Source organism: Bidens hawaiensis, unplaced genomic scaffold, assembly GCF_021521415.1.
Source record: "Bidens hawaiensis isolate Kalapana, Puna unplaced genomic scaffold, B.hawaiensis_p1.1 tig00040308_1, whole genome shotgun sequence".
Taxonomy (NCBI): Eukaryota; Viridiplantae; Streptophyta; class Magnoliopsida; order Asterales; family Asteraceae; genus Bidens; species Bidens hawaiensis.
The window spans coordinates 89,020-161,108 of NW_027505660.1; the positions used below are offsets into that span (position 1 = coordinate 89,020).

The 72,089-nt window shown below is 34.9% G+C and overlaps 2 protein-coding genes and 2 pseudogenes across 2 annotated transcripts; 2 read left to right on the top strand and 2 right to left on the bottom strand.

The window, feature by feature from the left end:
- Window positions 1–23,329: 23,329 nt before the first annotated feature.
- LOC143614556 (protein ETHYLENE INSENSITIVE 3 pseudogene) lies at window positions 23,330–25,278 on the bottom strand (annotated as a pseudogene).
- A 14,275-nt stretch (window positions 25,279–39,553) lies between these two features.
- On the top strand, window positions 39,554–41,824 carry LOC143614552 (uncharacterized). Its single transcript, XM_077087960.1, has 11 exons — window positions 39,554–39,618; window positions 39,726–39,828; window positions 39,916–40,038; window positions 40,165–40,325; window positions 40,384–40,486; window positions 40,564–40,669; window positions 40,829–40,974; window positions 41,046–41,161; window positions 41,276–41,387; window positions 41,487–41,621; window positions 41,765–41,824. Exons 1-11 carry the CDS (start codon window positions 39,554–39,556, stop codon window positions 41,822–41,824), a joined length of 1,230 nt encoding a protein of 409 aa, XP_076944075.1.
- Window positions 41,825–57,854: 16,030 nt separating this feature from the next.
- LOC143614553 (uncharacterized) lies at window positions 57,855–58,955 on the bottom strand. Its single transcript, XM_077087961.1, has one exon. It carries the CDS (start codon window positions 58,953–58,955, stop codon window positions 57,855–57,857), a length of 1,101 nt encoding a protein of 366 aa, XP_076944076.1.
- Window positions 58,956–60,190: 1,235 nt separating this feature from the next.
- On the top strand, window positions 60,191–61,138 carry LOC143614554 (NDR1/HIN1-like protein 13 pseudogene; annotated as a pseudogene).
- Window positions 61,139–72,089: the final 10,951 nt, after the last annotated feature.

Consider the following 72,089-nt stretch of genomic DNA (forward strand, 5'->3'; position numbering starts at 1 on the left):
ATTCTTAAATTCGGGCGGGTTTGAATGATAAATTGTTGGGTTTACACAAAAACCATGAAATGGTTAAAACATATGTTGACTTCCAACACTACAAGCAGTAGTTACATGTCAGCCATTAACCTCTTGGTCGAATTGCATGGAGTAATGATTAAACTTTGAGATTTTATGGTTTCAAGTTCAAAGCCTTACACATTTGGATCCCTAGCTTCCGAGGCGGTTCGCTTCTTGGAGCGAGTATAGAAGGTGGTCCACAGTGACTCGCAGAGCCCGAGGAACCAATGATTTATATTTAGTAGAATAGACTTTGCGATTCAAAGGGGATAGCGACGCAGCTTGTTGCTCGTTTACCCATTGTCCAGATGTAGCTCGGTTTGTGTTATATAAAATAGCTTTATCTTCATTCAGAAAAAAAGCCTGACTCAAGGGGGTTTTATCATAGTGATAGGTTTCTTCCTTGATGATGTCCTGGGAGAGTCATGCCTAGAGCGTCAAAATCAGTATGAACGGTTGATATCTCGTCTCAGAAAGGCTCACTCGGTATTGGCATTAGTTCCAAACGCAACTAAAGAAAAAGTAGTTAATTTCGAAAATGTATTTCTATAAATTAAATTAGTAGCGTATTAATATAATTTTAAAAAGTGTAAGACCCTAGTACAAAGGTCCCAAAAGACAAGTATCACTAATGTGAGGTTTTGCTATATATACGACTAGTTGAGTTTCATTTACAACTAGAGGCTCCATTTGCTAATCTGTTTTGACATATCAACAAGCAAACTTGTTTATAAACCTTTTTTTTCCCAATCTTTCGGTTGGTAACATATCTACATTGTTATTACTACAATGTTACTAAAACTGCATTGTGATCTCCACCTTAGCTTATGGTCAATTGACGACGTGAACCGAGTTCAAAATCGGTGACAAGATAAATAACTTATGAAAAAATAGACAAATAATATATACAAATACATACTAAAGAAAATTAAATGTAAAGGTATACAAGTATTAATCATCATAGATCCAATTAAATTGTTAAAGCTACGTATATATAAAATTATGGACAAATGTAAGTTACAAACTTACAATAATATCATAGTGGATGAATCAGTACTTTTACGTGTGGGAAATATCATCCTTTTCTCTCGATTTTCATCAGACCGCTAATCAAGGCATGGTTTTTAAAAGGGCTAGGTGGCCGACGGATTTCAACCCGATACCCCAATTTTTTTTAAAATAAATTCATACATATTTTTATGAAAAACAATATTTATACTTAATTACACCAACACTAGTTTGGTTTAGTCTAGTGGCAAAGAGGCTCTACCCTAACATAAGAAATGTTTAAACTTATTTTTAAACAAAAACTTTTTTACATAACCAAAATCATAACCAAGTAAACCCATTTAAAAAAATCAGTTTAAACTCAACAAAAAATCTCTTTTGCTGAGTTAAATTTTTTTACGCCTTCGGCCCAAAATTTTTTAACGATTCTTAAAGACGTTGTGCCACTAATTACTTCGCTGGAGTATGGCCGGCTCATAAGCCGTTAGCCGCTGCAACTTGGAAATCTAACAAGCCTAAAACAACTCTAGCTTACATTTGGAATTCGTTAACTTAGGTGTTGTTTGTTTTGAAGAGGTAAAATGTCTGTAATCTGCGGACCACATTTGCAGACATCTGTTGAAGAAGATGTGGACCAATTAAACATCTGTAGTTTGCAAGAAGAAAATGTTTGTTTTTAACGTCTGTAGACTGTTAAAATAATTGGTGGTGGTGTACGAACTATGGAAGTGGGGGGCGGTGGACGATTGGTGGTAAACGATGGTGGTAGGCGGTGGTGGAGGACGGTGGGTGGTGGTGATGGACGATGGTGATGGACGATGGTGATGGGTGGTGGACGGTGGCGGTGGCGGACGGTCGGTGGGTGGTGGTTGGGGGTAACGGACGGTGGGTGGTGGTGGTGTTGAGTAGTGAGTGTTGGTAGGATGTGAAGAAGTGTGAAGAATTTGGATATTATCTTATTTTTTAGGACCATAAAAACCGTTTTCAGGTTCTTAAGCTTATGTCTGAGCGTCCATAGACATAAGATCATTGCATATCTTTTAAGTAAAAACAAACATAACCTTAAGTTTCATTTTTATATAATAACAATTTAAAAATGGCCAATTTCTGTTAGTTTTTCTTATAATTAGCAACTTGGCATCTTATTAGACCCTTTTAACCTTTTTATATTCTTATAATCTACGTATACTATTAAAGCATAACGTCATTTGCATATGACTTTTAAATAAGTTATCCACATAGGATGCCATATATACAATTTTTATAAATAAATTTATCCATCTTATAAACAATTTAATTTTAAACATTAACTCCTACGTTAGAGAATGTTTCAAAATAAACTAGTTTGAGTCCCGTGCATTATACGGATAATTGATGAAAATTTGATTAATTAATAAAGATAAAATATAAATTATAAAACATGTTAATCAAGGATAAGACATTCATGTGGTCTATGATGAAACCGACTGAGTTCACTTATCAACAAACCATTTGCTTTCACCTATAATAATAAACATGAATAGGAATTTGTTAGCTACTTAGAGTATTCTCATTCACCCCTTATTTTATGTAACGGTTGTTTTTATAATTTAGAAGGTGATTTAGAGTGTTGTGAGTGAAGAATTTTTATATTTTAGAAAACGTAGTGATTTTTCTGTATATTTGAAAAAACTATTGTTCACCCCTATAACTTTTTAATATATTTTGAAAGTGGTTGTAAGTGAATGAACGATAAATGGTAATGATAAAGGTAAAAAAATTATTATTTAATTAAAAAGTAAAGAAAATATGTAATGTGTTTTAGTGTAATTTTCAATTTAGGGATATGAAATAGGGTGGGAATGCTCTTAGCTCTACTAATATTAATATGTTATATGAATGCAGGCCGCAAGGACGGCTTAAATTAAAATACAAGTGAGCCGGGAACTTTGAACCTGTGATCTTCTTGCACCAAACATAATAGTTTAGATATCAGGAACATAAAAAGATCATCATTTACCAACAACGGAGAGCTTTTTTAAACCTAGTATTAGTATAAATTTACCAACAATAGAACAACAAGGAGCTTTTTTATAAATTTGCTAGCATTAGAGCTAAATTTCAACGGAATCAACGACAGACAATAACAATTTCAATAGGTAATTAAACAATTAATAAATTGATGAAAATTTTCATAACCTTAGGGTTTTGCTTCTTCTCTTCATTGATGTAGTCCTTCTTCTTATCAGTAGCGGATTTCTTATTGACGGAGGAGCCGGATTGACGAGACCGGTGAGATTTCTGAGATCGCTTCATGCTTTCGTTGATGACAACACGATGGTTGAAAGTCGCCGTGAGATTTAGCAGTGTAGCTTGTTAGAGGGCTTATAAATTTGGAGCGATAAAGTAGAACGGTCTCACACGTGTAACCAGAGAAAGATTAAGGTAAATAGCAATCAGATTCTACAACAATACAATAGAGACGATCTAGGTTTTGTAATCGTGCAGAGGTCATGAAGGATTGTGTTGAATGAAAACAAACGGGTTAAAATCTGGGCGGTTAATTACCCACTCGGGATCATAGAAAGAACCCATATATGGTAAATGGGTTAAAAATGGCGAGGATGACTGAGAGAGTGACGAGTGACATATAGTGGTATTCTTTTATTAAAAAAGATAGATGGTTATAATCACCATTTATTGAGGAGTTAACTGCCATTTTAGTATTTGTGGCTTGTTCAATTACGCAACTTTAATGTCATTTTATATTTTTTTGCAAATGACTACCTTAGTTTTCTAAAACTTGCAATTTTAGTACTTTTTTCTAACCTCATCTATTTTTATCTGTTAAGTCAGGGTAATTTGGTAACTTTACCATTTTTTTAGACAGAATTACAGAAATTGTTCTTTATGTTTATACCAAATTTCAATTGTTATCATTTATCTTTAAAAGTAACATAATTTGTACTATATGTTTCCAAATGGTACACCGTTTGTACTTTGACCATAACTCAGTTAGTATTTTTCGTTAACTCAGGTCACATGCCTTGCACATAAGGACAAATTAGTCAATCAACTTATTTACTTAACAAAATTTATATACATACAGTATTGGGAGAGTAGCATTCAGATGTTGTACATTAGTTTGTTAATGTTGTAATTCATGTTGTACAGTTTCAACAACTTGGTTGTAGCACACGTGTTTGGCCTGATTACACGTGTTTCTTCTATCTTTACAGAAGGTTTTTTTTTATTATCTCATCCCACCTCTTCTCTTATTTCTATCCACCAACGCCCCTCTTTCTTCTTTGTTTCTCTCTCTCTCTTCCTTAATACTTGACATCATCATCCATTCCAGGTGATGTTAGGTGTTTGTGGATGTGAATGTTGATCATCGTTGTGTTCAGATCCGATCGATTGAACTACTTTTGATGGTTGATTTAGGGTTTCTTGGTGGTGTGACGATGGTCACTGTCGCATGTGACTGTTTTCCTTGGTTTGACAACCGTTGGTTGTTCATCGTTGCTCGAGGGTTTATAAAACCCACCACAGGTGACATGTGGCTGTTTATGATGTTATCATGCTGTTGCCGGTCGTCTATAGCGGCGGAAAGGCTACAACAATTATGGTTACGACCTCCATTTATACTGTCTCAGGGAAGGCGACCTCGATTTCTTTTGTTGTAAGGGGACCCTAGGTGATGGTGTGTTTTGAGAGTGGTCTGGAGTTTAGAAATTCAGAATATACTATGTTGTGGTATTATCTTGATTTCTGTTATGATCGGGTTCCGTGTCGGAATCCAAGGTGACGGTGGTGTAGTCTTGGCTATGGTCTGGCTCTTTGAAAGTCAGAATAGACTATGACAAAACATGCCACTTTGGCAAATAAAATTGCAACAAATGATTGATGAGTTACTCTTACACGTGATATTATAATACAATATGAAACAGATAAAATAAGGTCCGACCATACTTCTAATTCCAACACTACACCGATGCATATAAGGTATGCGTCATGATTTGGCATGAACGTTTTACAAACTTTTATGGGTGTTGAAGGCGAATTCTTAGCGTAAATATGTGTCTCAAATATTGAAACAATCTAAAACTGGTTAAAAAGTCAAGGAGATGGAGGTGATGTTTAGGCATGGCAATTTAATTGAGCCGCAATTACTAGAACTTTCTTTGATTCAATTACTGTTTCACGCCCCTGCAACGCGGGCGAGTTCTCAATACTAGTTAATAATAAATAAACTAAAAGATATGTAAATATATAATATATAAAACAAATAAAGATCTCTCTCAAGCCTCCCCCCCTCCCTTCTTTTGTATCTTCTGCCACAAACTTAACACCACCATCACCATCGTACCACCATCAACATCAACACACCACCAATGTTAACATCAACCTTCACCACCAGTGTCACCATCAACACTTGTAACCTCACTCCGGTGGGAATCTTAGACCACCGTCGGCGCCGCTAGATCTTCCACACTCCACCATAGTCTAAATCTGAGTCGTAATCGTTTTGGCTTCCACCACCATCGCTGACTCGCCGTCCTAATCACCACACGAAGACACCGCCGTCGACCAGATCTGTGGAGGTGGTGGTGGTTGGTGACCCGATGGGTGGTGATCTATGGAAGTCGGCCAGATTTGTGGAGGTGATCTCTGGAGCTCGGCTAGATCTGTGGAGGTGATATGTGATTGGTGTGGTGATGGAAAGGTTTGTTAATGGTGAAAGTTTTGGAGAGAGAGAGAGAAATTGATTTAATGAAAGTAGGTCATGGCGGAGGTGGGTACGACGACGGTGCGGTGGTGGATTCCGGTGGTGGTGGTTTCCAGCCAATGTTTAAAAGGGAAGAAGAGAGGTTGGTGGGGTAGGGGTGAATTTGGTTAAAAATATATGCAACTTTCCATGCCTGGTGGTGGGTTTCGGTGGCTGTGGAGGCTCGCCGGAGAAACGGTGGTGGCGATGGTGTATGAACGGAAGAGAGAGAGAGAGAGAGAGAGATTTTTGCATTTATATTATGTATTCTTTTATTTTTTTTAAATGTTTTTTTAATAAATGGGTAAAATGACCAATTTACCCTCATATGCAAGGCACATGACCAGACTTAACGATAAAAACTAACTGGGTTAGGGTTAAAGGACAAACGATGTAACATTTGTAAACATAAAGTATAAAATATGTTACTTTTAAAGATAAAGGACAACTACTGAAATTGAGTGCAAACATAAAGAACAATATCTGTAATTCTGTCTTTTATTATAATTTTCTTTTCTTTTAATCAAATTCTCCATATAAATCTTCATAATCTTAAATCCCTAAATCTTAGAGTTTGTTGGCATGTTGGAAGGGTGCTAATTATTAGGCATTTGGATTGTTTAAAATTGTTGGTTGTTGAAGAACATCACAAAGCTTTTGAATTCACTAACAAATGATATCCCTGATCTACAAAAGCAATACCCTTCATGTCTTTCGTCCACCCCCTCCCCTCCTCAGACCCACACAACACATCAATAGTTTTCCTCGGAGGCGTGAACGACAGAAAAAACTCCAACGATGTTCAGTGGCATCAATCGGCGGCTGGTGACAACTACAACAGTTCCAGCAAAGTCAGTGAATGAAGGAGATTACCGCACCGGGGCACATGCTGGTGAAATCGATTTCTAGGTGAAAGATACCAATGGCAGCGCTAGGGTTTCGCATAAAGCCGACAGTTCAAGGTTGTGGTGACATTACCAGGTCCGGCCATATCAAAAGGTGAACCCGATGACTGTTTAGGCAACATAAAGGAGTGGATTAAAAGTTTGATCTATATTCCGACCACCAAGGATTATATTTTGATGAGTGTCATATTTTTCGGGCAATCCTCGATTTGACGGCGAACAAGAATACAACTATGATAGCAAACACCGATCATCCTTTGACGATTCCTATACCCGATATCAACTGATCAAGCTTTGATCGCATGATGTTATTCGACGAGCTAGGAACATTATGGCGCTAAGCGGCTTTTGGCGACAGTTTCCTTTAGTTTAGATGAAAGTTAAATTTTAAAGAGGGGAATTGATTAAAAGAAAAGAAAAAAATAAAGAAAATAGTGGAGTTACCAAATTACCCCTTACTCAACGAATAAAAATATACGAGATTAGAAAAAGTACTAAAATTGCAAATTTTAGAAAACTGGGGTACACATTTGCAAAAAATTCTAAAATGGCACTAAAGTTGCGTAATTAAACAAACACGGGTACTAAAATGACAGTTAACTCTTTATTGAGTAATAACGACAATTAATTATCTTCATTGTTATGTTTTAAATTTTTGAGACTTTGTTGTTTTATTTTATTTTATTTTTGGATTTTGAGAAATTATTTATGAATGTTTGGACTGGATGTATGGATGTTTGGATTGAAATAGTGGTTTAAGTCACGAGGTTTGGATTTTATTGTTGCTGTGTTAAACTTTTTAATAAAAATTATAATTTTTATATCTTATTGTTATATCCATATTTGTAGTAATATTTGTGTTGTGTATTTATATGTTTTATAATTTCAATAAAAATAGTTTTTATAACACACAACTTATGTTACAACATCTACATGTTTACGCTTCATATTTAAAATATATGACTTCCGTAGATGATGATGAAATTATAATTAATATGTATCTTTTTGTTTCATGGTATATCTATACGAGATTATAATACATATAGACAACCTTTCACATTCCTATACTCTCTCTTAAACGCCTGAACATTTATGAGGGCTATCCACCGCGACTTCTATACTTGGGTTTCCGGCGACTTCAATTCACTCTGACAACTTCATTCATTGTCATTAACAATCTTCATTTGTTACAACCCCACCTTCATTTAAAGAATTGAACCTGATGAATCTGTCTCCATACCCCTAAAATAGTGTTCGAATTCACCCCATAACCCTAACTAAGGGGAGACCTCGTTAAAATAAATGCGGGAGTTCTCCGGCGACCTTTCAAGTCATTATCATCGACGACGTCATCAGCCAAATGAACGGTTATGTAGTTAGATTTGTGAGCCACATTTAATTAGGGTTATTACTCTCCAATTGAATAGTTATCGAAACCGTTGTAATTACTCTCCATTCAAACCCTACAATAAAGAGTTACAATCAACCATCTAAACCCCTGTAATAACTTTGCAATCAAACATTGAAATCAATGGCCGTCGGTTATCCTTAGGGGTATAACTATGGCCGTTTGCTGTTTCCAATTGGTTCAGTCACCACAACTGCAAAAAAATGGTAAGCATACTATGTTATATATATCTTTTGGTTGATCGATTTGACCTAATTTTCAAATTGAACGTTAGTTCGGATGTAAATAATAGTTGGCATGTATGATATTTGAGGTTGAATATTATTGTTAATATACTATCATGAACCAATCCAGTTATTCAATTCATATTATAAGCTGAATATTATTGCTTGTTTTAAGTCTTGTGTGGATTGCTAACTGATTGCTCAGTAACAGACATCATCCGTCTTCTGATCTTATTCGGTGAACCTAGGGCTAACTTTGTATTTTTTATCTGCATTAGCATGTATACAAGAAATACAATGCAAATTTCACATATATAGGTCACTTGGAATTGCTAACTGATTGCTCAATAGCATTTATCATCCATCTTCTAAAATAAAAGTTTCCATTTGCTAGATATTATAATTACTTTATATATTGATCAACACGAATGAAGTTTTATCTTTCCTCTTACAATCCATCTGGTAGCAAATTGTACCGGTGATTAGCACTTTCTCTGATCAAGATAACATCGTTCGCTATTATGCTTGTGAAGCTTTGTACAACATTGCAAAGGTAAGAATGAATTCTTATAGTGTATAAATAATACTTTTTGGATTTACAGGTTGTGAGAGGAGACTTCATCATCTTCTTCATTTAGATAATTGATGCTTTATGTTAGCTTTCGGCTGACTCGAATCGCAATGCACAACATGCAGCTCGTATTTTAGGAATCGTTTTTCTAATATGCGTGCAAATAAACTGAGCCCAAACCAAACACTAAGGCAGAGTGCGATAGCCAAGGAAAACCTCCAAGCTTGGTGGTTTAAATTTGGTATGCCTCTATTTCAAATTTAGTTACAATTAATAATTCTTACAGATGCTTGTAGGGCAATTGAGTTGGCCTGAATTTTGGTTCTTATGGGATTTTGTAATTGGTCAACACCGAAAGTTTTTTATATGATATTGTTTTTTTGGTATGTGTTTAATGGACAAGAGTAGTATTAGCACTCTTTATGTGCAAAGGTTAGGGTTTTTTTGTTTGTTTCTTATTCTTTTCTTTCTAATTCAATGTCAACATGTTAAAAAAGAAACGGGAACATGTAAAAGGGGATCTAACAGGTTGGAAGTTGTCCAAAGTGTATTAAAAAAATATGATTTCTTTTATCATATTTGTATTATAAATGAAACAGTGCAACTTCTGTAATATGCATCCTTATTATTATTGTATTTTTGTGGCAGGATTGTGCAGTGGGTTTATTATGTGCACTACTTCCAATCTTAGATGTCGCTTCTGCATATTTTGAAGCCTTGTTGTTTATGGAAAAGACACAAGTAAATGTATTAATTTTATCTGTGTTTTGTTTTCAACATTTATGTTGGTTAAACGTTTTAACTAAAGATTGTTGATTTGTGAAGCTTGTTGATTATATAGATTGATAATCAACTATTTGTATTTTTTTATTTGGATTGTTAATGAACCGAACATCTAGGGAACTTTTTTTACGTTAGTTCATTAACTTTCATTCGTTTAATATGTTTAAAGCGACCGAACATGAATACCAAATTCCATTGTTACGATTATTAAAATTATTCATTTTACTGGGATGAAGTACATCTATCTAAGATTAAATCACTATGCTATTAACAGCCACCAGGCTGTTAACATGTTGTCCACCACTCAAAAGCTATTATTTTCATATTATTTCCATGATGTGTGCTTTATTGAATCTTATTAAACGAAGGAATCAAATATATATTTAAAATATAGTTTAACTTGAGCGACAAAAGCTCGTAGTGATTTGCTCCTACAATAACATTTTATTTGTGCATGAAGTGAGAAGGCGTGGGATTAAAGCTATAGGCTATAGCGGTTGGGATTCTTAAGACAAACGATAATTACATTCCAGTACATTCCGGTACTCGAAAACGAATTGAAAGTTCAAAAAAACAGTTCATGAATCGTTTCATAGGAGGTTCCTTTATTTAATAGATAAATGAACAAACATAATTATTATAAATTTAGCAACACAAATCAATTACTAAGAAGCATAAATAAAAGTCAGTGAAGACATAATTTTGACCTCTTTTTGGATTAAACTTAACTAAATATGGTTCTTATAATTTATTGCATCTTTGTTTCTTAATGTATCTTTAGATGCATGTTTATCTTTGTTCAAGTAGTTGACATCTGCTATGTGTACTACTAATCTCACTGTAACCAAATCCGCCAGCATGCTTCTATTTTCTCACCAAATGTCGATGCTTGTCTTTTATGCTTATTAACAAAATAACTTCATTTATGTGAGTCTCTTATATATGGTTTTTAGTTGATCCACATGATAAATTTTATTTCTTTCGAATCTCTACTTATTTTTTTTATTAATAATGATTCAAGTTGTTTTGTGGGTATTATTGAATTATCGAATATCGCTTTCAACTAAAGCAACATATTTTGTGAATCATCCCCGCCACAATGCGCGGGCACACCTACTAGTAAGTTAGAAATATGTTTTAATTTGTCATTTTTCTTTGTTTGTTTTTGTATGTTGGATTATTTTGATTAAACAACCATGTGATACCTTATATTAATAATGTTAGATTATATGACGTTTACAATTCATTAAAATGTATAATACACAAATACACAATAAAGTTTTATATATTTCCACCTGTGTGTAACACATGATCTAACCTGGTTGTCACTAAAGCAGTATCACCGTCTATGCTGGTATTCGAAAATCACTTGAAATGAAGAGATTACATGTTCAACGAGGCCGTGCGTAGGGCTAGCAATTCGTGTCTTAATAGGTTTAACAAGTAAGAAGTGACGCGCGTAACACAAATATCAAACTTGAATACGACCCGTTTAACTACTTTATATGTCATGACTATAAGGCAGTTTTAAGTTTTGTATACCAATAACGGATAATGAGGGAGTCGAGCCTACTAATTTCAATTATTTAAGAAAATGAAAAAAATCACATGCCGCACTTTTTTGATAAACAGGTCTTGTCATGTCTTTAACAGATACCCAATTTCCAGCCCTAGCCGTGTGCATGATTTTATTGGACAAACTTCTCTCTCTTTTTTTAACGGCAAACAAAGCACGCATTGAAAATGAAAATAAAAAAAACAACTGGTGTAGCTAGAAGCTAACCCGGCTACCGAACATAAAAAGATAACACACACACACACTCCAAAGAACCACTACAGTACAAATATATCCCAATTCGCCCACGAGATCGACATACCACCCGACTTGTTTTCAACCCAAAGATAGCTAAGAGTTTTGACATTCTCCACAACACTTCCGGTAGAGACCATCGACCCATTATGCACCATATCATTTCTAGCCTTCCATAAGCACCATAATGTGACAAGACTAACCGCATGGAACGACTTCACCATGACATACGGTAAATATTAACCCAACCTTACGTCTAATATAATTATACTTATGTAATAAAATAAATTATAATAAATAAAGTAAAGTCATTTTTGACTAAAAATCTTAGTTTCATATGACTTTTATTATTAAAGGTTCGAAAAAGTAAAATTTTGTCGCGTAGCGAGTACTACGCAAAATTACATCGGGTGACGACTTAAAAACAAATAAAATTCTAATCATGTCAGAAATGCCTTGAAAAATTAAAATTTATATGGAAATATTAGAGAAAACATATAAATTTAATTTTAGAAAATTTGAATCGTGAAAGTTAGAAATTTAATTATCGTAAGTCAGTAGCGGACACTGTAAGAACCCGACACCAAGTATTTCAGAAAAATATCATCATAACAGGTATGGTCAGGAAATTAATTTCGTTTAAAGTCTGACAAAAAATACCAAGATCGGAGTCCGATTGACTATTTATTTTTAGCAATACGTTAAATCGTTAACACTTAAAATCACCTAAAATATCTAATATTATACCCAACCCCCACCATTTCCTCTCCCATCTCCCTCTCTCACGGCTCTCTTTCTCTCTCACACTCTCTCTACCTCCCAAACCCTCCAATCACAAATAAGAAGGATCATGAGTTAGATTATAAACACACACCACACTAACACATCAACACTCTATATTAACACATAACCTACTCTAAAATCAACAACTCACCACTCTACCACTGCCCCTCCTCCCTCTAAATCTCACGGCCACCACCACCCTCATCCTTACACCCATTTTCAAATCACACACACATTATCCATGGAGGCTACATAAAGGTTAGAAGCTTGTAAGAGTAACCAAGAGAAGATAGGAGAATAACTTGCACTTACAAGATTCAACCCCATCTCTTTGCTAAGATCACCTAAAACCCAAGGTAAGATATAGTTGAAATTTTAGTTACTTATATTGGATTTAGTAAAATAATGCATAATAAAGCTAAAATACATTTTAAAACTAAATATTTAAAAAATGCATGTGTGTATGCATGCCATGAGTATGCATGTGTGTGTATGGAAATGATTAAGTTAATAAAAATGCTTGTTTGTGTCCATGTTATAGCTTACTTTAATTTATCAAAGTTGATACTTTATGAGTTTGTTGATTAATTAATTTTGAATATTGATTTAAAGATTGAAATAGGAATAAATATGACTGAAATATTGAAAATGAGTAACTTAAATCTTGCTTATAAGAACCGTAGTATGTGTGGGAATTGAGATTAATGTTAACTAAACCTCATAAGTAGGATTAAATGATGGATTGTTAAGATTGAAACTTTTTTATGCTGTGTCAATTGTTTAAAAGATTGAGTTGAATATTTGATACATGGAGACATAAATGTTTGATAATTAGTATATTATGGATAAACATCATTGTGAAGATTGTTAAGTTGTTAAGAAAATTGAACAATATAGTCATATACTAATAATACTTGAAAACTTGATATATATGAAAAATATGAATATGACAAAGTTACTATTTATGGAAACTTTATTGTTTAAGTGTTTAGAATGTGATTGTCTTTGATGATGATATTATGATATATTAGGACCATGTCATGAATAATTATGATCTTGAAAAGTGAATACATGAACATAATATTAACATATTTGAAACAATATATTCACTTCTTAATAAAATAAGTAGTTAAGGCATAAGCATGTTTCATTGGAAATTTGATTGATGTATGTTTTGCTATATAATTTAAATCTGAATATATTAGTAAATTATATGCTATTTGGTGCATAATTTATGGATAAAAAGAATTCATTTTAAAGAATAAGACTTAGAGGGTGTGTCGGTAACTTTAACGGTCTAAAAGTTTGACTTTTAACGTGAACCGACACAAAATTTAGAATATTTATTAGATCAGCCCCTAACGTCATAAAGTTCTTGTACAAAACCTAAGTTAATGTACAAGAGAAGGACTGAATATCAAAACTTGATCCTAAACAGTTCGTGTCGTGAAAACCGACACGAAAACGTTAAAGACGGTCGTTTTTAAGAAAATAACAACCAAAATAAAAACTAAATTATTTTATCAAAATAACTAATGAAACTTGATTAAACTTATATAAAAAGTGTTTTTAAAATTTAAAACATTAAACTTTTACTATAAAGTTAACCGATTCGCCACTAAACGCGAAACCGGTAAAACCGACCGTAACCGACTAAAACGACTTTATATTCATAACAGCATTTAAAATTATATATTTTTTTATTTATTTATTCCAGAAAATAAAAATATTTTTATTTTATTATAAATAATAATTAAATAATATAATATTTAATCATGTGTTAAATACTACTTGTTTGTTTGCTAAATTGTTAGATAAATAGGAATATAAGTTAGAAATTTTTGTGTGCATATATGCTTGTGTGATAACTTAGAATTAGGAAATAAAAAAAAATAAAAGTCGTCAACGAGTCATTCAAACCCGAACTTATAAAATATAAATTTGCTATTATAGGATACAAGTCTATTTGGAATCGATCGTCAAACCGTGAGTTTCTCTTAAAGCCGTTTGTTTTTAAATATTTTAAATATTGTGTTGGGGGAAAGGCATATTGTATTTAAATGCATGTTGTTTTTCAAACTGTATTATAGTGGAATGAGTTAAATTGGTTAAATAACTGTTAATGGAAATAAATAAAAGTGAGAGTATTTTGAGTTTGGTATGTTTCGAGTTATCGATTTGATAGTCATACACGCATTGTAAGCTTAGCTAGTTTACAATTAATACGATTTGTTTAAGAAATAATATATAAATTTTAAAGGTTTTTTTTTTTAATTACCATTGTCAAAGAACATGGTGAGAAATAAATACTACCGTTGCTTTGGATAACAAATTGGTGTATAATGGTCGCTAAACCATTACCGTGAAATTTATATAAACAAACGTTTATTTGAGAACTCACCAACATTCGTGTTGACAAACGTTTTTAATACGTCTTTTAGGTAAATGACGGTTGGAAGCTTCGTGAAGATTGTGAAGGATGAGGTGTCGAGTTTGAAGTTTGAATAAATAACGTGATGGACTTTTGTTATTTAAATAAGACTTGGTGTGTCAGCCAGTATTTTAAAAACCGGTTCAAACCGGCTGGTTGAACCGGTTAAACCGGATTTCGCACACTAGGCCGGTATTTTAAGTCCGGTATTTATAACCGGTTTGCTAGAACATCGTACCGGCGGTTTTGTCTAAAATACCGGTTTTTACCGGCAAACCGGTTTTAAGCCCGAGAAATTTTTGATATTTGTGGCCCATATTTTTTCAACAATATTTTTAACCCAACAATTAACATTCAAACGTGTAAACTTTAGGACTATTTTTTTAAAATTGATTACTTTTGCATTATTTTTCTAATATGAATTAACTTTTAGATTATTTTTTGTTATAAGAATCCTTTTGTTTTGGGTTATTTTTGTATTGAAGTTACAATTATAGGAAATTATAAGTTAAACTATTTAACCGGTTGAACCTCCCGGTATAACCCGGTTCAACCGGTTGTACCAATTTTTAGCACAATCCGGTACAACTAAAATACCGTTGTTTAAAACATTGGTGTCAGCACACATGTAAACTCTGATTTTAATAAAGTCCATTTTTAACAAATATATATATATATATATATATATATATATATCACTATGATTGGCTAGCAACAACTGTCACAACCCGAACGCGTTAAGCTAAGTCTTCCGCTATTTAAGTTAAGGGTTTTCGGGGTGTGACATTCACATTTTTCTTTGGGAACTTAGTATATTTATACAACTCGATAATATCGCGGACACAAAACACGAATAGTTGCGGGACTTTACACCAAGTAGATATGGCTTGCCAAACCGATTGAGCTAACCCACACGAAACGAAAATATGTTCGGTCGTCTCTTCCATTAAGCCACATGCTGGGCAGTCCACCAACGCCAACTCGATGTTCCGCCTCGCCAAAGAAGTTAAAATCGGAAGTCTATCCAACTCCGCTCTCCATGAAAAAATACCAACTTTGCCGGGAACCCAATTATTCCACTCGAATTTATAACCGACTTGAGAACAACTAACCTCTTGAATTTTCTCCTTTACGATTCTCTTTTCAACTTAGGGGGTATTTGTTTTGGTCTGAATGACCCCATTCAAATCTGAAGTCTGAATCGGTCAGACTATGAAGTGTTTGGCTTGTTTAAAACTCTCATCTGAATGGCTGAATAAACATCTGATTCAGTCCGCTTGTATTTGAAGCTGAATGAAAAAGAGGACCATAATGCCCTGACCTAATACAACGTTTCCTTCCTCTCCTTCTCTTCCAGCGACCCAGGCACAACACCACCATCCACTCCTCGCCCGATTCCCAGCACAAACAGGTTTGATTTTTATTCCCTCTTCGATTTCTGCTATTATGTTTTCCCACCCTCCGCGATTTCTATTTCACAACCTATAGTGTTCGAACGACTAGGCCTAGAAGCTAGGTTTTATGGTTCTAACGACTAATTATTGTTCAATTTATGTTAATTGATGTTCAATTTGGTTGAATCTTGCTTTTATATTGAAAATTTGGTTAATTGATATTTTAACCATTTGTTGATATGGCAAGGTATTTGGGTTTATTGGGATGAATCTGAAATGAAAGCGTAAAGTTTTGTTGTCGGTCTATGCTTAAATATGATTTTTACACATTTGGTTTATTCATAAACTACACAAGCATTGTGGTTCCTTGAAAATTTTACAACTGAATGTGGTTTCGAGATAGGTAGAATCCTTGGTATGTGTAATATATGTATGCTTGAAACATAATAAAATGTGCATGAATAACTTATTTTCGTTTTAAATTGGTTATATAAAGTTTGTGAAGAAAAATTGAGTTGAAAGAGCCCACAGACAATTGGTTTTGTAAACAAAATTATGATGTACATAAGGTATTTGATAAAATGTCTTGAATGAATGACTAATTTAACTTTTAAACATTTGAGTATATATAGTGAATGGGTGAATTACTTGTATACAGGTTATACATAAATATGTAAAGCAAACAAAATCAAAAAGTCTTATATATGGTAAAATGTATGTCACACCCCGACCAAAGGCGGCGCAACATGCCGGGGTGCAACGGATTGCCCAAAACACAAGACACTATTAAATGGACAATATTTAATCAACTCATTTAATTTCATAAAATCATAAGAATCACATAACTTGTTCATACAATAATCGAATTCAACCAACAAATAATATATTGTTCGTTTTGCTAATATCCTAATAGTCTTGATAAAGTTTTTCGTCAAGTTCTCGAGTCAACCAAAGTCAAACCTGTAACATTGCATAAAATAAAGTTTATCAACACAAAGGTTGGTGAGCAATTTCATAGTTTTGAACAATAAGTATATAATAGGAAAATTCCACAACTTGTATACGAAACAATAAATAATAGAAATAATTTGGATAAATGAGATCGCTAATAAGAATACATTAGCGAAACCGTCTATAAGAGAATACCAAATAGATTCGGATTTCATATGAGATCGTTAATAAGAATACATTAACGACACCGTTTATAAGAGAATACCAAATAGATTCGGATTTCATGTGAGATCGTTAATAAAAATACATTAACGACACCGTGCTATAAGAGAATACCAGATAGTTCACGGATTTATGAATCAACCAACCAAAAGCGGTAAACACATAAGCATATACGCATGTAAGCATAGAACACCAAATCGAGCATTTATTTAAGTAAAGTATACAATAAAGTTTGTGGTTTAAGACTCAAATATAAAGCATTTAGTTTGAATAAGTATGCAATATCACCCCCAAAACGAAAGATGGAAAACGGGGTATGAAAAGTACTCACATTCAAGTAATAAACTTGATTTGGTAAAATGACGAGTAACCGGAAGGATGAGGTTTAACGGGCAAGTCTAGATGAAAGGAAGTCTTGTATTAGAAAGGTTGTCTAGGAAGTATTTAAACAAAATAAATGCTAGGAAATGTAAACAATTTAAAGTATATGGTTTAAAATGTAAATATTTAAGAAAAACATGATAATAGTCTTTTAAAAAATAAGTTTGCTCAAAACCGGGTTAAAGTATCTAGCCCTTAATATTTACTCAACTTATGTTAAGTAATAAGGTGGGTAAAAATGCAAGAATGCAATCCCCTTTATAAAATAGATACTAAAACGGGTTTTAACGAGTGTTTCGGGTTGTTAGTTCGGGTCTTGATAATTGGTCAAACCCAAAGTCAACTTTTCAAAATAGTGAATGTTATGAGATAACTCAATAAAAATTAATAAGACTTAACCAAGTATGTAGTTCTATTGTTTTAGAACTAACAACATTCGTTAAGCGAGTGTTCGGTTTTGTCGGTCCAAACTTTGTTATGAGATCAAGTTGGATCCAAGATCTCCAAGTACTTAAGAAATTAATTAAAATCATTTTATAAAGTATTTTTAAAAGTTTATACAAATCTTGATAGCTAAAAACACACTTGTGTGTCTTAAGCGAGTGAAAATCGGCTTAGTTCGGATCTTGTTTCGGGTTAAGACCGAGGTAAGATTCTACAAACCCATAACCATGGAACTTATAAAAAAATGATTTTAGGAACTTAAATCTAACAATAAGCATGTTTAAACAATTATTTACCAAAACTAGTAAACAAAGTTCGGTTTACGGTTTGAAGCTATTTACGGTTAAACCGAGGTTAGTCTCTTCAAACCCATAACCATGCAACTTCATAAATATGATTTACAAACTAAAATGAGCAGAAGTTAAGCATGGTTAGTAAGCAATAATAAAGTTAGATGGTTAGATGCGGAAAAATATATAACAAAGACCACGAAAGTCCTCCATGTAGCCTTGCCTTACGAGGCCCGAAACCTCACCGACCGAGACCGGGGAAGTAACCACCAAAGGTAACAAGGGGTGCATATTATATATATGTTGTACCACAAGCTTAAGTAACAAAACAAAAATTAAAGAATGGTTCTTGTTATTAAGAAACCTTGAAAATATGGAGATATAATCTTTGTTTGGGAGAGAAAAGAAGTGAATGAGCAAGCTTAAAATAAGTGAAATGCACTTGTATTTATAGGCCAAGAGTGTAGAGAAAGGCTTGAGAGGGTGACAAGGCTCCACCAATAGAATCTCATGCAAAAATGTCCATTGGTTGCTTTTGAATTAAAGTAAAACCATTAATTAACGTAAAATAATTAAAATAATTAAAATACTTAAAAGAAATCTGGAAATTATAGTTGGTAAAAATATTTATGGGATTCATTTTTGGCAACTTTGGTCCTTGAAGTTCGTTTTAGGTGGTTTTGAGCATGGAATAAACGTTTTCGAATCCGTAAAAGGGGTTTTTCAAATTGAACAAGTGGGAATGATTTAGTAACATAAAAACAAATATTTTATATATTTGAAATGTTCGGAATATAAATCGAGTTGGTTTACAACATAAAAACAAATACAAAAACGAATACACGATTAACCTGAAATTGACGAATGTCACAATGCACATGCTTTCTTATTGAATAATTAGGAGTATATGCAGTGAGTTACTCATATACGGGCTATTACATAAATAACACTATGTTCACAATGACATGAACTTCGAGAATTAACCTAGTGCATTGTTGAAAAGATTTGGAAACTTTAAGTAAGTTGATTTTATTTTAACCTATTAGCAAACGTCTCTATTAGGGATGAGCTCGGGATATAGCAAACGTCTCAATTAGGGATGAGCTCGGGACGATACCGGTACCGATCCCGAAATTCAGAAATATTTGGTACCGGTACTAGTATTGAAATGTTCGGTTCAGTACCGGTACCAATCGGTACCTGTACCGGAAACGCTCATCTCTACGTATCATAACAATATGAACTTGGATAATAAAGAGTGTAAAGAAAGGATATGACAAATTTGTTGTTAGTTAAGACGTGGGATGATGATTTCATATTAGCCATTAATGGTGATTTAGTATGTTCAATTTGTGTCTGTAGTTTGTTGTCCTACAATGTAAGTTTATTATGTTGTTTGCAACTAAAAATATCATAAATATCATGAACGAGTGTGTTAAACTTATTGTTGCGTTTGTTGTCCAAAATGTAAGTTTATTATGTTGTTTTACAACTAAAAATGTAGAACCAATGTGTTAAACTTGTTGCAGCTGTTTGTTGTTCAAACTATAAGGTTATTCGCTTGTTTTGTAATTGAAAATGTTAAATTATTTTCAAACTTGTTGCTACAGTTTGTTGTCCAAATGTAGGTTTATCATGATGTCTTACGACTAAAAATGTCAAATTAATGTGTTAAATTTGTTGTTACAGTATGTTGTCGAAGATCAATTGCGTTGTAATGCCTTAGGTAAAACTCGGGAGCAGAAATAGGGAACTTGAAGATCAAACACTCGGATCATTTAAATACACATAATTGAGTTGGAGAAAAGTTTTGTTGAAATGTACATAAAGTTTTCACGAGTTATATGTTGATAATGTGAGAGTTGTCTTGTCTTACAATTGTTTACGAACTTAACTTATTATATATGTATATTTATGTTGATTTCCAACATGTTTACAAACTTCAATTATTATATAGGTATATATTTATGTTTACTTGGTGAACTATTTTTAAGATGTACTTTGGTTGGTTAGAATGAAAGTTTGGTCATTCAGCTTAGTTATTAAATGCTCTGACTAAGCAAATATATTTCATTAAACACGAAATAGTTCAGAGGGTAAATAGTCATTCTGCACAGTCATTCAGAGGTCCAACCAAACAACACTTACTGGTTCAACACTTACTGGTTCAGAGTCTATTAATCATTCAGACGTCTTACTGGTTCAGCACTTAATGACTCAGCATCTACCAAACAGCCCCTTACACTGCTACACCTAAACTTCAAAAAAGTTATCACATACCCGTGAACTTAAAAAAGAAAAAGAAAAACGATTTGTGTTGTTATTCTTTTTTTATTTAATCAATTTTTGTTTTTATAACTAAACTATAATAGAATTATCATGCCTCTTACATTTAATTTTTTTCTTTTTTCTTTTTTGTGTAAGCGATTTGGTTTCATTTTTTCTTTTTGTGTAAGCGATTTGGTTTCTACAATTGAGCTTTAATAGAGTTAACGGTTAGTAACGTTTGGAAAGTTTTTCCTTTTCATTCTATTTTTTTTCTTTCCTTTCCCTTTCCCTTTCATTTTCCTTTCAATTTGGAAAGAAACACTTTCCTTCCATTTTACTCTTCAAACATCCTTCTTTCCTTAAATGAATATCTGAAACACTCTTTTCATTGACTCCTTCCATAAAAAAAACTCTGGAACACACCTCTTTTGTTCTTCCATCACTTTCCTTTCCTTTCTTTCTTTAAGTTATACTCAGGAACACAGCGCCTTTCATTTCCATTCTTTCTGTGAATGAACTCGGGAACACAACGTTAATGAAGGTGAGGGGAGCGAGAGGTTAATTCCATCTCAATCAACCAATCACACATTTCGTTTTCTATAATAATTTTTGTTTAGATTAGTTGTTACTTGTTAGTAGAGATGGTCAAAAAAACCGGTTGGGGAACCGGTTTGCCGGTTTAAACCGGAAACCGGTTTTTACGAAAACCGGTTTTTTAAAAACCGGTTTGACCGGTTTACAAACCGCCGGTTCGTATTTCGGTTACAAGTTTTAGATCCAAAACCGGTTAACGAACCGGTTAATGGAAAAACCGGTTTTTTTTTAAAAAAAACCGGTTAACCGGTTATTAACCGATTCTAACCGGTTTCTAAACCGGTCCTAACCGGTTAGACCGGTTAGGGTTTTGACATACAAAAACCGGTTATTAACCGGTCCGGTTATTAACCGAACCGGTTTTTTTCTGGGCCAAAAAAAACCGGTCCGGTTAATAACCGAACCGGTTTTTTTAAAAAAACCGATTTGTGCACCTCTACTTGTTAGTGAAAACCAGGGATTAGATCGGGATCATACCGGTACCGACCGGTCCCGGTCCTGAAAATCGCGAATTTTTGATACCGATACCGGTACCGAAATATTAAGTTTGCGAAAATCCCGGTCTCGAAAATCGCGATTTTGGTACCGGTACCAGTACCGATTTTGCTCGTCCCTAGTGAAAACAACTACGCCAAATTAAAATCGTTAGTTCAAGCCTTACTGTTTACGTGCCGATAAGATAACACTTTAACATACACCACTGTTGAAATAAGTAAATCACGCTTTAAATTTTAGTTAAAACGACTACATTAAATTAAAATGATTAATTAAAGCCTTACTATCTACGTATCAATAAGATAAAACTTTAACATACACAACTATTGAAATAAGAAAATCACTAAGGCTATGTGTAGTGGAGGGGCTACAATTGGGGGCGAATTGTGACACGTGGCGCCCAGTCAGCAAATGGGGCGAATTTGTTTTTAGGGTGTAATGGTGTATGGGCTACAAGTTGGGCCCACAGTATCTTTTTTTATTATTTTCTTTTTATAATTAAACTGAGTACGATGATGATGATAATTAAACTAATCAAATAAAAACCAATTTCTTCAAATAATTAAATAAAAATGCATTAAAAGTAAAAAGAAATACAAAAAAATACATAACTAAAAATATAAAAAAACATATAGCTCGGTTGGCGTACATGTTTAGGTTCGGGTCAGGAAATTGAAACGGATAGCTCGGTTGGTTTAGTTTCATCGGGTTCCATTGTAAATTCACGTTCGGATATGTATATGCAAAATGAATCATAGAAACAACCCGAACCAACCGAACCACCCATTCCCTCATTTCGGTCAACACCATGGTTCGCAACATATATACATATACATATACATATATATATATATATATATATATATATCACACACACAACTATACATATACATATACATATACATATATATATACAATAGTAATATAATAATAATATATAATATAATAATAATAATCTTCATCTCTTCTAGGCGACAAAAGAACCCCGCCCCCGCTCCAATTCACCCATATATCGTTCCGAGGGGCGGTGTTCTCGCCCCTTCGCGCCTACATTTCGCCCGAGCCCACGCTCATTACACGTAGCCTAAAGATAGGCTTTAAATGGGTGGTTCTAGAATTTCTTTAAAAGGTCCTATTTTGTTTTTAACTTTTAACCAAAAGTGTATTGAGAGAGATGCAAATCACGTGACAGAAATGTAAGATTTCTGGAAATGCAAATAACCAAATGGAATTTTGACAAAAACAAAATTATCTAAAAAGAGAAAAAAGTTCACAAAGTTTCATAATATCAACTCTCTTCAAAAACCAATCATAAGTTTTATGGTCTTTTGAGAAAACGTTACATGCCTAGTGGTAGAGTTGCAAGATTTCTAGACATGCCAATAAGCAAATGAAGTTCATAAAATGTCAGTTGCCTTTCTGATAAGTTTTATGTTTTATGCTCTTTTTGAGAACATGTGAAGCCAAGTGGTAGAATTGTAAGATTTCAAGAAATGTCAACTGACATTTTAATAAAAAAAAGTATCTACCAAAAAAACAAACTAGTTCACAAAAATTTCAAACACCATATTTCTTCAAAACAAAAGATATGTTTTATGCCTTTCTGAGAGATTGTGACCTATCAAATACACAACCCCTCCAAACAAACTTCAGACTATTACTACACCCAAAAGACATTTATATATAACAATATGCATTTTATCTAAATACAATTACACATAAGATAACACAAGTTCATCGACATGACCAGTTCTACAAACAGATCTTGTTCCCAACTAGAACCAAACAGACCCGTCTTGCTTCGGCTCTGCATAATCCGTACCAAACGAAGACCCAAACATCATTTTGAAACAATTTTGCTGGATCATATTATTGAAATTGTGACCTTGTTGCAAATGGGCTATGTTAGATTCAAATCCATGATGATTAAAGTTGTTTTCTTGAAACTGGATGCTCGGTTGACCCAGAAACGAGCCGTTTGACTTTGCCATGTTCTTCGAGCTGGGCCTGGTTTCTTGAAACTGGATACCTGATTGATTAGCAAACGGGCTGTTAATGGGCTTCACATTGTTTTCTTGAATATTATTATCGTAAAACGACATCAGATCGTTAATCATCTTTTCCCCATCTTCGGGTACTCCAAGACCTGTCGGATCAAAAGAAGACAAAGCGGGCTCCACTCCTAACGGGCTGGGACCACCCGCTTGCTTAGGCTGAACAAAGTTAAAGTTATTAACCCCAACAAACTGACCCGACAAAGCGTTAGTTCTAAATGGGCAGCCCATCTCATGGTTATCTCTCGCAAGTCGGTCCAAAAACCCGTGAAACGGTTGATTATAAGGACAATTCATGAACCCGCAAGTGTAAATCTTGTGGTCAACCTGTTCGTTTGTCGGATGGGTTTTCCTCTTTCTATCGGTCAACAATCCGAGATTCGGTTTGACATCTCCGAGGTCAAAGATCTCGGGTTCCCTTTCCTGTTGACCAACAATTTCAACATCATACTCGCTAGCATCATCATTAACTGCAAACGAACCACTCCAGCCCGATGACACAACCGGTGGGCACAAGTCTGGATAGAGCTCCCGAGCCAACGCCTCCTCTCGGTTTATCACGGCTAGCCATGTAGCACTCTCTTTCGCTGTCATCTTATCTTGCAAGCACTTTGACTGTCTCACGAGCTTTCGAATCTTCCCCATATCAGGAAACATATGTTTAATAACAGCGGTCAACACGCCTACTTTCCACGCCTTCTTCAAATCATGCGGCTTCTTATACGGAGGCGGGCCCGCTTGATCCTCTCTCAGCCCCAACTCGGGCCACCAATCTTCATTCCCGGTGGGCCACCACGGTGGCGGGACTCCTTTTTCCAACGGGAACCGCCGCTGTGGCGGGTCACAATGTTGCATTAAAGCCGATAACAACGAGCCAAGAGTCGTGTCTTGAAGCTCTTGCAACGTGTGCGGTGTCGGCCCGATTGAAACCGCCGCCTCGTTTTCTCCTTTGACCGAGTTGACTGCTTGGAACTTGGCTATGGCTGCAGGTCCATTTCGGTCAAACCGCACTTTTTCCTTCCACCATTCGCGGAGGTTATCGGAAGCACCACCAACGGGCTTTCCTTTTTCGGGTATGATACCATATACAAACCCTTGAGCTTTGCATACTTCCATCATCTTCAACATGTATTTCAATATCCCGTCTTGTGCACGTGACATCTTCTTTCGTCTCACTTGTTCTTGTTGTGACTGTTGTTGCTTTGATGTGTTAGCATTGTCTTTATTAACACGAGCTGATGGAGAAGATAACGTTGACGATTCTTTGAGCTTTTTAAGCTTCATCTTGTCCCGCCACATTCGTCTCTCGAGTTCTTCAACATCAATCTCTTCTTCGTCGCTAAAATCATCATCCACGCCCGTTGTCGGGGTATCGATCGGGATACTATTCATCTCTCCTTGTGCATTTTGAGCACAGAAGAAACTAAACTGATCACCAAATCCCATTTCATCAAATGTAAGCATCCCAATCACAGAAATCGAATCTCAAATCACCCTGAAAATATGATCTGCACCCAGAGTTTAATCGGATTACATCAACAAGATAAAATCAAAGCCCTAATTATATAAAAATCAGTAAAAAAATCATTTTTAAGAGAATAATATATTATCTTTCATTGCTAAACACAAAATACTAGTTACAATATAGAGCGGAGGTAAAACTGCGCCGCAACCCTTTTTGAATAGCAAAGCTAATCCTACTAAAAACAAAGCTTTGGGTCTTAGGGGCCGAAAGAATACTATTCACGATCATCAATAAATTCACAGGCTCCGGGGCCAGGAAATCATCAATAAGATTCATAACTTTTTTTTTTCATAATAACATCTAAATAACTAAATTAAAACCCTAATTATACAAACATTAGAATAGATCTGATCATATGTTTAAATAGATCTAAATCTTCATAACATAATATCACGGATTGTATGAAACTTCAACCTAAAATTGAAATCTAAAGTCAATAAAAAGGCGATGAAAAGGATTACCAGAAAGAAAGGTGAGTTGGGTTTTGATTATTGAGAGTTGAAAGAAACAAGTTTTAGAGAGGATGAATTGTAGAGATAGATGTATGTATGTATGTATGTGTGAAAGCAAGTAATATATTAATATTAATATTATAGGGAAGTGAAAAGTGTCGGCGAAAGCTAAAGTAAAGGCAGATGAAACAGGAATAATATTATTTATTAATTGAAGCTGGCGTTTCAAAGACATGAAAATGGTGCTGGGGCCGTGTATTTACCCGGGGAAAACGGGGGATTAACATGGATGGATTTACCCGACCTAACCTTACCCCAAATTATTGTGTTCCTTAATCTATACTATATATAAAGCATGAGTGAAGGACCTCTTAAATTTTAAAATGTACAATCACTATTGCTTAAGATATAATTACTAATGCAACCAATTTTGAAAATCTAAGGATAGTATAGTCTTTGCTTACTATGATCATGTACGGTTAAAAAGCTTTAACAATTTAGTTTTAAACATACTTACAATTATGGTTCTTAAACTTAAGGGTAAGTTTTGTTAACTTATTAGATAGTTACATATTAAACCCCTTATTTTAAACCAACAACCCCACGAAGTTCTAACGACCATAATTTTTTTACATGTTAATATTTTTTTTAAAAAAAATTACACCATAAAAACGAGCATTTTATTCTCTTTAATTGAGTATGATTTTGTTATACTTTTTAAAACTTAAAAAATAACATGTTACGTGACATGCAATTATGGTCGCAGCGGGTCTGGTGGGCTTGGGTCATGTTTCAGATCGAGTTACTCGTTCATCAACGAATGGTTACACGTCCGACGTCGCATTACATGCATACTATAGTCAGGCTACGTGCGTACTATAGTGAGGTAACCGCTTATGCGGGCGCCAAGCTTGAAGGACCTTTTAAATTTTAAGAGGTACAAACATCATTGCATAAATTACTATCCTTAATGCATACAAATTTGAAAATGTAGGGGTACTATAGTATTTTAGACATCTTGAACGGTTAAGAATATTTAGTTTAGAAAATAATTACAATTATGATCCTTTAACTTCAACAAAACTTTGATAATTTATAAAGTAGTTACAAATAAACCCCTTAACTTAACCCATTTATTTGGCATATTCATTTAAAATTTTTATTTCTTCTATAACTTTTAATATATTATGTTTTAAAAACACCCGACTTTACCATTGCAACGTGCTTAATTTTGTCGACGTTTCAATGTAAATTTTATTTTATTTTGAGATGTTTATGATAATGTACAAGTCAATTAAGCATAAGAGTACAACTCATATATGCACTTATAAACTTAAAATATAATTACAAATTTAACCCTTCAATTATATTCAACTTTTGCAAGTTTAATTTATAATTACCGTTCCACTCCCTTAAGTTTACCTATGTATTCATCTATATTTCCATTTTTCTTTGTTTTTATCTTATATATTAGAATATATAAATTTTAATAAATTCAACCTTACAATCACGACGTGTTTATTTTTGTGGACGTTCCGATGTAAGATTTACTAAATATAGACGTGCATTTCGTGTCGCTTTAAAAGAAGTATAAATTTTGGTGAGTTTTGATTATTTTTTTAAAATATTTTTTGTTGTTTTGGGTCAACAATCAAGGACTTTGATAGGTCAAAACGCGTTCGCGTTATCACGGGTTGTAAGCCAAATGGGTTTAGGTCATTATAAAAAAAAGTTTAACATTTTGTTCATGTCAAAACAGGTGCTAAGTAAAATGAGTTCAGCCATTTAAAAAACTAACAATTTTGGTTATAGTTAAACCGTGTTATGAGCCTATCGAATTCAAGTCATTTTTTAAAAAAAAATTGGTTTTGGTTTGCGTCAAAATAGTTATATGCAAAATGAATTTGGGACATTTAAAAAATATCAATTTTGGCTCTGGGTGGACATTAAGTTTACCCGTATATTCATATATTTTTTTTTCTTTGTTTTTCTTTTATATATTTGAATATATAAATTTAAATTAATTTCAACCTTACAATCACGAGTTGTAAGCTAAGTGGGTTTAGATTATTATAAAAAAACGTTTAAAACTTTGTTCAGGTCAAAATGGGTGCTAAGTAAAATGAGTTCGGCCATTTAAAAAACTAACAATTTTGGTTATGGTTAAGCCATGTTATGAGCCTGTCGAATTCAAGTCATTTAAAAAAAATTGGTTTTGGTTTACGTCAAAATAGTTATATGCAAAATGAATTTGGGTCATTTAAAAAAAATATCAATTTTAGCCCTGGGTGGACATTAAGTTTACCCGTATATTAATCTATATTTTCTTTTTTCTTTGTTTTTCTTTTGTATATTTGAATATATAAATTTAAATTAATTTCAACCTTACAATCACGAATTGTAAGCCAAGTGGGTTTAGATTATTATAAAAAAAAAGTTTAAAACTTTGTTCATGTCAATACGTGTGCTAAGTAAAATGAGTCTGATCCATTTAAAAAAACTAACAATTTTAGTTATAGTTAAACCATGTTATGAGCATGTCGAATTCAAGTCATTTAAAAAAAATTTGTTTTGGTTTACGTCAAAATAGTTATATGCAAAATGAATTTGGGTCATTTAAAAAAATATCAATTTTGGCTCTGGGTAGAGATTAAGTTATCCGTATATTAATCTATATTTTCTTTTTTCTTTTGTATATTTCAATATATAAATATTAACAAATTTCAACCTTACAATCACGAGTTGTAAGCCCAATGGGTTTAGGTTATTATAAAAAAAGTTTAAAACTTTGTTCATGTCAAAAAGGGTGCTAAGTAAAATGAGTTCAGGCCATTTAAAAAAACTAACGCATGGTTAAACCATGTTATGAGTATATCGAGCTCAAGTCATCTATAATAAATTTTTGTTTTTGGTTCGCATCAAAACAGTTATATGCAAAATGAATTAAGTCACTTAAAAACATATCAATTTTGGCTCTGGGTGGACATTAATCTTTGGTCGTTTACGACGATTGTAAACACGAGTCTTAAGAAAGTTGATTTCAGAGGCTGATCTGGATCTACGGTGTAAGTAGTGAGGTCGCGCACGAATAGTGAATCCTATGGAAGAAAATTATTGATCCGTCACTGGTTGATGTTTTATTTACACACACAATGAAGGTTATGAAACCATTTTCCTGAGTTTTATTGTCTACTATGTTCTTAAGAGAGGTATCCATATAGTATTATTGTACTATATGCTATCTCATTTCAAATGTTTTTAAGAGTTCAACTTATTCTTATATTTATTTATAGATGTCAACACAATGGCTAAAGCCTCACTCAATTGGTATACAAAAAAATGGTACATTTGATTATATGTTAAAAAAAGAACATGTTTTTTTAATCATGTGTAAATATTGGTTTTGCTATTTGTTATCTTTATGATCAGATCATTACATGTCTTGTAACTACTAAAAATCGTTTAAACATATTATCATCGCCAGCATCGCGCGGGTTTACTGCTAGTTATACTTTATACTTGTCTTAAAAAAAACTAACATGTATGTCCAAAAAACCCAATTAGTCAACTTGTGTTTCTTATTTTTTTTAGTGGAGATTTAAGTTTGATCCTCATTTACATAATTTTTGATGGATATTGACAATAGATAATTTGAGCTAGCCTTTTGTGGGTGTCAGTGCGGATCCCGAGCACAACCAAGTTTTCATCCTACCGTGTGCTACGCTAGAGAGTTGTGGTCTTGTGACGGCACAACGGCTGTCAAGTGGCAGCCGGCGGTATAGTTTCTTGGGAGAATACTCAAGCCAAACTATGAAGACAGTGTGGCCCTGGTTAAGACAACATAGCCTGGCCAGAGTGGGGCAACGAAACTCTCCAAATTAGAGAGTGTGGTGGCCTAAACACAATAAAAGAAAGTTGTCGTTCTAAAAAAAGCTAAAAGGGCTAGTTTGGTTGAACTCAACGAGTTCACACGTTGACCAATTTAACCCAATTATGGTATTTAACCATCGGCTTTAAATAATGTTATCAAAAAACTAAAGCGTATAGTCAGAGTCATACCATCTCATCACATACTGTGGAAATCCGACAACGGTAGATATCGAAATCCAAATAGCAACAAGATCAACCGTCCACGACCACATCACTCCCAACGATACTTGCAACTCATAAATTCAAGAAAATGAGAAGCAGGATTTGTTTTAGTTAGATGGGTTACTAGACTGCATGCTTAATAGGTTGGTTTATAATCCAACCCACACCTTTGTTTCCATAATCGAAGCACACAAATAGCTTTGATTTGTTATGTTTATTCTTAGCTTAACCCAACCAACCCATGAGAGCTGCTTTTACGCATTTTAGTTTCTAAGCAAAGTTTCAAAAATGGAACATGGCGGCATCAGTCGAAATTGGAGTTGCACACCACGCACAACATTACTGGCAGAGCCGGCCCTATAGTATATCATGGTAAAACTAGGGCTTAGGGCCACCGAAATAAATAAGGCCTCCGTTTTAAAGTTTTTATATTTATATACATTAAAAACAAATATGTAGTGTATATAAATCATTAATATAACGTAATAATGGTCTGGCGCGCTGGCCAAACTTAGTATTTTTTACATTCCTTGATTCCGATGCAAGTTTGAATCTCTTCCATGAGTTTTTACTATGTTCTCTATTTCTATATGTTTCTTCTTAATTTCCATTTTTCATTTATGTCATTATTTGCTTGCTTATATATGCCCACAAACCTTAAATCACTTTGTTTTTGAAATAACAATTTTGTAATTTAAAAACAGAACACAACAACAAATACAACTAGAAATATAACACGAAGTTGGTAGCTATTAATATATAAAACAAGTAGAGATAAAAGAGCTTTGACATTTCTTTAATCTGAAATGGCTGGGGAGAGCAAATGTTCCTTTCTTTGACGGTACTTCCGGGAACATATCCAGCTGAGAGGCAGTGGGGCATGTATTCAAATCCCTCGTCGCCCACAAGCGGCTCAAAAGGGAAGGGTATTTCCCTCTGGGTGTAGGAAAAAACTTATTATTGTAGGTCTCAAACCCGAATAGAAGAGTAGGTTTTACACCTATAAATTAGAAAATGGCCCCATATTTATTTTCGCTTTGGGCCTTCAAAATTGTTGATCCGGCCCTCATTACTGGCGTACCTCCATCGTATCCATTGACAACCGGAAATCCAACGTTGCCTAGGTTTCCTAAATGGAACCCAGAAACAGTCGAAATTGGAGCCATACATGTCACACATTATGTTTCAGGAAAGATGTTGCGATAAACGACTTGAGATGGCCCAAAAAGCCACCGTCAACGGCGACCCGAGGTTTCAATCGCCGCTCGACTAAGCACCACCACCGTCAACAACAATATCAAATTAAGCAACGTAGATTTCAAGTAAAGTAAATCGAAGACGAAATTAAAAGTCATCTACAACTGAAATAAAAAAGAACATCAATTACAATTTACAACAACAACAACAAAGATAAGAAATCCAACCAGACATACACAAAACAAAATGGGAATAAAAGAGTATAAAACATAATGTATAAGGTACACGTATAATGCATAGTACAAAAAACATAATGCATAATCGTCTATGTTGACCGGAGAAGAAGGGACCACCACCGCTACCTAGGGTTTCGAAAGCTAAACATATAACAGTAGGGCGATGACATCGATCATCGATGTAAGAAACAAAGAGGCAGAAATCGGGGTTCATGAGGACGAAGATTTTGTCAACTTCACAGTCAAAGAAATTAACCATCGTCGAACGTCAATTACAACGATCAATGGTGAAAATAAATAAACCCAAATAAAAGAGTAAAAATGATAATGAAAAATGTACATGTATAATGCATAGCACAAACATATGATGCTAAGGTACAAGAACTGATACAGAATGTAACTTGTAACCGGAATGTAATTTTTGCGTTTTGAAAATCTCCAATGTAGTCTCTATAGTGTTTGTTTTAGAAAGAAAGAATTCCATAAATGATCCATAATGTTTAAAACTTGCACACAACGTCCCTAACCACCAACTTTGGTTTCATTATTGGTCCAAAATGATAACCCAGTTAACTTTTGGTGTTAAATGTTGCACGTTAGGGGGTAGTTTGGTCAATTTAATTATTTCATCTTTCTCTATTTTACTTGTGTTTCCAAACTTTTGCGGACATATGCATATTTATAATATTTACTTATTATTAGTATTCCCACTAGCAACTATTAACCTTGTATGTTATCAATTATGTGCCTAACTTGTTACTTGTAAATTTGCTTATTTGAACACATTCATAGAGGTCCAACATATTCACTTTTAGTATGATCATATGATTGTCGTAGTGGCCGGTGTCCAATCGCATGACAATTATTTCACCACAATTCACTCATGGTAACCAACGCCCGATGCACATGGCAACGGTTTAGCCCATATTTTATTATATGTTTGAATTGTTTACTAATATGGCTTTATTGTATACCGCATGAAGGAGAGTTTGCTCATTTTCTCATATTATATTATATTATATTATATTATATTATATTATATTATATTATATTATATTATATTATATTATATTATATTATATTATATTATATTAACTGGTATTTTACTCACTCAACCTTGTGTTGACAAAATCTATATTTATTTTTTACGCATATACAGGTTATCGTTTGAACTAGTTGCAAGATTTGGTGAAAGAATTAGAGATATTCTTATTAGAATAAATAAATCAAGACTTAGCTTAGATTTTGTAATTGAATTATATTGTTGCTTCCATTTCCAATTATGTAATTTGTTTGTTTGAATTTATTTGAATATTTAATTTAATCTAATATCTCACATTTTAAAATATTGCATGATAGTACCTTGAGAACTGTGAACAATCAGCTCACGCACGACATTTCCGTCGTAGTTTGAGGTGTGATAAAGCTGGTGTTATACAAAGCCATGTTAATGCGTATGAGATTGAAGAGGACGAGTTTGTTAGTCACTGTATATCGAAAGAACAAATCGCCATGTTGTTTGAAATGAACAAGGAGGAGGTAGAAAAGCTTGTTAGATAAGAGGATGCGAAGGTTGAGGAATTTTTTTATGAAGATGCCAGTTAGATATCCTTGCTGATATTTTTATTATGATGAAGATGACTAGATGAGATTGAAGATATCACGGCTGAGGAATACCAGTTTTCACAAATGAAGAGTTTAACAAGGCCGAGGAGAATTTAGAAAAAGAAAGTGTGGAGAAAAAGAAAGATGATGTCTCACATGTGACAACGCCTCAAGGATTACCTGCTTTGTTTGATTATAATGCTAAGAAGTTCAACAAATGAGTAATTCCGGTGAGACTAGCTCAAGAGAATTAGTTTATTCAAGCCAAATCCAAGTTATCAGACAAGCAGAAAAAAAAATATTTGAATGTAATGACTACAAATGGTGATATTATTTCTTGGATGTATGAGCCCGTCTTGAAGGTGTGTATTGTGAAATGGGATAACGACATTCAAAATTTTGAGAAGTTTACAGATTTTATCATGATGCCGCGATGGGATGTTCGTACATTGGCTTACCGACCCTTCATAAACTAGGATAACGTTGAGTTGTTGATGTTTGTCTTGCGTGGTGCTAAAATAAAAAAAGAGGGGTTTTAACTTTCGCACAAGGTTGTGTTTTAAATTTATAAAAGTGGTTTCTACTAAGACTAAACACACACAAAATAGGCAAGTGTACCTATCGTATATGTAGAATAGTATTGGTAAGAACCAAGTATCGATCCGTGGACACAAATGTTTCTAATAATGAATCTTCGTTTTACTTTAATCGGGGAGTTTAATCATTTTGGGGTTGATTTTCAAACTTTTTATAAAATAGAAATACTTATATATATATATAGGTGACAAGAAGAGAAATTCTAAATGAGTAATTCAATTATATGAAGGTTACCATCTAAGATCAAGAATCCACTCCATTCTTCCTTGATGATTATTAAGTAAACATGTGATAAACTTGCCTTAATAATGTATGATAGAATAGTCCTCATTTCTAAGTGAACACATTCTAAGACATAAAAGAAAGTAGCATGCGTATTTTCAAGTCCATCATTGCTTAATCTCATACTACCACGAGAATGTCAATTTAAGTAGACAAGTAGTTTGGTGAAGTAGAATGATTGACTTTGATTTCTCAAATATTAATCCTAACAACTTCGGATGATTGTAGTTAACTCACATAACCTCCCCTTGGTTGATTTAATTAGGTTATAGTTACACATTCCATTAACATAAGATTTCTTTAACTAGCATGATAACCTAAGCAATCGTGTTAACGATGTTATTTTAGAATTATCAAGACTAGAGAAATAGATCGTAACCTGTATCTCATCATTTCTAAGTACAATATAAGGATCCATGTTTTATCTTATGTAACATCCCCAAAATTTTGGTCCAAATTTGACAACTTAGTAAAGTTGAAGGATCAAAATTATTCTCTAAAATAAGTAATGAGAAAATTTAAATAAAGAAAATAGAATCATTATATAAGGAAATAAAAATATCCCATAAATAAAGTTATCTTATGTTAAGGATATGGAATAAGAAAATTACATCCCACATTGAAATATGTAAGTAAGTGGAAGCATTCCACATGGGTATAAATAAGAAAGTTAAGAATCATCCCACATGGAAAGTGGTAAAGATTTGGAAGTTCTTTATAACGAGATAAAAATTTCATAGTAATATTCTTTTACACCTAGCATGCACCCAGTGGTTCTAGTGGAGGGTGCGAAGCACCCGACGCGAATGCTCACGGGCACGGGCGAAGGGCGATAGGCGCAATGTGGCGTTTTGTGGCGCACTTTGCACTTCGCACGCTCGCCTTGAGAGCCGCCTTAGTATTTTTGGACAATGGGAGTTAAACCCAAAAGGAACAAGCGACCAAAAGACAATGGACCAAAAGTGAAAGATTGAATTCAGGAACCCATCGCGCTACCCGATGAGCCCAAAACACAGGTCATTGCGTATTGCGATGAACCTTTATGAGTTAGCGGACACGTTTCAGCTTGTGGTATGGCGGCGGATAATATACGGCGCCGCGATACGCGATTACCAAGACCCATCGTGTATCGCGATGGGCTGAGAAGTCAGCTATAAAAGGGAGGGTCATGACATTCACTTCTCACACCCAAAATCCATTCTCTCTCTAGAATCACCCTCTCTACCTCGTTTTGCGTGCTGAGCATCAATTGGCACGTCGAACCTCGTAATTCGTGCCAAATACCCGACGTTTCCTCGAAGTGCGTGCCACCCGAAATTAACTCGACATTCTATCTCGAAATACGCGCACGTCACGACGGCCACCATATGTCGCCTCGTTTTGCGTGTCAACCTCGAAGTTCGTGCTAAGACCCGAAGTTCTGACAGTTTAAGCACCAGTACGCGACATAGAGTAGAAGTGCTGCTCGTATAAGCTTAGGTATATAACTTCGAATACCCGTGTAAGGTAGGGATTCTGCGTAAGTCATTATTTTATTATTATTATTATATGGTCTAGACCATAGTCAGGGGTATAGTCCAAACCTTGATCATAATTATGTTTACATAAACTTTAAACATTCAAAGGATTATAGTAATGTTTCTTTACAATTAAGAAACACATAATTTTACATTCATAATGATATAAAGTTTCTTCCCGATTAAGAAACGTAACATTTTATATACAATGAATATAGTTAATATATTGTTTCTTCATGATTAAGAAACATAATATTTCACATACAAAGGTAGCAGTCAATAAACGTTTCTTCTTGAAGAAGAAACAGATTATAGATGTTTCTTCATGAGGAAGAAACTCAGCATATGATTAGTAAATAAACAGAAAGACTACAGGTCTAAATGTTTTATTCAAACAAATGATCAATCAAGGTTTAAAGCTATCAAAACCAGACTAAAGGTCTAAAGCCGGAAGACGATCCAGATATGTATATATATACCTATTTTATTATAGGTCAATCAATCATTCATTCACAGTCAAGGTTTCAAACGCACACCGACGGTACATATGAATACGTTAACCTTTTTAATCAGTCAAAACATATTTATATTCGATAAGATGAACGAGTGTTTGTCTTAACGAGTCAATCAACGTTTACATGAGATTACGTGATCTCTAAAACATTATAATACAAAGTAGAGAATTAAATCAACTCAGACCGAATACACATTTGTCTGGATCCAAACATAACTGTTCAGCCTAATCAGTCCAAGGCTACGTGGCCGCGGGCTAACGGTCATAACTAGTTTCCATTAAGGGCTACGTGGCTCAGGAACAATTGTGTGTGTAGGGCAGTGGTACATAGACCGGAAGTAGAAATGCTTCCGCTGAGCTTGTCGAGAAAACTATATTTGTATTGTAATATCATTCAAATTTTTTATAGAGTCATACGTGTTCACCAGCATATAGCTGACGTATTTTTCCCACATTTCAGGGAAATAGATTAACACAGGTAGCAAGAAATTATAATCATTTATGGAGATAGACGCTCGCAAGGTAGAGATGACTCAGTTTTAAATTATAAAAATATTGCAACAAGATTTAAACATGATTAATAAATCAAACACTTGGGTAATTATTATCCGAGAAGTTTTCAAACAAATTAATATTTTATTCAACCAAATCTTCCGCTAAAATAAACAGCAACTCTGATGTATTAACAAAACAGGTACCAACTATTGGTCATACGCCTAGGCCCTAAGCCAGGGTGTGACATCTTAAATAAGTTATCAAGGTATTCTTTTTACCATTTCTAGTCTCCAAGAACTCCAAGAACATGAGTGATCATGAATGATTATTAATCATCAACCTTGATGTATTGAGTTAAACTGATAGAACATTTCTTCATCAAAGGATAATTGCAAAATAACCATGTACTTTACCAAACTAAATCACATTTTTGACATAATCATCAAGTAAAACAAAGCTTCTTCATAGATTTTAGATGGTAAATGAAGTTTAGCTCATAATTAGCATAGTTATGAACATTAAAAGAGATGAAGTTAACAAAACACATGATCAAACTTAAACAATCTAACCAAATGCAGGATGAATCTTCCCTCTTTAATGATGATGGATGATGAAGATGATGATGATGATCTCCAAGCCTTCAAACTCTTCACAAGACCTTCAATATGAGTGTAATGTGGGTGTTTTTATAAGAGAAACTCGTATTGAGATTTTCTTCAAGCACACTTGATAAATGCAACATGATAATCTATTTATAGGCAGTCTGGAGAGGCAGGAACGATCGCGTGTTCCATGAGGCACGCCCCCCCCCCCTGTGTCCGCGTGTCCAGTCGCATTAAATGCTTTGCCAGATCGTACATGGTGACTCAGCACGGGGGCATGCTTCCTGAGGCACAGCCCCATGCTTCCTGAGGTGATCCTCTATTTGATCTGTTATATTTCTTTTGTCTTTTCTGAAAGGTGACCACAGCCCCATGCTTCCTGAGGCACAACCTCGTGCCCAAGGGTCCAGTATTTTGTCTTTTCTTGCAGATTTTTGTCTTTTCTTGCATAGAGAAGCATGGGGGCGTGTCCAGGGGCCATGGGGGCGTGTCCAGGTGTTTTCTTGGGCTTTCTTTCATTTATCTTTGGCTCTGCGCTTGTTTCTTCGTTTAAGGCTTAGGTTTACCTGAAAATACATTTTAATAAGATAATTAATTATTTGAGCTATATTATTTGATGGAAGTTGCAGTTTTTAGAGATTATTTGATGCTAAAAAGATATAAATTTGTATATACATCAGTTGTTGAGGTGTTTTTACAATCACCTGGTTTATGAAGTCAATCACGCGTTCAAATCTTTTCAACCGCATGTACCACAAGACACACAGGCTTCAATCAAAACCTATATAAAAACATCTTCCATCACACCGAACCCTAAATAGAGGCTTACTTCAATTGAATGTGCTAGAGAATTTGTAAGTCCCGTAAATGGATCTTTCAATATGATATCAACTATCTCGATGTTATTGCGGAATATAACACGAGATGATTCAAGACAAATACCAAGAACACAAATCACACCGATGAAAGATTCAAAACATACGTATATATTACGTCAAATGCTTAAGCAGCCTTACACAAAACACGTCCAACTAGTTTCACTTCTATTCTCGTGAAGGGCACCGAAACCCTATACAATACATCTATATATATAGGGGAAAACATAACCTAGCCCAACATTAAACCCAAGCCCACCGAGATCACAAGTTGATCTCGGTTTACATACACACATACAAAACACTAATTTCATTAAGCAATGACTAAGTACAAACCAACTAAATATCGACCCAACAGAAATAGGGCTTGAATCGGGCTTCAATCGATGCGTGTTAGAGAGTTCAGGGTTTAATCGATATGTTTTAGCGTTTGATTGATGTGTGGAAGTTTTTAAGTGTCGATATGTTTTATTTAATATTTTAAATTATTTTTGACAAAAAGATGGTGATTTCCAAGTGGGAATGCCAACTCAACTAGCTCAGCCAAAAAAAAGTAATAAAAAGCCACTTCAGCATCTCTGCTAATGGTGGGAGAAAAAATGAAAATTGAAAGTGATATCAGCCAACGAGTGAAAGTTAGGAGTATTAAAAAACCAATATCCCCTTATCCGGGTTTGGTGAAACCCATTATCCACGAATATTATTGATTGATGATTAAGGGGTTATTTTAAAAATAAATGGGATGTTATAACTCGTTTAAGGGCTATCTGGGTTAGTGACCCATGACCTACGGAAATTATTGTTTTATTATAAAATGGTTTCACAAGTAAATTGTGATGTTAGAACCCATTTAAGGATTATTCGTGTTTGAGTCAAACACATGAGAAATCCCAAATCACAAATTAAGTAATATGTTGATTTGAGAGCGGATGTGAAGCAAACAAAAAGTGTCACCTATGATTTTTTGGTTGGCATTAATATAGATAAATAATTATCAATAACTACATATCCTATAATATAAAAAACTATGTTTTTTTTTTAATTTAAATCTATTAAAATGAAGCATTAATAAGCAAGGTTTAAGAATCACCAATTTATATGGGAGATATGAGGGATGACCCTGGCTTGCCAGGGTTCGAGTCCTTATCTCATCCGGTTTTACCGGCTCCTCGCTGTCGTGCCATTTGGCGGGCGTGGGGTCAGGTTATCCGGTGAATCCCTCAATAGGTGGACCGCTAGGGGCTCCGTCCGTCCGGACTAGTGGCCGGCTCGGGCTACCTTTAGCCAATGGGGGGCCGCATACGAAGTACCCAGCGTTACTTAGTTGGTCGTTCAAAAAAAAAGGAAGAAATAAAAATTAAAATTTAAAAATTCTATTTGTTTTGGATAAACGGGTGTTGATATCGGATAGGTGTTAGGTATTATCATCCGATCCCATACCCAGTTTACCTTAGAAAAATTTTAAATCCTAATCTCATACCCGGCCCAAAGCCCGTAGGTTTTCGAATATACAAATCTCATCTGGGTTTTTTTGCCATCTATATAATTGCATTGCATGGTACCCGGTGCTTCCTATATAATCAGTTAGACAAATCGTCATCCAAGTTTCATTATTAATCAAAACCCTAGCTGACTGGTATGTATGCCGGTGTTTATAATCCACTTTGCAATTTTAGTGGGCATGTATCATCGTGTAATTTGATATAATGTTTGTTTGTTTGTTTGTTAAATGATCTTTCGTATACAGGCCATGGAATCTGGTGACTGGAGGGCTCAACTGCCACTAGACTTACGGAAAAGGATGACCAATGATATGTATGTTATGTATCATTATTATTATTATTATCATTATTATTATTATTATTATTATTATTTTATGCTCTGAATGTTATTATTTGACTGATAATTCCTTTTCTGTGTAGAATGGGTTTCATGATGAATGAGCTTCCGTTATCCGAGCACGGGGAACTTTGGAAAATGGCTCAAAGGGCTGAAGACAACATTTTTACTGTTGCCACAACCCTGGTATGCTGTGTTTTTAATTAGTTGCTTTTGTCTGTGGAATAATTGGACCCACCTATAATGATGCATTTTATTTTGTTTGGTTTGCAGCTTGAACATATACAGAATATACGCATGATTATGTTGGGTGCGCAAAGTATATTACAAAAGTCCATGGCACCCCCCATTCGGATTCCAAATGCCGGAGACTGGCTACAAGAAATGTATAACAAGGTGCTCTAATCTGTATTATATATTTCTTTTCTTTTCATATGTTTTTGTTTCAATACAATTCACTCCTCAAAGTTATAAACTCATCTTCTTATGTTTTGGATCAATGACCTTCGATTTTTCTTCCAGTTAAAAGATTTGATAGACGAGTGTGGTGACTGGATGGATCAACTGCCAACAGATTCACGCGAAAAGAACCGTAACAAGATGTATGTGCCTTTATTTAACACTCTCTTCAAAAATCAAAAAGTTTGTTTATGTTGGCTCACCTGGTTGAGTTTGAATTGCTTGTTGTGACTTACTTGTAAAGTTTCTGCTGACTGACATCGATCTGTTGACCTTGTGTAGAGCGGATACCTTGAAAAGGCATCTTCCTTTCTCTGAACATGAGGGACTTAAGAAAACAGCTGTGAGGATTGAAGACGAGGTCTATACTGCTTCCACGAGCCAGGTTTGTTTTCTTCTCGCGATTGAAGAATTAGGACAAGGAAGTGAGTGTTGTGGGACCTTAATGTTTTTGGTTTGCAGCTTGAATATTTAGAGAAGATACGCTCAAGTATGCAGACATTGGAGATTGCATTACAAAATCCTGCATCAAACTCTACTGCTGAGAGTGCAAACCCCTCATATCCAGGTATTTTATTATAATACACTACTATCGCTCGATGTCGTTTCTATACCAAACATGCTAAGGAAAGGAATGCCATTGAAATCCATCCAAACCAAACAGGGCTAATAAGTAATCTAATGATTTTCAATGCTTTCTAGCATCTGATTTTTCTCCAATGGATAGGTTCGCGCGGGATGCTGCAAAGGCGACCATTTGCTATGCATGTGCCATCTAACACTATTCTTCATCGACGACAAACGATGTTACAGGGCATGCACAGGAAAGTTGGAAAGCAAGGACAACAATACTATGTCACAAAGCAGCAGATGGTATTGTTAATATCTTCCTAATTACAGGCTCTATAAGTTTGATTCGTTTTCATTTTCTTTTTCTTTTTCAGATAAAAGGTATAGAAGACCTGTCTCTACTAGATTCGATGCCTGACACCACCATGGAATCTGATGATTGGAAGGCTCAACTGCATGCAGATATACGCGAAAGCATCAGTAATCAGCTGTATTCTTCTTTAATTTTCTTTTTTTTTAGGTGCAATAAAAGCTCGACTGTTTCTTTTACACTTTTATTTCACTGAAAATTCCTGCAAACTGTTTGAATTATAAAATGGTGTAGAATGGCTTTCTTGAAGAGGAAACTTCCATTCTCCGGGCATGAGCAACTTGGGAAATTACCTGAGAGTGTAGAAGAGAAGATGTATAATGCTGCCGGAAGCCTGGTTAGTTGGGTCTTTAGTTGTTTATTGTCTTTTTGCTTTTGTGGAATAAAGATTTAGGAGAAGGAAGTGGTATCATGTTTGTTGGACCTAAATTTATTTGGTTTGCAGTCTGAATACTTGCTGAATATACGCTGGAGTATGCTGGGCATGCTGATTATAATACAAAATCCCTCGGCAGCCCCCTTCTGGTTTAAGACTGGTTCTCAAAGTCTTAGAGACTGGCAAGAAGAAATGTATCACAAGGTGATGTAATGTTGCATTATAATATGCTTTTGCGTTGAACACTGCTTTATTTAAATACAACTGACTCAAAGTTGTAAACCAGTGCATATTTCCTTTTGTTTTCAATCAACTGACTGACTTGAGTCAATTTTTTCTTCTTTCAGTTAAATGCTTTGAATGACCTGGGTGCAACTGATTATGGGAATATCAGATCGGAATATTAGTCAGGGCGTAGAAGTTAGAGAGAGTGGAATTCACCAACATCTAAGCTGACAGTTGAAATCAACTCGTATTCTATTTAACTACCGTTCGTTACAATTGCTGGCAGTTGAGTCTGCTAATGAAAAACAACCATGTTATGTTATTAAAACGGCAAAGATGTACTTTTGGGTGTCGGGCCCTTTTTTGTCAGATTGGGCTGACATACAAGCATGCTATTGTTAAGAGTATCAGTTTTCCCAAGTTCATTACTCAACCATGAACCACCATAATGAAATTCATTGACATCAGTAACAGATCTCACCATTTCTCAGTTTCTAAATGCATACCTTTTTACACCCAATCACCCATGGTTATGAAAGTAACATGATTATTAAGCATGAATTTAACACACAATTCAAGTTAGAACTCGCTTAACATGAGGGATGACCTCACTATCACCAATTTATATGGGAGATATGAGGGATGACCTTGGTTTGCCAGGGTTCGAGTCCTGATCTCACCCGGTTTTACCGGCTCCTTGTTGTCGTGTCGTTTGTCGCGCGTGGGGGTCGGGTTTTATCCGGGGAATCCCTTAATAGGTGGACCGCTAGGGGCCGTCCAGACTCGTGGCCGGCTTGGGCTACCTTTAGTCAATGGGGGCCGCATACGGAGTACCCGGTGTTACTTAGTTGGACGTTCCAAAAAAAAAAGAACTCGCTTAACCCATAATTCAAATCAAACATCCCATAAACACATATTTGCGAATAATGTAAGTGTACTAGTTTAAAAATTAATTCATCCATCTATTGATCTAGTTGGTTAAATTTACCCCCATCTCAAATTCATCTTACTCAAATACAGTCATAAACACCAGGAAATCGAGCCTAAAAACCATGAAATTAAGCTTAGAGAAATGAAAATTGAATTTCTATGTATAGAGCTCTACTGTGGCAAAATTGGTATATTTGGAGATGGAGAGAGAGATTTGAATAGAGAAGAAAAATAAGAGAAATTCCAAAACTTAGAATATTGGAGAATAAAATATATTGATGAGTCGAGCTCAAACGTATTTGAAGCTCGAACCCAAACTCTCTTGTATTAGTGTGCTGAGCTTTAGCTTAGACGAATTGACTAATCTTGTTTCTAACATGGTAAAAATGTTAGTTTTGTTGTGAAAAAGCCTAATAGTCAGAATATGCGAAAGAGGTGTAGGGAGAAATATGGAGACTTCATTAATTATGTGTGTATTACAATGATGTATAATGAAATGCATCTATAGGAGAAAATAACTTGAAAAAAAAACTAATTTATATTAGGTATTAATAACCACAATAATATATATTTATAACTCCCCCCATTGGTTATCAACTTAATACGATTAGAGATGATGTCTCATTAAAAACCTTGCTAAAAAAACCCAGTGGGACAAAATCATAGCTAAGGGGAAGAGTGCAACGCGTTGTGTATCCTCACGATTTATATTCCTTCAAAATGGTAAGTATTGATCTTCTGTGAAAGTTGCCAAAAACTTCTGTAGTCAATCATTTGTCTCGTGGTCGTTTGATATTTGAATTTTTAATTTGAATAGTGTTGCATGATCTTCATGTGAGAACTTCTATCGCCTCATCACATATTGATATACATACACCATTGTATCAATGACCCTGTTGTTTTTTGCTGCATCAACAAGTTTAACCAAACTTGTTTGATGGGTTAGTAAAAAAAAATCATGTTTCATACATGAAATATATGTTCTAACCAATTCTGATGTCTCATAGTTGTACACATGCCGAAAAATTTAAATAAAAGAGATAAAAATCATGTAAAGTTGGCTAGACATGTTAATGAGCAAATGCATTTAATTATAGTATATTTTTCATAAAACAAAAATTTTTACAAAGTAAAAAAACCAAAAACTTTTATTTTTCATCCCGGTTTCATAGAACAAACGCCACATAATTATACACATATGTATATGTGTATTTAATCTCGATTTATATAATGTACACATATGTATATTATCATTTATCTTAATTGTACATATGTGTATAAAGAATAACATGTATAAAGTTAATAAATACGTATTTTTTAATTTTATAAAAGTTATTTTTTATACACATATGCACAATTAAGATAAAAGATAATGTACATATTTGTAAATTATGTAAATCGAGATTAAATAAAAATATACATATGTGTATAATTAAGGGTTTTTTTTATGAACCCGGGATGAAAAATAATATTTTTTGGTTTTTTTACTTTTTAAAAATTTCGTTTTTTATATAATTTTTTAAAGAGTTTTTTTTGTGACTCAAAATGGTTCTCAAAGTTCTTAGTTTTCAAAAGGTTCTCTTAGGATCCTTACCCTATATATATATAGGGTGGGGTTAAAATAAAAAGTGGAGTGTGTCTAAGAACTGTGACAAGTAATCTGGTGCGTTAGATTTGTTGATCTGATGGTGGATATGGAAAGTGTGTTTATTGTGCGATGTGTTTTATTTTAGTTGCGGAGTGTTTATTGTGCGGTGTGTTTTATTAGATCTAATGGTGAAAACACACTTTCTACACTTTTTAGGAAAAATCTACTTCTTATTATAACTTTGCTCTCTCTCTCTATATATATATATATATATATATATATATATATATATATATATGGGTGGGATCAAGAGAGAACTTCATTAAAACCATTTATTTTACATGATCAATGGTTAAAAATAAGAGAACGGGGGAATAGAAAAAAAAAGTTGGGTTTTTAATGAGGGGGTAAAATTGGAATTGACCTAAATCTAAACATGTCATTATCTCTTCTCTCACTCCATCATTCCCTGTATCTTTCACCCGATCTAGATCTAATATTTAGTATGTTGTATTACATATATGCAGCAGTTATCTATTATGTTTATGCAACACTAATCTATTACGTACATATATAGTATGTTGTATTACATATATGCAACAGTTATATATTACATGCATATGGAGTCTGTTATATTGTATATATGCAACACTTGTCTGTTACGTACATATGCAATCTGTTGTATTACATATATGCAGTAGTTATCTATTACATACATATGCAGTCTCTTGTATTGTATATATGCAACACTTATAATTGATTGGATTGAGGTGTGTTTGCTAATAAGCATATGGAATGTTTCAGGGTATTGTGTTACCTATATGCATTTATCTGCAACTAAATACATATAGATTGGTGCTATTACATATATACACTTATGTGATATACATAATATTAGTATTGCAAGAACCCCATAAACACAATTGGTTCATAATCCTACAAATTACCTCATCAAAACTACACATTGATTAACAAAACGAATATAAACATACTCAGAATCAATAATCGACTCTCAATCAATCTTCAATTTCATCAATATAACTCTAATTTTGACGTTTTCTATCCAATTTTGACCAATGACGAAGTCAAACTCTTAGATATGATAATTTGCTGACTAAAACTGAAAAATTAAGCATTAAATTTGTTCCATAATATCTCGAAATCATTACTATATCATCAAACTCTCATCAATTCAAACAAATATTAGATCTGGATCATCAATTTTTGAAGACGTGTGGTGAATAAGGTAATTAGGTGAAGCTGTGGGTTATTGATATTATTTGGAAAGCATTTTTACAAAAGTAACCCTCTATTTATGAGTTCTCTAGTTCTCTCCCAAACAATGAGTTCTCTCTTGATCCTTCCCATATATATATATATATATATAACTTTATATTTATAGATATCTATTATTTTCGATTTAGCTTAATATGATTTGTAAATAAATGGATAATTTAAGTAAACTAAAAATGGTTTTCCCTCATCTAAATGAATCGGTCATCGCTAAACTATCAAAACGAGTGTTAGTTTAATTTATAAATATATATGTTATATTAAAATGACGATTATTTATTTAAAATTGACATGTAACTTGTAATAATATTTAAATTGATCACGTTTTTATTACAACTTTAGAAAATTAATGTAAAATATATTTAACGTCTTCTCGATCCCAAATCCGTTATAGACCCTTGAAACCTTGTCTTGTTTAATTTATAATCATATTTTATATAATTAGGACTTATGGTCGAGACTCCTCGTGGAACTAACTAACTTATCTTCGTCGTAACCGTTATCGTCTTCTCATTACCGTCCCTTATTTTAAAGGCGAGTAATCATATCCCTTTTTTCTCTGTTTTTGTTTTGGGGTGATTATACGTACTAGAAACTACTATTATTATATAATCTCACTCAAATACAATTCCCTTATCTACGTGGTCTGATATTGCTCGAATAATTGTTGATTGTTATATGATCTATGTGTTTACTGTTTTAATGGTTGGTTAATATCTCATCCTCATCCTCATAGTATGATCATACGTCGTCCGAGTAGACATGTCTGAAATCTAGTGGCTTGTTGAAAAGACATATCTATTTGTTTATGTTAATTGATGCTATTCACTAACGCAAGGAATTGTTTATTTCTCGTTATTATTATTATATTTATACTAAAGTGTGGTTACTCACTCAACATGTGTTGCTAACAAATTATTTTTTACACATAATGCATGTTGTTATAGGAAGTTATTTAACGTGAAGACATTGATTTGGACCTTAGGCTAAAAATTATAAAGTTTAAATGTTGTATCCTTTTCTTTTTCATTTGAATTGTTTGTGTATGATTGTTGTGAATAAATAAATTTAGATATTGACACTTATTATTATTATTATTATTATTATTATTATTATTAGTGTCTTTGAGTTATGATACAAATATTTTCATGCCCCAGCATGTTCTGCTGTTAGGTTGGGGTGTGATTGATTGGTATCAGAGCTGAAGGCTATAATATATATGGTTAGACGTAACGACCTAGTAGCTTGGTTAGGGTCCGTCCTTATACATGTTCCTATACGTGTACTCTATTTGTTTAAATTATATGTTCATAGCTTAATTATATTTAAACGTTTTTATTCATATTATTGTACACAAAATGCACACACAACTCCGAGGCTATACCTCACTCTCAAAATCATTTTCAAACCATAGATGTTAATTTAAATTAGGAAATTCATTAAGAAATCCTACTTGTTTACTCCCCTCTCATTGAGGATGATTTGTGTGATGGATACGTAGTAACTGGAAGGTAGGCACACTTGTTCTTCAACCCCTTGACACCAAGGCTTCTGAGCCTAAGGAAATGCAATGCACATAAATCTCAATCAATCGCGAGACCCAATTGCTTTCCTGGAGGGTTCAGCGAGGATGTGAAACCTGTTAGGCCAAAGCATATCACACCAAACGTCTACGAATCTATTAATCTCATTGTATCAAACGTGATCATGTGACGATCACATTCCTTAATTATAATCAAATTCACGGTGATACGTGGTTAAAGTTGGTTTTTTCCCTAAGTTGTTTAAGTTTAATGAATGAGTGGGAAAAGCCATGGTGGTTCATGGGTACCCCTACCGTTCACATCAACTCCTCATATCTCGATTTTAGTCGATTCTCGATCATTTTGTTGAAATAAAGCCATGGTGATACATGGATAATCCAACAACTAAGTTTTTATTATTGATTTTATATATGGATATCAATGTTTTTTTTCATTTTTGTTATAGGGAACCCTTGTGATACATGAACTCCTAAATCGCTTGTGTACCATATTATTAAATTCTCATTTCATTTAAAGTTGATATCACAAATGATTAAAACCCTTAACCTCAAATTTAATTTAGAGTTGCTGAAATTTTATTCAATTGTTAATTTTTTTCTTGTATGGAAAACACTCATACATTTACATCAATTACCCAAAGCTCATGAAATTTTACACATTTTGTCCCAGCAGCATATCTTCTCGCCTTATCAACCCTCACCGTCGCACCGGTAACTCAAGCCGCAATATGTCATCCCGCATCATCAAGGGAATCGCGGAAGCTCTTCCAACCCTCATTTCCCAACTTTAAACCATGAATGCCACCACCGCACCCGTAACTACCAACCCAGTTGCTTGTTCCTTCAAGCAATTCACCAACGCAAACCCACACAAATACGTTGGAGTCGAGGGTACTATCACTCTCCTCCAATGGTTCAAATATATAGAGAGTGTCTTCCTTCATTGTGGATGCCTGGAAGATAAGAAAACCACATATGCCTCAAGTGTATTTGACTTGGGCACCCTTACTTGGTGGAATAGTGGAAAACACTCCCTAGGGGCGGAAGTTGCCACGACCTTGCCATGGGAAGACCTTAAGAAGCTCATGCTCAAGAAGATTTGCCCGAAATACGAGCTCCATAAGTTGGAAGAAGAGTTTTGAAATTTGAAACAAGAAGGTGCTGACAATGTGACTTATAATAACCGTTTCCACGAACTAAGCCTCCTCGTCCCGCATATGGTCACTCCTCTCAAGCGTGCCATCAATAAGTATATCTCCGGCTTGCCTATGCAAATTAAGACTCCATCTTGAGTCATGACCCAAAGATCCTCCACGATGTTATAACTCTTTCAGGTACCCTCACCAAAAACCACGTTAAGGTTGGGACTTTAACACGTAAAAGTACCAAAAAGCCTACCGAAAAAAGCCACGACTGAACCTTCCAAGGAGATCAAAATCAAAACCTCATCAAAACCCATAAAAACTAACAACTACACCAACTACAACAACAAAAACAAATGCAAACACTGAAACTATGCTCTAACTAACCCGAACCGCTCATCAACCCAAGATATCCAATGACAACCCAACAAAAAGCCCTACATGGGAACATATCCATTGTGTAACACGTGTAAGTTTCACCACCCTACTACCGCACATTGTCGAAAGATCTTTAACTATGGTTACTTCGGCCTCTTCATCAACTTTTTCCGAGAATCTATTTAGACTCAACACAACTCACCCATCCCACAACCCGTTATTCAACCATTTCACCAACCATATGCCCTACCACATGCTCTCACTCTCCCAACCATGCGAGCCTGCTATCATTGTGGTAGCCCAAACCACCTTCGCAACACATGTCAAAACTCGTTTATCAAATCCAAACCAACCAACTCCATGTATATCAAGCCCAACCAATGCAAGCCTAACCCATACAATATATTCAACCTCAACCAAACCAAGGCGAGCAGACTCAAGTGAACCAAGCCAACCAGGGTGCGCAAGGGCGTTTGTACTACATCAACGCCAATGAATTTCAACTTAGAAATCATGGAACTACCTCACACTAGTCCTTATGCCCAATACCTACCTACCCCGAGTAAACAAGCACTCGGACGATACTTTTCTTACATTTAATATTTTGTCTTTGATCTTTCCGTTTAAATAATGTCTCAATGTACTATCAAATTTTCAATATTATTAATGAAATCATGTTTGCATTTGATATATCTATCTTCATTTACTCTCCTCACGAAGCACGACACGCATTGCTTATACTATCTATAGAACTATATTTGTTTACTCACACTCAACTCAATTTAACAGCCTATGATCGATGACCCCCCAAACATAATCGTTAATGGAAACCGAAACCATGTGCATGGATATGTGCATGGTTATCTAATAGGAACCTTAACCATACTTTTGGCTACCTATGGCCGGTTACCTTTGAATCAGGGTTGTATACATAGCTAACACATAGGTGTCTAATAGGAGCCATATGTACTTATTTTATTTAAATGATTTGTTATTACATTTACGACCTACCAATATCGTACCGCGAACGTCTCAAACATAAACCTTCCCCGTAGCGGTTAAACTCCCCTGAGAATAACATTGTTAATGTCTTTGTGTCATTATTTCAGTTCTCTTGATTTTTGACAGTTTGTTATTGTTACGTACAATGTTAAATTCTTTTTAACTAAAAAAGACTACATCAATATTATACTCAAATTAAAGAGAATAAAATGTAAGTTTTTATAGTACAATTTTTTTTAAAAAAAATATAAACGTATGAAAAAATTATGACCGTTTAAAAATTATAGGTGGAATCAGGTTAAAAATGAAATTTAAAATAATGTATGATTAAATATTAAAGGGTAAATGTTGTAACTATTTCTTAAATTTACAAAGGTTAGCAAAGTTTAAAGGACATTATTGTAACTACTTTTAACATATTTTATATTGGAAAACATTGCCGCTATGCTACATGTTTTATTGGGTGTATATCATGCTTTGAATGTTGTAAATTACTTTAAAACTTAGTGTCTTAATTTTCCCATGAATAGTATATTATATGTGACAATCGTCAAATTCGGGTTATCTTGTATTTGTTTTTATGTAGTAAGCCGACCCGATTACATCAAAAACGAACTTTTGGGACGCGTAACGAACCACACAAGACGAGCTGGGCCAACCCACCCAGCTCCGGACACGCCGCGCAGCGCGGCCAGGGCAGGGGGTCAGGTCGAGCGGCGCCTAGTGGCATCTGCAACATATTTTCGTTTTTTCTTGTTGTTTTGTGTTTTGCTTGTTTGTTTAACCAACCTATTTGCATGTAAACATGAAAGAGAACCTTAGAAAGAACCCTTGACCCTTACCCTATATATACTCACCCATCTCCTTCATTTTTACACTTGCTCTTACTCCAAATTCTCTCTCAATTCTTAAGATCTAAAGGTTGTTCTTCATATTCTTGGTAGTTTGACTTCCCAAGTCAAACTAACCAAGTCTTTCATTTTAATAAACTTGTTAATACTTGAAGCTTGTTATACAACATATATATAATATACACCCCTTGTTACCTTTGGTAGTCACTTCCCTGGTCTCGGTCGGTGGAGTGTCGGACCTCGTAAGGCAAGGCTACATGGAAGACTTTCGTGGTCTTTGTTATATATTTTCCGCACCTAACAATCTAACTTTATTATTGCTTAGTAACCTTGCTTAACTTATACTTATCTTGCTTATTTATCAAGTTCCATGGTTATGGGTTTGAAGAGACTAGCCTCGGTTTAACCGTCAATAGCTCCAAACCGTAAACCAAACTTTGTTTACTAGTTTTGTTAAATAATTGTTTAAACATGCTTATTGTTAGATTTAAATTTCTAAAATCATTTATATAAGTTATATGGTTATGGGTTTGTAGAATCTTACTTCGGTCTTAACCCAAACCAAGATCCGAACCGAAAACGGAACTTTTGTTTAAAGACTTTATTGTTAACTTTTTGGTGTAAAACTTAAGGCTTTTACTTTTATTTATGCCTTGCTCGTTAAACTCCATCCATCCGATTTCCCGTCTTTTACCGATCAAGTTTTATACTTGAATGTGAGTACTTTCATACCCCGTTTTCCATCTTTCGTTTTGGGGGTGACATTTCATACTTATTCAAATTAAATGCTTTATACTTGAGTCTTAAACCACAAACGTTATTGTATACTTTACTTAAATAAATGCTCGATTTGGTGTTCTATGCTTACATGCTCATGTGTTTACGTGTTTACCGCTTTTGGTTGGTAGATCTATAAATCCTAGACTTTTTGGCATCCCCTTATAGCAAGGTGTCGTTAATGTATTCGTAATAACGATAACTATAAATCCTAAACTATTTGGCATCCCCTTATAGCAAGGTGTCACTGATGTATTCTTATTAGTGACCTCACTTTTTATCCAAATTATTTCTATTATTTATTGTTTCGTATACAAGATTGTGGCTATATGCTCAAAACTATGAATTGCTCATCAATCTTTGTGTTGATAAACTTTATTTTATGAAATGTTACAGGTTTGCATTTAGGTTGATTATGGAGTGTGGAGAAAACGTCATCAAGACCTTTAGGATATTAGTAAAATGAACAATATATGATTTGCTATATTTTGTTATATTGTCTTATGAATATTGTTATATGACATTTCGATGTTGTGAAATTAATGGGTTTGTTAAATATTGTCGCTTTAAATAGTGTCATGCGCTTATGGGCAATCGTTACATCCCGGCATGTTCCGCCGCCTTTGGTCGGGGTGTGACATTATATATAGTAGAGACAAGGTAATTGGGTTTGCTTTTGGTGTAACAGTGATAGGTTAATAAGTTACACTTTTATAACTTATTTACTTATTGAAAAGTTATAAGGAACTTTCATAAGGAAGCTCAAACACCCCCTAAATAAACAGTTGAGATAATTGCGAATAGTGTAACTAGCAGTGCTAATCGTGCTTGGCTAACGGGTTGCAGATTGGGTTGAAATGTGAAAATAAAAGACGGTAATTTTATTTATGTCAAAGATTTTGACCATAACCCTCACACATAAATTCGGGTCGGGCCAAACACAATCCTAACTAATCCATTAGAGCAAATGAGCAATATGAATATTTTTTTTAAAAGACTAGAAATCTTAAGAATTTATTAGAAACTACAAATGCGTCTTTAGAATAACGGATGATGAAAAAAAACTATATTAATAAAACATTTTTAATATGTATATTGGTTTAAATAATATCAACTACCACTTTTTGGTCACTGTCGGTCCAAACTAATGAAATGGGTGATGATACTCACACCTTTTATAATTATTCCCAATAACGAACCCTTACTAGCTAAATACGAGTGTCGTTAGTTTTAAATGACATGGCATGCTTGCATTTAATAAAAATCGAAAAAAACGAATTGAATTTCCAAAATTTATTTTTCAAATAATTTATAAGAATTTAATAAATACGCAACTCAAATATTTTTGGTTAATGTATAATAATTAATTTGTTAACAACTAACAAAATGATTCATACCTAAATTCATTATTTTTGCCAAACTCTTTTTTCGGACTAAAATTTTCAAGCTCAACTGAAAAAACCGAAACCACACCGAAGCTAAAACGAAAACCAAAAAACAGAAACCGAAAAAACCAAAACCGAAGTTTTGGTTTTCGGTTTGCTTTAGTCTAAAATCGCACCACGCACAACCCTAATGGCGGCCGTGGTGGTGGCTGCCATGGTGGTGACGGTAGTGCAATCTACCACATAAGCACACCACCATGTATATGCCATATAAGCAAATTTTTTACACGCAAGCATGCTACGTCATAAAAACTAACGGCGTTAGGATTTCGTTAGTCAGGGTTCATTGGTAGAAAAAATGATACGAGGTTACGTTAGTTGAGACCGACAACGACCCGATAGTTGGGATTATTTAAAACCATATACCTTATTTAAAATGCTTGAATGTGTTAACGGGTCAACATGTTAAACAAGTCAACCCAAAATAACCCAGTCTATAAAAGTGACAAGGTTGTCGACCAAAATCTTCTTTCTTTTTTATGCCGGGTGCAAGTCGTATAAACAATTGCCGCCTCCCTAGATGTAATGTCTAAAAAGGAAAAATGATAAATGTAATTTGAAAGTCAAATAAAAGATTTGATTCAATCAATTAAAATGGCAAAGGTGTTCGTTTGGACCAGAGTTTGCTGACTGTTGGGCTCATCGTGTCCCATTGGGCCGACATACAAGCATGATAAACTAAGAACATAGTTGAGGTACCGAAGTTCATTACTCCACCGTTATAAAGTTCGTTGATATAAATGAAAGAAAGTCACCATTCCTCAATTTCATAATGTATTCCTTTTACACCAACCAAATCGTATTATGCAAGCACTCATTATGTATATGTTGAAATCAGGCCCCAAACTCAAACACAACCCGCATGATCTACTCTTTAAGATATTATTTTAAAGAACGAAATAGTTATCCATTAAACGACATCTCAAACGCTTGGAATCGAGCTTAGACTTCTTGACCTGTCAAGTGCAAAACTTGTAAGATTCACACGTGATCACTTCCAATGGGCTTCTAACAATCCAACCATATATAATTAAGTACAAGTTATACACCATTTTGGCCTATTGAGCTTAATTTGAGTACAAAACACAAATATTTTAGTTTTCTGATTTGATCAAGTCTTTGATCTAAACACATTTAAATAGTTATTTTGGTTAATTCTAATCGGTTAGTGATTATTAAAATTTCTATTTAAAATCAACATTGAGGTCAAATTGGGTCAATTTTGCCAATACTCAATTGACAATTCTTGAATTAGACTACATATTCACCACTAATGAATTTTTGAAAAGGTTACACACGTCACATGTAAGTCTTATTTGGATAAGAAAACAAAATTTTCAGTTTCCTAGTTTGATCAAGTCTTTGATCTATACACATTTGAATTGGTATGTTGGTTACGTCTAATTAATTAGCGATGACTAAAATTTACCATTTAGGTCAAATTGGCTAATTCAATACTCAACACACCAACACTCAAATTCTTGAATTAGACTACATATTTACAACAATTAAATTTTTAAAAAGATATACACAACACATGTGATGTTTCTAGGCTTTAGTTACTTCGTATTTCAAGAAATTATATTTATGGTTCAAAACCCGCCAAGAACACAATTTGCCCAAATCTCGATTTATCCTATATTGTACACACTCATTAACATAAACTTATAAGTATAGTATTTAAATATTCACACTGAAATATAGGGTGTTAGTATTAACTAAGTTCAAAATTTTTGGTGTTATCTATATACCAATATATTAATTTTTACGTTTAACTTTATAATAATCTACGCAGATTTGATTTACTTAAAAAGACATATACTTACGGATACGATAATATTATTTGAATTGCATCACCCATCACCCGTTTAAATGCTTATGTATTATGTCTTAAGTGTTGTGTTAAACGTACTCTTAGCCCCTCTCCGTATTTACATGTCAGGTCTCTCTTTCAATTTATCACATTAGGAGAGAGAGAGAGTTAGACCCACCAATAATTAAATTAGCGAACTAAATGCGTTCATAATGAATAACTACAATGACTACCCAATCAAGCCTAAATCAACAAGTCTCATTTATGATTGGTTAATTTTCATTCAAAGAAAGTTGTATAAACTGAATACCTGATTTGGGGATGTGAAGACAACAAACATCACATATAGATCAAATTTTAGAAAACGCAAGTCATTTATTTAGTAAACAAGAACAAATTAGCACACATATTTAAGTAATAACAAAATCAAATACGAATTAAAAGTTTTATCCAGAAATACATGAAACGGATGCATACATACATGAAGTATATGAAAAGAGGAATGGTTTGGTTCGGTTAACTGAGGTTACCAAAAGTAACATATACTAACTTTTCCGTTAATTCGATTATTGGTTAATTTCATTGGTTTTCAAATCGATTATGTTACTAGTTTGGTTATTTTAAATCCTACCGGTAGAATAATTTTACCATCGATGATGAGATTTTCGATCATAACATTTAAAATAATAATACATTAAAGGCGTATATTTGAAAGTAGTTGTGAGTGAAAAAAATATAAAAAGCAAATGATAACGACGTAAAAAATGTTATTTAATTATATATAAAAGAGAAACTATGTTTTTTTAAATGTAATTACGTGGATAATAGATAGAGATTGAGATAAGTTTTTTTTTTGAACAACAAAGCATATGTAGATAGAACAAAAGAAAGTTACCAGCTAGATGCTGGAGAGAACGTATAGACCACAATCAAAGAGAAAAACAAATCTAAACAAACGAACACACTCGAGCTAAAACATAATAAGATAAAAAGGATTAACACTCCAGTTCTCCCAAGTAATCTGTTTGTGCATAGATCTTGATTTGATCCACCCGAACAGATTGATCTTGATATCTTCCAAAACGACCTCCTTCGGAAGACATCTATTATTGAAGATCTTCGCATTCCTCCGCTTCCAAATATACCATATGGAGGTATATATAATTGCAGATAGAATCCTCTTACCCAACATTGAATCGAATTGAGTCGGCACCTGAAGAAGATCATCAAACGACTCGAACCCGGTCAAGTCCCAACCACACCACAAAGAGACATCCCTCCAAACCTCTTTAGCCCGAGCACAGTCAAGGAAAACATGTACGGATGATTCAGCTATCAAAGAACACCAAGGACAAACCTCGGATATCGAGGTCATACCTCTAACAATTAAATTAACCGCGACCGGGATTCTATTTAAAAGCAGTCTCCAAACGAAACAATTCAATTTAATAGGGACCCAATTTTCCCACTCGCATATGCCCACAGAATCACTGTCGTAAATCTTGTCGGTCATAACACTTCTCAAACTCTGAACTGAGAAAATATTTGACTCCCCACCACACCAACTCCAACTATCAACCTTACCCAATTGAAACGTATACAGGACCACCATTTCCTCTAGATCAGCAACCTCCAAGAGAACCTCAGCAGAGAGTCTAGAAATCGACCAAGCCCAAACTGTTTCTACCATCCCCGGCCCATTTAAAACCACTCTATCACACACAAGGCAACCTTTGAAATGCTCCAACTTAAATAATTCCGGAAAGATATCTTTTAAAGCAAATCTGCCCATCCACACATCTAGCCAGAATTTTGTGTTATTTCCCAACCCAACTTTTCTAACAAACAAACTAGTCAAATCAATGCCCAAGGAAGAGAAATAATACCCAATACTAGAAATTTTCTGCCACGACCCACATATGGAAGATCTCGCCATCTTACCATCCACATATAGTCGAGTGGAATGAATTGCGTTAACTCCTTTCACCCACAAAGAATCTTTTTCAATACGCCATCTCCACCACCATTTGGCTAGTAACGCTAAGTTCATCATTTTAAGACACCCGACTCCTAAACCACCATATTTCTTAGGCTTAACCCCTGTATCCCATGCCACCCAATTGATGTTCTTTTTGACAAGAGTACCACCCCACAAAAATTTCCTCCTTATTTTCTCAATCTCAGCCACCACTTTTGACGGAGCTTGAAACATAGAAAAATAATAGAGAGGGAGAGTACCTAACACCGCCTTAACTAAAGTAAGTCTACCACCAAATGATAAAGTACTTGCCTTCCATCCGTTGAGTCTCTTCTTGATTCGATCGATAACCGGATCCCAATGCTTTGATAACCCCATATTAGCACCAACCGGCATGCCAAGAAAGTTGACCGGAAGAGACCCAGCCTCACAGTGGATAATAGAAGCCATCGCGGCAATTTCGGAGTCAGAAACCCCAACTCCAAAGACCTTACTTTTATAAAAATTCACCTTTAGACCAGACGATAAATAAAAGCACCTTAGAAGCCTTGCTAGATTCACCATGTCACCAGCATTCCAATCTCCAATAAACATGACGTCATCTGCATACATTACGTGGGAGATGACGGGACCGTTTTTTGGAAACCGAATCCCTTTAAACAAATGTTGATGAACTGCCGACTTTAGGACAACATTAAGACCCTCCATGGCTATTATGAAGAGAAACGGAGCAAGAGGATCCCCTTGTTTGACACCTCTCTTGAAGTTAAACTCCAAGGTTGGTGAACCATTAACCAAAACCGAGGCGCGACCCGAAGAAAGACTGGACTGAATCCACATTCTCCATCTAGAACCAAAACCCATATTTTCCAATACCGAGTCTAGATAACACCAGTTAACAGAATCAAAGGCTTTATCAAAGTCAACTTTGAACAACATACATTTTTTCTTGCAACTATTAATCCAAGAAATTATTTCATTAACGAGTAAATGACCATCAAGAATATTTCTGCCTTCTACATAAGCAGTTTGCTCATCTCCAACCAACCAGCAAAGAGATTACTTTCTTTAGCCTTAATGCAAGAAGTTTAGAGATTACCTTGGACATATACCCAATCAAATTAATTGGAAGATAATCGCCGAACGCCATCGGATCTTTCTTTTTTGGAATGAGAGATAAACGCCGAGTTACAACCTTTCTCCCTAAAACCAAACTGTTCAAATTCTTTCACGAAGTCGAAGAAATCTGAAGACAATACATCCCAAAAAACTTTTATAAATTTGAACGTAAATCCGTCCGGGCCAGGAGATTTCTCATTACCGCACGCCCACACAGCATCTTTCACCTCCGCCATGGTGAATGATCTTTCCAACCAAGAGCTATCTGATCCCGAGAGCTGCTTGAAGTTAGAATCTAAAAGACAAGGCCTATCAAAATTCTGCTCATCAAACTTCGAAGCAAAGAAATTAAATTAACCGTTTTTAACCAAGTCTACGTCGGTCTCCCAAATTCCATTAAGAGAGATACCATTTATGATGGACCTTTTTAGATTACCATTAACAATACCGTGAAAAAATTTGCTATTCTCATCACCTTCCGCTCCCCATCTAACCTTTGCTTTTTGACGAAGGTCCAAGTTCTTTTTTAGATTTATCTCCCAAATCTTCTTTTTTGAATCAGCACGAATCGCCCTTTCCACATCAGAAATTACAACAATCTCTGCTTTACTTTCAATATCACTAATAATGTTAGCCAAAAGCTTCAGCTCAACTTCCTCAACTGCATAGCACCTAGATCTCCAAGCTTTTATGTCAATCTTAAGTTGTTTAAGCTTCCACATCAGATTCAATTCTTTGGAACTAATAAGGCAGCCTCTTGACCAAGATTTAACAACAACCCCTTCCAAATCCCCACAAGACAACCAAGAATTGAAGAATTTAAAGGGAACCGGACCGAACCTCCGCATATTTGTCGAAAAGACTAAGGGACAGTGATCCGAAAGCTCTCTTGGTAAAGCCGTAACCGAACGCGTAGGCCACTTATCTAAAAAATTACCACACACCAGGAACCGATCTATCTTGCTTAAATGACATCCATCATCACTCATCCATGTGAACCTACGACCTCCCATATTATATTCAGAAAGCCCGGCAGCCAATATGAAGCTATTAAAAGCCTCCATGTCTGAAACACAACCCGAGATCGGTAATCTGTCTTCCTTCACCCTTGTTTCATTAAAATCACCCATAAAAACCCACCATCCGACAAAGCTTGACATCAAATTAAGAAGCTCAGCCCAAAGGATTTTCCTATCAGATGACGCCTTAGGTGCATACACATTCACAAAATTTAAACGAACTTCTAAACCCACCCGCATACCTGAAAGCAGAATGAAGTTCCTATGCTTTATTTCTTGAACTAGAGTGAAACAAGCAGGGTCCCAAACGCAAAAGAGACCCCCTGATCTGCCATATGACCCCACAGCCGTCGAAACGAAAGGAGAGTTCCCCCAAAGCTTATCAAAAGGAATATCAATCGTGTTAACCAACTGAGATTCTTGCCCGCAAAGCATGTTAATATTGTTATACCTCCTCAAACCCCGAATCCATTTCAATTTATCTACGCCCCTAGCGCCTGCACCTCTACAATTTATAGACATTAAATTCATAATAACCCACCACGGACACCTTCACCAACAATTGTATTCCTAATCAAAACCTCATTTCCTTGTAAATTAAAACCAACAGATTCGCCAACTCGAAGAGTGCTAATGACTTCGTCCCCTATCGAATCATGTGAGTCATAAGACGAAACAACAGAGAGTGATTTTTTGGAGCCAACTGAGACTGATCTAGCCCTCCTCAAAATCGAATCCCTCAAAATATGCCTACCTCTCATCGTCGATTGAGTAAGTAACCAGAATTCAAGCTAGAGATTTTTGATCTTGGCCTTGAGAGAGATGAGATTGGTAAATTATTATTAAGATCAGGAATAGACCCCGTAATATCTTGCTAGAGAAGGCCCACCCATAACCGGCCCATTCACCTCAGGCCCGATAGGTAGAATAAAACCCCCACCATTGACTAAATAAGAGTTTTGGCCCATTTCCTTCAGGAGTTGACTTTTCATGCACGCTCCTGACATCTGAATTGTCATCCTTTGAAAACTCCATAACCCCAATTTCCGAGGACTGCTCATTCGGTATCCCCAGTTTCACTGTTCATGTGTACCATGAGACTTGGATCTTCTAGTCCAATCGTAGGCTCTGCCATCTCCGGTGACACCTAAGTTATCCACCAAGTGAGAGCATTCTCCTGTTCATCATCTTTAAGCAACTCGTTTCGGTTAAAGAAAACCGATTCAGATACAGCGTCGTCCTCATCGCCAGTCAAGGATTCGGAAATATCATCATTTCTCATAAAGTTCTTTTCAGAATCTGAATCTGAATCTGAAACCTCATCTCGAAAAATTGGAGACCACTAGTCTTCCGTAATCCAAACTGAAAAGCACGACCCCTGCCATCTGACGTTAAAGTTCTTATTATTAATGAACCTAAAATGATTTACAAGGACACAAGCCCTCCCATGGGAGATGTTCTTATCATCATCGGAGCAATCGTATGGCCAAAGGGTTCTAGAATACAACAAAACATCCGCAATCCTCCCTAGCACTTGAAGCCTATTGCTGCTCCAATCTTCAGGAATGTTGGTGATGTAGTAGTTTGAAGCAATCCTTTGAACCCCCCGAACGTCTTCCAAGTTCCTGCCTTCAGCGTCATGTCTTTTTCTTCCTCTGTCACTCGTCACCATGCTTGTAAGTGTGATTGAGATAAGTTAAAAAGGGAATGGTATAAAACTGGTTTGAAGAGCTAGCAGTTGAAACAAACAACGCGTTAGTTGTTCGCCACTTGCCACGCTGTGACACTTCCGTCTTCCCAAAACCAGCTAATCCCACACTGATGCCTTCTCACCACCCTCAAACACACACCCCCTATTAATATTATTAACCCCCGCAATCCTCCACCTTCATTCCAATTCCAATCAACTCTCCAATGGCAGATCATGCTCACTCTCCGACGACAAGCCATTACTACCACAGCAAGGCACCTACATCACCCAGTCCCCAAGGACCAGATCTACCGCCAGAAAACTCTAAGAAGATTCAAAAACTCGCTAATCCTCACATTTACTCTTCTAATCCTCCTCGCCGTCGCCGGAGGTGTTTTATATCTAGTTTTCCGCCCGGAGAGGTTCAAATACTCGATCGATAGCGTCTCTGTAGGCGGCGTCAACCTCACGTCATCGGCTCCGATATCGCCGAGGATAACTGTTAATATCAGATCCGAAAACCCTAACGACAAGCTGACGGTCTATTACAACGGAAAAGGAAGCTCCGCTGCCATTCATTACGGTGACGTTATTTTATGCAACGGCGTCTTGCCGACGTTTACGCAGTCTGCTAACAACGTGACGGTGGTTCAAACGGCGCTAAGAGGGTCGAATATTGTGTTGGCGCGTGACTTGCACGCTCGGCTGGTGAAGCAGGAAAAGGAGAGACGCGTGCCGTTAAAGTTGAAGGTGAAGGCGCCGGTTAAAGTTAAGATCGGTGGCGTTAAGACGTGGGAGATCAAGGTTACCGTTAAGTGTGACGTGGCTGTTGACCGGCTTGTTCAGAAGTCAAAAATCGTATCGAAAAGGTGTGGGTATAGTGTGGATTTGTGGTGAACATTGTGGTTTACCCTTTGTAAAGATATTTTGGGACACTGATTAAATTATGATATACTTACTATATTTAGGATTATTATTATTATTATTGTGAAAAAGAATTTTTTTTTGGAGACGTGCTGTTATTTATATTTTTTGTTGTTTAAAATAATTTACACGAATTTGTTATAATATTTGTTTCTATTGGACAATCAATATTTTGTTTTCAACGTTGCAAATATAATTTCGTGTCTACAAGTATAACAATAACAAAAAAAAATAGTGATCGCTTACTGGAAACGTCAACACATCGACAAGTTGAGAAAACATGAAAGTCATGAAATTAAGCAATGGCGATTATTCCTTCGATCAAAGTAAAAGTTGAAGAAGTACATTACATTGTGTCAACAACTTATGGTACCAAAGATGAAAAGTTACTTAGAAGACCATAAAAATGTTTAACAACATACAATATCATGATGCTTAGAAGACCATCAAAAATTACTTCGTAAGAACATATGATACCAAAGATAAATCTTGGAGTATCCATACAACCTCCCCAATCGGAAAATGCATAATAGATATAGTTGTAGCCATTGTGTGAGGTGCCATAGACGTAAAGGGGAATACAATGAAAACTATTAAAGTGTTGTTCTTGAGGATAATGCATACATGAACAAACATAATGAGGGGGGCCTTCCCATGTTCCATTTCAGCTACTTCAGAGTTGATGTCAACATAAGTAGTCGACCTGCAATTACACTCCATGTTCGAACCATTAGAACCAATATCAACCAATTAGATTTTTTACATTTTTTTCTGGAAAGTATTATGTGTCACTTATATTTATGAAATTCAAAAATTAAATATATGTAGGTTTGCTTATGACTTTATCATATATGTGATTAAGGAGTGCCAAACATGCATCATCAATGCATATCACGTGTAATTAATATCATGCTAGAGTTTTTAAAGTAATGTAATAGTAATTAACTAATTACTTAGTTACTTGAGTGGCTCTCACATTTTACACCAGGGTGTGCATGGGTCAGTTTTGAGAGGTTTTGGGTCAACCCTATAACCATAACTGACATGTTGGCCAATTGATAACCATAATCATAGTTGGCCCATTATAACGGTTTCAGTTAATCAGTTTTGAAGATTATAGCGAGTCGGTTAACCGTAATCAAAACAATGTAATTATGTCTTAAAGTTTGAAACCAAATATTAAAAAACAAAATGACATAATCCAGCAAAATATATAATTCATAATATTTATACCAAATATTAAAAAAACGGCAAAACATAACCCAACAATGAAAATCAAGTTAATTCGATAACAACTATTGAACCGAAAACATAAAAATGGTATAATCTGAAAATTTGTTTTGATGAAAGTTAATCCCAAATATATTGTTGGTTAAATAAATGGGCCGGTTCGATTATGACGGGTTTGAAAGTATCTTTAACCAAAACCGACCCATATTTGACGGTTTTCGAAAGTTCATTAAACCGATCCACCAATTATGTCGGTTATCGGTTATAATCAATTTAGTTATGATGGTTATGATTCGGTTAATGGTTATAACAATTCTAATTCAGTTAACAGTTATGATGGTTAAGTTACTAATAAATATTTTACACGTTAATTCAAAACTATAGCATAATATTCATTACATGTCAAAATTATTTCTCTCAGATATCATCCTAGATTACTATAATAATAATAATAATAATAATAATAATAACTAACGTGAGGTCGATTATTGAAGATTTCATTAATAGACCCGGCCTTCCATGATGCCTTTCCTTCCCCGGCTTATTCTAGGAATATTTTAGTTTAATTCTTTATTTCATGAGCCAATAATATCATATCATTTTTAATTATTTCATATTTTAATCGATATCTAACTTGATAGATAACTTTAGTCCTATAATGATGTGCAAGAATACAAATATTTTATTAATTTATTTAAACAATTTCATGGTTTTAACAAGTCTGTGATAGTGATTTCCCTTTGACATCCATGTCATTAGTAATCTATCGTTATCAAAAGATGTTGTCTTGGCAAGAGTTGGACCTTTTCTTATTAAATTCATGTATGATCTATTGTTAATTTTTTTAATGGTTAAAAAATTATAGTTAATAAAAAAATGGTTAATTAATCTTTTAAACAGGCAACTGACGAAATTTACTTCATCGGAATACAATCACATTTGAACTGAGGAAAACTCTCATCTAAGACCAACGCCCGTGAACGCTTGCCCGAAGGCACAACAATACGGTAAGGTAAAACCCGCTCAATTTAATGATAGAACTAGCAGTCTCCACCTATTCGCCTAATCTCTAATCATCACCAATACCGCCAAAACTAGATGGTGGACATAAATCGAACCCGAATCACTTGAACATCATGTCTACAATTATCCCTTAATTACTCTTTTTACAAAAATGAATTTTAAAAGCGAACCTTATTATATCTTTCAGTTTTTATTTTTGGTGTTCCTAATTTTTTTAATCAACCAAATAATACAAACTTGTTCATACAAATAACCGAATAAATAGTCAAACAAATAAATTGTTCATTTATGTCTAATAACCTAAACGGCCACAAGATAATAATTCTTCAAGTCTCAAAATCAACCAAGTAATAAACCTGTAACATTGCATAAAATAAACTTTGTCAACACGAATGTTGGTGAGCAATTTTCATAGTTTTAAACAATAAGTATATAATAGATGAAATCCACAACTCGTATATGAAACAATAAATAATAACAACAATTTAGATAATGCAAATAGAAAATAGTTTGAGACACATTTCTATATGGTAACAACCAAATATACTCGGATAATAGTTGCCCTGTGCTACTAGCAATTAAGCAAAAATAGTTAGGGGAGCGTATGATCATAATTAATAGTTTCATAGAGGCCAATCCGCCTAAAGCAATAAACATATAGCATGTAATCATGTAAAACATATAACACCAAAGCGAGCATTTATTTAAGTGACATATACTAAAGAGTTTGTGGTTTGAGACACAAGTACAAATCATTTGAATTTGAATAAGTATGTAATGGCACCCCTAAAACGTAAGATGGAAAACGGGGGGATGAAAAAGTACACACATGAAATAAGTAACTTGAAGGATAGTTTGCGATAAAACGGAGGGTAAGTTCAACGGGCAAGACCTAGATTAAAAAGGATCTTGAGTTAGTAGATGGTTTTAAAAGCTTTAAAGTAAAATAATTTGACAAGTAAAATAAATAATTAAAGTTTGAGAGTTAAAGTGTAGATACATAAGAATTGAAGTAATGGTTTTAGAAAAGTAAGTTTACTCGAAGTCGGGTCTCGGTATTCTATTTATTAGTTTTTACTTAACATTTGTTAAGTAAATATTTAGGTATAATTGCAATATTGCAAAGTTAAATAGATACCAAAATGAGACTTTACAAGTGTTCGGATTTGTCGGTTCGAGTCTTGATAATTGGTCAAGCTCGAAGCCGAGATTCCAAAATGTTATGAGATAACTCAATGAAATCAAAAGAAGCTTAACCAAGAGTGTAGTTCTATTAAGAAGAACCTCAACATCCGTTAAGCGAGTGTTTGGTTTTGTCGGTCCAAACTTGTTATAAGATCAAGTTAGATCCAACATACCAAGTGTTTTGAGAAAACAATTTAAAATTAATTTGTAAAATAGTTTTATAGAAAATATGAGATTCGGTGGCTCAAAACACACTAGTGTGTCTTAAGCGAGTGAACTCGGTTTAGTTCGGTCTTGGTTCGATCCTTGACTCGGAATAAAACCGAGGATGGTTACCACATACCCATACCATGGAACTTTATTAAAATAACTTAGAAATGATAATACTCAAGTTTACATACATGTTAAAATATAGTGTTTAAATAAGAGTTCGGTTTCGGTTCGGTCCTTGACTCGGAATGAAACCAAGGATGGTTGCCACATATCCACTACCATAGAACTCATTAAAAATCCACTACCATATAACTCATTAAAATAAACATAAAAATAATAATACTCAAATCTTTCATACAATATGTTAATAATAAAGTATTAAACAAAAGTTCGGTTTTGGTTCGGCTCTAGACTCGGGATGAAACCGAAAATGGTGGTCACATACCCAATACCATTGAGCTATTAAAAAAATGATTTGGAAACTAAAAGTAAGTAAGGACTAAACAATATTAATAAGCATAAACAAAATTAAAGCATAACTTAAATTATTTATCAAGAACTATATTAGTCCTCCATGTAACCTTGCCTTGTAGCACGACACTTCAACTGACCGTGACCGGATAAGTGAAAGCCGAAGGAAACAAGGGGTGTATATTATATATATGTTGCAACATCAAGCTTTAAGTACAATAAATAGTTAGAAAACAAGGATTAATATTAGTTTGACCTTGAAGAGTCAAACTATAAGAACTTGAATAATGGATACTTGGATCTTAAATTGAGAGAGAATTTGGAGAAGAAAGAGCAACCAAAATGGTGCATGGGACATTGCTTTTATAATGGTAGAAGTATGGTTTATTCATATGGGGCAAAATGCATGTGATTGGTTAATATGATCAAACAAGCTTTTGATAATTGACAATAATAGTCCCTAAAGTTTGTTTTAAGTCATTTTTCATCATAAAGAGGTGTTTTAACGTACCGAAAAGGATGTTTTCTTGACCCGGCATTTGTGAAACATAAACGAACATAAAATCAAACATTTTATTAATAACGACGAATTCGAAAGATCAAAACGGGTCAGGTTTTTGATACAAATACAAATGCAAGTTAAACCGAAAAATGACAAATGTTACAACGGGTACGGGAACGGGAAACGGAAAAACTTAAAAATCAAGAAACGGGCACGACAATAAATACATAATATATATATATATATATATATATATATATATATATATATATATATATATATATATTACATAGGTAATTAATTATTAATAACAAATAAATAAATATATAATTTTTATCTATATATAATGTCATTTAAACATTTTATGTATAAAATTACAAGTTGAGGATCAAATGTAAGCTAGTCTAGATAGTGAGGGTTAAATGTTAAAATGCATAACCTAATTTAATACTATTTATGTAAACGTTAACAAAGTTTAGGGACTAGATGCAAACAATTGAAAGATCAAGGTTTATTGTTTAAACCTAAAGTTATATTATAACCTAAAACACTTTAAAAATTCCAGCCGCCCTTCTTCTTCTTCTTCCATCTTCTTAACCCATTTTCTGGCGCCGGAATACTGTATGTGGCGCCGGAATTTATCGGATATGTCCCGGAATCGTTTGTTGACCGTCCCCAGTTAACGTGTAACACACAGGCTTTAAGCGGAATATGCCAGTGTGTAACGTACAGATCATTCATAGATCGTAACACTATTAAGCCGGTAATAGTTATATCATTTCATTTCATAACGTAACAAGTACATAATTATTCATAATTAAAAATAAAAAGAAACACTTCATCAAAAAAATAAATAAGTTCTTTATTCAAATATCCTAAGGTATACTAATGATCTTCATCCTTAGCATGTCATCGATTCAACCTGTAGAACGTTGAAAATAATATATCTGTCAACAATTATGTTGGTGAGTTTTCTTAAGTTTTTGAGTATACATATATATGAAAGTCACGATTCAACATTCGTAATGTAATAAATATTCAAGCGTAAAGTAAATGAAAATCAATTCATGTCTTCCTCCTGTTCCTTTAGACGAGGCCGTAGTAATAGGAGAAATGAGAACCACCTTACGAACAATCGAAGTCGTATCGTTAGACGGCGTAGGTACGTCCCGTCGGACCCTCCCACTATGTGTATGTGTACGTGTTTGCGTAACTTCCACCATAAGAATAGTAAACACGTTGCAAGCAAGTTCACGTATAATCATAAACAATATGCAAGAATAATATTAACATGTACGCTAATTGTGAATCGGTTTATAAATAAGCACATAACTAACAAGGTAAAACTTGTGGCATGCTAAATCCCAAAAATATTAAAAGCGTTAAAATGGGGTTATGAAGAACTCACTTGGAATAGGGAATACGGTAACGAGAAGATGGTAATGATTAAAGCAACTAGATGGTTTCGCGAGAAGTCCTGATAATTTGTCTTAGTTATAAGGTATAAACAACATAAATATCTAAAACGAAAAGAACGAACTAAACATGAATATAAAACAAAAGTAGGTTTATAATAGATTTGAGAATCGTTAAAGTGTTCACATGTATAAGAAAATTTTATTAGTTTAAATATTTCTTTAAAGTCACCATTACTATTATTATTATTATTATTATAATAAAAAAAGATTTATAATTGATTATATATATATCCGAAAACGTTTTAACGAGAGTTTCTTTTAAGAGTTTCAATGGTGTTTGGATTGTTAAACAAGTGTAAACAATATTAGTTTTAATATAGTAAAGTACTTAATAATTAAAAAAGTTTAAAACAATTAATACAAAAAAAAATCAACAAAAACCAGGCCTGGGGGAATCGAACCCGCGCCCCAGGCCGGTTCAACGCTTTAACAGACGTGCACCAGCCAACTGGGCTGGTGACTAATCTGGTTAGAACACAAGAATGAATATATATATATATATATATATTGTAGTTCTGATTTCCCCCAATTATATTATAAACCCTAAATCATATCGATCCCAATTGATGATTATATACCCTTTGTCGATTAAAATTGACAGAGGGGTTTTATCAAACGCCCAAATCCGATCCCAACCCATATATTAATTACCTAATATGATGAAGGAGTGAAGGAGAACCAAAAGCTAGGGTTTCGGCCAAAACGTGATATCAAACGTGTGACACCCGGTAATTTCCCAATCCTATAAACTAAGTAATCAACCTAATAATTAGGTGATTGTAAATATTGAGCGCGCCATGTAAGAATCAGCGCGGGCATTTGTTATATGCGCCGTGCGCGAGCGCGCCATGTATGAATCAGCGCGGGCATTTGTTATATGCGCCGTGCGCGAGCGCGCCATGTTAGTCAGCGCGGGCATGTTATGTGCGCCCTGCGCGAGCGCACCATGTTAGGAACCTGCGTGGGCACATGTTATATGCGCCATGCGCAAGTGTATTGGTTTTATGTATCTATAACTTAATGTTGCCTATTGGATTGACCGTCTCGCATGATGCTAAGGCGGGTGCATCCCAAATCGTTTATGCGCGTGCGGAAAGGGAACTAACCTCCCCGCATGGCGGGAACATTGAGAGCTAGTTTGTCTGAAGCTCCAAGATGGAATTGACTTCAACATAACTGATCACTATGTTGAAATACCAAGACCACCTGGAGAATCTACAAATGAAACTCAATGTCCCTGACTGCGAGAAAGTTACGCACCTACCCGCAACAAAGAAATGTCCTTCACGCAGAAAGCTATGCGCACAAAGTTATGCGCGCAGAACACTTAGTCTATTCTCCAAGATGTAAGGAGATTACTCCCGCCCAAAAGGAAACAGTAGCGTGTTTCAGAGATTTTCCACTTTTTACTGTACACTGACAAAAGTACCTGAAAAAGCACACTGTAACATGAAAAGTCAACTGTCAGCCACCCTACTCCCACCAACCACAGACCTGCATGTCCTGTCCAAATCAAATCAAAATCTTTTATCCACTACTCCACTTTTAAATAAATAATAATAATTTCCATACTTTATCATCATTACACCTAGATATGAAAAGATTACAATCCCCTAAAGCAAGGGATTATGTTCCCTTGAGTTTGCCTATAAATATGTAACCTAAATTATCACCCAAAACACACTTCAAACTTCTCTCTTAAGAACTGCAAACTTACACTAATCATCGCCCAAACATCCGTTGTTTTCATTTCCGATCCTATTACTAGACCTTCAATTCCGAGGCCAACACCAAGAAAACCCGAATCTCGATTAATCCCTTAACAAGAACCACAGGTGAGTCTCACAGCCCCTATTTTCACCGTTTTCACTATTTTTAAACTGTTTTCGGGGCGAGGGACACGTACTTAAATTATGTTTTATCATGATACTCTTACAAGTAATGCAAGTAATTATGGGTTTAAATAATGTTTCATTATGGTATATTTACGAGCAATGCAAACGGTTATCTATGGTTTACTATGTATGTGCGCCAGAATTCGAGTAAGTGATCACTTTACCATTGGAACTCGAAGGGTAGGGACTGCTGGTTTGATCCACCCGCTCGTAGGGGTCGCACCTCTTTGCATAGACGAGTGCCTAGTATGGTCATGGGGCAGTACTACGGGATTGAGCCCGCTCGTAGGGGTCGCGCCTCTTTGCATGGACGAGCGCCTTGTTTTCCGGCACAACGTCTGCGCGTAACCCGCGGGACGGCATTACATTATTTAAACCGTAGTGGCAGCGCCACTTTGCATGGACGAGCACGTTTTCCCAGAAACGTTCGCGCGTAACCCGCGGGACGGTATTACTTGTTTCGCTCGTAGTGGCAGCGCCACTTACACAGACGAGCACAGTTCCCAGAAATGTTCGCGCGTAGCCGCGGGACGATTTAATCAGATTGTTATCAGAACTATGTTTTACTAAGCATGTGTTTCAATGATGCTATCAGAATTATGATATAGAATGATTTTTATCAAGACTATGACGGATACGAATTATCAAGTTACTAAAACTTGTGAACTCACCCAGTTTATACTGATTCAAATGTTTTTACGTGTCTTTCAGGAGATAACTAGGTAGCGCATGGAGTCACACTTAGAGCACCTCACGCTGAACATCTAAAACTAGCTTTTTGAGAGATTTTAGTTCTATCCCTTCGATGCGCGTGGTTGTTCCCGCCGCGCAAGGGGATATGGCGTGGAAATCTTCAACAGTTTTTATACTTGGATGTTTTTATGTAATTTTTAAACAATGTAATGTATTTGTATTAAACATTTCATGCGCAATGAAAATCTTACTTTGAATGTTTGCAATGGCCCGTGCTTAATTATCAATCCCCACTCGCGCGCGCCCGGTTGTTTCCGCCGCTCAGGGCCGGGTGTGACAAAACGAGACTTAGAACGACTTCTTAGATGCAATTGTCTTAGGGTTTCGCTTCGTGATAGTGAGGTGATGGTGTGGAGCAATTTTATTGAGTTTTGGACTCGTATTTATAGGCTAACAAGGTCAAGAACAGCCGCGTTCAAAGTTTACGAAAATGGTTCGTAATTGATTTGTTATAGCTGTCAATTACGCGTTATACTATAATAGGAAGGAGCGTGTATGATAAGGCTCCACCTAATTGATCTAATTCCGCGGTTTATGGGTTAATTGAATCAAAAACTGGAAGGGGGCATGTTGGCGACGGTGAGAAGGGAAAGAAGAGGGAAAAAAATACATTTTTTGTTATTTGCAACATGGTCCCTCGAAATTGGTTTGGTGATCAATTGTGGTGAATAGTATATTGTAAGGGTTATAAGTGCACTAATAGATACTTTAAACGATTATAAATATTTTAATACGAGTCACGCGCAAATAAAGATAAAACCGAATAACATAATTAGTAACTCAACGTTTCATTAAATGCGCTGATCCGATTACAAACGGGTAATAAAACGAGTACAAATTCAAAATCGAATTTGACGAATGTCACTGCATTCTCAACTTTTAAGATATTTCGTCCCGAAAATAGGAATGAACATCCGTAGCAAAAAGATGCGGATACTTAGACTTCATTTGGTCTTCACGTTCCCAAGTGACTTCTGCACTGCGCTTCGATTCCCAACGAACCTTGACCAAAGGGATTCGGCTACGCTTGGTTTCCTTATCCATTCGATACACTATATCCACCGGTCTCTCAACAAAGTGCATTGTCTTAACGATACGTACCTCGTTGAGAGGGATATAATGGTTCTCGTCGGCTAGACACTTCAAAGGTTTGAAACATGAAACATGGGATGGAGGCTTTGAAGCTCTTGAGGGAGCTCGAGGTGATAAGCAACATCTCTGATTAGTTCAAGGATTTTGAACGGACCAACAAGGGGGGGGGGGGGCTCGTTTACCCTTCATACCAAAACGGACTACTCCTTTCCAAGGTGAAACCTTAAGGAGGACAAGGTCGCCGACTTCGAATTCCAAGGGTCTTCGTCGCTTATCAGCGTAAGACTTTTGACGACTTCTAGCAGTAAGCAGATTATTACGAATTTGAGCTATTTTGTCAGTGGTATCTTGTACAATTTCGGGTCCAGTGAGCCGAGTCTCACCGATCTCGTTCCAACAAATAGGAGAACGGCATTTACGGCCATAGAGCGCTTCTAATGGAGCCATTTTGATGCTCGAATGATAACTATTATTGTATGAAAACTCAACCAGCGGAAGATGAGTATCCCAATTACCACAAAATCAAGCACACAAGTTTTTAGCATGTCCTCAAGGGTTTGAATGGTTCTTTCAAACCGACCATCCGTTTGAGGATGATAAGTGGTGCAAAGATCTAGACAGGTTCCCAAAGCGGTTTGAATCAAATTCCAAAAATGAGACACGAAACGACCATCACGGTCAGATATAATACTCAAAGGTATACCATGACGACAAACAATCTCATTTGTCGGTCCCCTCGATTTCAGCAGGATCTTAATTAATCATGTCATAACTCACACAGATTGATGTGTCGACAAGAGAGTTAATGACGGGTTACTATATTTAGAAAGATATCCGTTTGTTAAAGGCGGAATCAATAACAAACATATAGTTGCAATGAATAATCAAAGGTAGAAAGCACACTTAAGATTCACTCAAAAGATTTCCATTTATATAATATTAATCATACAAAAGGATAATCGATTTAGGGTTTTCTAGGAATCCTAAGACAGCCGTCACACAATATTCTCTCAATTAACGTGTCTGTCTTATCCGTATTGTGCTCTGTTTAGCGGCGTGCCCTAAACATTCTATTTATAGGCCTGCCAACCTAGGACAGCTGTCATTCCTTCT

Coding starts and splice junctions, on each gene's coding strand:
- LOC143614552 (XM_077087960.1), top strand. CDS start 39,554: ATGGAATCTGGTGACTGGAGGGCTCAACTGCCACTAGACTTACGGAAA. Junction 41,162..41,275: donor GAAAGCATCAGTAATCAGCT/GTATTCTTCTTT, acceptor AAAATGGTGTAG/AATGGCTTTCTTGAAGAGGA. Junction 41,388..41,486: donor CCGGAAGCCTGGTTAGTTGG/GTCTTTAGTTGT, acceptor TTTGGTTTGCAG/TCTGAATACTTGCTGAATAT.
- LOC143614553 (XM_077087961.1), bottom strand. CDS start 58,955: ATGCTTTGCGGGCAAGAATCTCAGTTGGTTAACACGATTGATATTCCT.